Source organism: Caloenas nicobarica, chromosome 1 (genome assembly GCF_036013445.1).
Source record: "Caloenas nicobarica isolate bCalNic1 chromosome 1, bCalNic1.hap1, whole genome shotgun sequence".
NCBI lineage: Eukaryota > Metazoa > Chordata > Aves > Columbiformes > Columbidae > Caloenas > Caloenas nicobarica.
This window is the reverse complement of record NC_088245.1, coordinates 204,106,741-204,164,531: the sequence shown is the minus strand read 5'-3', so window position 1 is coordinate 204,164,531 and position 57,791 is coordinate 204,106,741. Positions and strand designations below refer to the sequence as shown.

The following is a 57,791-nucleotide window of genomic DNA, read 5'->3' as shown; positions in this document are numbered from 1 at the left end:
CTTCCCCAGCTCCAATTCAGAACCAAGTAATTACATCATAACAGGGCAAACTCAAAGCAACTTTTGCAACAAAGTTTAATGTAGTGATGGGTAGGTGGAATAGCAGGGCAATTTCATTAAGGCTGGTCCTGTTCAAAATGCAGCAGACTCTTCTCACTTTAGGCTTGCTTTCACTGATTATTTTTTTCATTCCATGGTGCAGTTGCATGTGCTGCAGTAGCAAAAGCCATTTGTTACCCCCTGTAGCAGCATAAGCCAAAACCAGCTTGTCATCCCATGCAGTTAGGTGAGGTGGAGGCTCTTCGCAATGCAAAAGGAAGGGCAGAGTATGTATAGTCTCATCTTCACCCTCAAGGTTCTGCAGAGGCTGAATGTGTGACTGAATATTCCTGTTCTTATAATATGATCAGAAACAGACTGAGCCTCCACTTTGCTACCAGCAAGCTGTAATTTACTCACCTCTCCTATGTTTGCTTACAGTAGAACAGGAAATTATCCCAGGCTGCAGCTTTCAGACAGTTTTATTTAAACACTGACATTCTGTACAGAGTAAATACCTCACCAGAGCTTTAGTACAGTGGAGTTCAGCGACAGAGAAGTGAGGGAAAATGGCTGATGAAGCCTGTTCCAGTCAAATCACAACTTCACTCACTCAGCTTTGTTAGCTCTTCTGCAACACAAAGCAGGCAGCAACATCTCTCTCCATCCCTTCCAGGAGGGCAAAGGCTTCCTGTGCTTCTGAACTGGTTTCCAAATAGCATCCACTATTTCATCTAACAGACCAATAAGGGAAGTTGGAATGACACCTTTAATTCTAGATTATTGCAATAAACAGTCTAAATAAGGTTGTGTTTGAAAGAGCTTTCTAGTTCTTCCTTGCAGCACTCACAGCAACCTCACCAGGACCTGAGAGAGAAAAAAACATCTATCAGCACTTTCACTCAAACAAAAACGCAAAAACCACAAACCAAAACACCACCAAAAAACCCACAGCCATTTGAACTTTGTCTTCCTCATATTGAGTTCTTCACACTTAACAAGGCTTCCTCTAGTCTGAAGCAGTTTAATTTCAGGACTTGGTACTGGTATCAAAGCAGTAACACGGGAAAGACTTACATACCCCCTTACTACAATGTTAAGAGGCAGAAGCATCATCTCAATGCCAGCTCCCCACATACCATTATTTTCTGTTTCCTGGAGCTACTCACTGTGCCTGTAGCATTCCCACCCTGCACTTCTCCCTCACCCAGCTGTTCCGGATTAAGACCTTCATGCAGCTCTAGGAGTGTATCATATTGCCAAGGGAAAAAGGAAGCAGCAATTAAGTCACAAGACTGCTGGTGTCACAACTGTGTTAACCTGTTCTCCAACTTCACATGCTGTGAAAGTCAACTGGTCTGAGAATGGAACTGAGCAGCCTCTTCCCTACACCAGCATCTCAAAGCACCTGAGGGCAGAGGATAAACATCCTTTTTCACCCCAAGAGGCCTCACTAGGGAAAGTTTATCTCCTCATAAATAGACCACAGCACACACTAAGTGTCCACGGCATCCTGCAGAGGATTTTAATATGCGGTCACCGCGTTAAGAGCTGCTGGTTTTTCAGCCACGCAAACTCTCTTTGAAGTGACCTGGAGCTTTCAGTATCAGCAGTTTTGCTGAGCACTCTTACCTTCAGACTCACTTTGGTGGCACTCGGTGTTTCTCAGCCCTCTGACATACTGCAGCTATGGGTTAAAGTCAGATTTGGTTAGTGTAAGCAAAGTGTTAACAACAAAGTTGGATGTGAATTGCACGGAGCAGCCCTTTCTCTCCCCTTTTTGCTTCTGTGTGTGACAACCATCAACCATCCATCCTCCCCACAGCAGCTTCTGGAGTCCAAGTTACAAAGGTTCTGGATAGAACTTTTGTTCCTCTGTATCTGAAGTGCTGGAGGTGCCCAAAGACACAGCCACAGCCCTACACCTCAGCAGGAACCTACTCTGTCATCGAAGCAGCAGGAGGGAGCGCTGTGTCTGACCCACACTACAGCTTTATTGCCAGCAGACTTTGTGCCACATCATGTGGCAATGGAAGAGACTGCTGGACTTGCTTTATGGTCATGTCCACAGCTCACCAGAAACAGCAACATCCCAGCAGCCTTGGTAATGACCAGGTACTCGGCTCTCACTGCTGCTACCACCAACTTAAAATTGATATTCAAGTTCTCCTTCTTTCTTGTTAAGGACCAATCAATCCTGCCAAGCTGTGTACACCAACAAGCCTAAAATCTGTTAAAAGCTCCAAGTGCAGAACAATTCCTCATGACCAAGAGCAGTCTAACTCAAACTAGTGCTACAAATTGCTGCACAATTGTGACATCCATTTCAAGTATATATACGCACAAGAATGGCTCCCAGATACACAACCTGCTCAGATACTGGGGAATCACTGCCCAGCAGTCTCTGCTACTAGACGACAATTTCCACACTCTGACTGAGGTTTCAATGTTCTACAGTCATACCAAGTTAACACATGGACTTGTGTAAAGTTGCAAGGAAACCTTCTGAACTGACAAGTAACTCCATACTCACCTGTCAGACAGGTTATCTTCCACAGCTCATTCTTCTAACACAGCAGAAATCACATTGTTCCGTGCTTTAGCACCTGTTTAGAAAAAAAAAAAGAAACTCAATGCACTTGTCCAGTCGACAGTATCCAGTTCTCATATTGGAACATGGAAATAGAAAGCAAGTACACCCAGATCCCTGAATAAGGACGAAGACTGTTTCAGCAAAAATACCAGGTTTAACAGACACAGCAGAATGAAAACCAACGATGCCAAATGCTGACCTCCTGTAGCACTGGTTTTTGAACACCCCACCAGGAGAATGCTGCTGGGTGCAGATACCATACAGTGCAACAGCTGCAGTTTTTCACCTGCAATCACTCATTTTAACACTCAAGCTTTTTGTGTGCAGCAGTTAGTGTCTCGTGATGAGCTGACGTACTCTTCCTTTCACAAAAGCTGCCATGCAACTAAAAGAAAACAGACTCCATGAATTTCACCTAAAAGGAACAGAAGCTTCAGAATTCTTTTAAGTGTGTATGTATTCCTGCCATGAAGGATTTATACTTCTTCCAGAATATTTTGCTTCTTTTACTTTAAACTCTGCATTCTATAGAACAGAAGCCAGAAATGTTAAAGCTATAGTAGTAAACTGGCTGAGCTGCTCAGAGATTAACACTTTAGACTCAGGATCTTTCAGACATAAAACTCAATACTGCTGCTCAGGATGAATATATCAAACATCTACTTGACACAGAACAAAAAAATGCAGCATGTTTACAAAGTCACTTCAAGTTCAGACAGAGACCATAGCACTGTCTATTCTTACTTACAGCCACCAAAACAGGAAATGAAGAATCACTCCTTGGTGATCAAAGGGGGAATAGATTGTTTCAAGCCATCCAGAAAACTCAAACCGCAATAAATCATGTTAGTGATCAGGTACCTACACAAAAACCTGGCCAAAGAGTAAGTTCGGCCCATGTAATCCAAAATTTTGGTTACACCTGAGGACCCAGAACACACCATCTCTTGACTCTTACCAAGCTTTTCCACTTGAATCACTTTTTCATTTGTGTCAAAAGCATAAGTCAGTACCTAAAGGAAAACATAAAGCATTATTGCAGTTCCCAGGATACTACATCTGCAGAGATTTGTCTTGCAGTTTTATCCCACAGAGCTAACAGGTAGTTCAATGGGCAAAGCGAAACCACAAGTTTATTCTGTGAGGCGTTTCCAACGACACGAACCTACAGAAGAGATCCTATCGGGATAGACCTCAACACTTCTGCTACTATAAATTAACACAACAGATACAAATTAAGCAGACTGGAAAGGTATCTCAAAAAAACACTTCGTACATTTGTTTCAAGACATTTGGGGGCAGGAGGAAGGTAAGTGGTATTTTATCTTCCCCACGTTAGTGGAACTCCTTTGTGTGAGCAACAGTTTTAAGCCCTCTGTCATTAAGGTATGCGCAGAACCTCAGAGGTTGTACTAACCTAGAAGAGGCCTCGGATTTCTGCGAAATGGTGTTCTGTATTTCTTCTCATTACACTCCACCTGAAAAAACAAGCTAAGGTTACAGACTGACATGTATATGCACACAAAACCATCAGAACCTAGAGCAGTACTTGGTACTTAGGTGATTTCTAACCACCACAGGCATTCCTGGATAGCCTCTCTCTCTGAGAGAAGCTTTTCTTTACAAAAAAATCAGAGTCATGATCTTTGCTCACTGACACAAAACACTGCTTGTTAAGATGCTCAGAATAAAGTGACATAAAAAGAACACTAAGGTAACGGATTTGTTCAGAAAGGCTATTCTCACTCACTCTCTTCAGAGCAGTTGAACATATTGCCAATCATCACAACAATTTTCTCACAGCATTCTCAAATTCGGAGGAAGACAAGCTTTCATGTTTTCTAAAGCAACACTGCATCTTCTCAGTAAGAAAACCAGCAATACAAGCAGCTCAGCAGGTTGAAGACGGACAGCTAACCTGCAACAGGCAAGGGCTAAAAACCAATCTGTCACACTAACTTACCGTGATGCTAGTTCAGACTGGACCATCATGTAGGCTCCCTAAAAAGAAGGAAATTGTTGCAACTGAGTAATAATTCCAAGTTACTTCAGCATTGTAGTAATTTTTACTATGACTTCGGTACTTTTATACTCGAAGCAGGCAGACTGTACCCCAGTTATGCTGTCTGAATGCTAATGGCACAACAACGTGTTGGTTTGTTTGTTCATTTTTTTTGACAGAGGCATGGCCCAGACTACCATACAACTATCAACAAAATCCATCTGCAATTCAAGAAATCAGAGCACCATGGCACAGAATGTACAACCAAGGGAGTTACCCAACAGTCAGCTGGTGTCGTGATGTAAAGAAAACCCATCTGACACACAATTTTAAGACACCTTACAAATATGCTCTAATAAACCATCTACAAGAATGCAGCACTGCATGTCTTTACCTGCCGATTCTAGTTCCTCTAGTAGGCAGAATTAAAAAAAAAAACTAAACAAGCTAATCCTCAAGATTTACAGTAGCTACATTTTGAACTACGTTTGCATAATTCTTCCACTAAGTAAACCTGTTACAGGTCTCATTGTCACCACTGCAATTAGCTTTACAGCGAGGAAAGCAGAACCTGTTAGTCTTCTAGCCACGTTCTTCAATTCAGACACACAGTTGAGTCGTGTCTATTTGCTGAATAACGAGGCATAGCAATTAACTCTTGACAATGTCTGTAGAATAGCTTCTGGTTTTGAAGCCCAGCCAGTTAACTTCAAAAGAAACATGTCGCTAGCTGCCATCTGGTACTTGGATTTGTGTTTCAAAATAAAATATTGCTTCTTTGTAAAAAGGCAACCAAAAAGCTAAGACTTGAGTTTTTATGATGCTCATCCAACTACCTCCACCTCAGAAAAAACAACTATTTCCTCAGTACTTACCCTTAAGTAGAGGCTTTCCACTGTGTTCCAGACATCACAGGAATGCCCTTTAAGAAAAAATGTTTTAGAAAAAGGCCATTGCTTTAACTATACTTTTATCTCATAACAGTTCAACAGTTCTTCAATGTGGTATCTGACAAACTTCGCAATAAGAAACCTTCAATCTACTTGTTTCAACAGAAATACCAAGTTTAACCAGCACATCTGCATGAAAACCAACGATGCCAACTGCTGAAATACAGTAGCACTGCTTTTTGAACACCCCATCAGGGAGACACTGCTGGGTGCAGATACCAGACAGTGCACAAATTAGTCTGATTATTTGCTGTGGAAATAGTAATTGAAGAAATCTAATACTCTTACACACAAAGCTTACCTTTTTCACCAACACATTCCACAAAAGCCCACCAAAGTACTAGATTTGTACATCAGAAGGGCAGCAAACAGCTGTAAGAATTCAAGCAGTTCAAAAAAGTTGCAGCTGCTCACGGCTGCAGAGCTGGTGTGTTCACCTGCAGAGCCTGGAAAGAGATTGACATAACTGAACCACACTTCTGCAAATCACAAACATGAAACTCACACCCTAGATTCCTCAGGATTTAAATGAATTGCTGATCAAATACATGCAAATATTGTCCCTTCATATATGTAACACAACTAATACGTTCATCAGCTGTGGGTTGCGAAAGAAGGGTTTTTTCTAAGCACTAGGTTCCAGGTTTTTGTCTACAGCAACAGACAAAAACTGAACACGTGCTGGAACAGACTGACTGCATCAACTTTTATCTTTTTACTATTTTTGAAACAGCTTTTTAACAGTACCAAAAAATCAAGTTATTTCTCAGTCTGCTACATACTTACAATAATAACTGTCACTTTCCACTACTGTTTTCTATTTTTAGAGACAGGTATAGTTTTGACCAAGGTAACTGGCAGAAAATCCAGTAACTGGCAGAAAATCCAGTATCATGCTGACATAAGAACAATTTATGCCACGTCAAACTGATGTTTTCTAGTCCAGTGCCCTTACTGCAGCAATGGCCAAAGAAAGTGCCTTGATCCTATCCTCTTAAGTATGTTCTTGCTAGGTTTCATCACTGCCCAGCTTTAGCTCAGGGCTTCCCATGTTCAAGATGTTTTCCTATCCAGTAATCTCACATGGCGTTTTCTTCCATTCTATTTCCCAGACTCTCCTGAAGCTACATGAACTGGGTAACATCCTGCAGTAAGTTTCACAGCTTTACCAATATATTTGTGCAAGACTACTATTGGCTTCTTCGTGCCGTCCCCTCTGTTCTTGCATGGGACATGCATTAAGATGAAACTTTACCAAACGGAAGCGATCAGAAGCTGCAGCTGAATGATACAGTCCAGTACAGAAAGGTACAGCAGTGAAGGTCCCAGGTAGCATCCAAACCACTCAGGTAAGATTTAAGTTGCCCTGCAGCATTCAACATCAGGTAAAACCAATGTACTTCTATATATGACTTCTAACAAAAACTGCATTTAATACACAAGTATTCAAGAACTCAAAAGTTTGGGTTTTCATTCAAGCAGAGGCTACAGGCTCTAATTTTGGTCAGACTGAGAGAAGAGATGTTGCACTGAGCTCCATACTTTGGAAGCCTTCACACAAGGTTGCACAGCTATGAAACACTGTAATGTATTCACACTTGAACTACGGAATACAGTTTTTTCCAAAATGTTGGGTGAAACGAAGTATAAAAGCTACCTGAAGAAAATAGGAACTGCAAACCAAGTAACAGCTTACCTTGCACATCGAGAGAACTGAGCGGTAGTATTTCATCTTCCAAAGGCAACAAACTAGAAGAAAAAAGTGATAAGAACTGTCAGGTATGATCGGATAACTCAAGATTCCTAAGGCCAAAAGCTAGGTCTCAGCAATCAATTTAGCGGTTGTAATAAGCTTGATTTTCATGTGTATTTATCCAGTTCTAATCAGAATTGAAATTTAGTTCATTTCTGAGTCACTCAGCAGTTGAACAGAAAAATTCATCACATGAACTGCAGAATGAGCAGGACTCCAGGTACCACCTCACTATGCCTTACCACGCCAGAACCACGATCCTCGGTCCAGGATGAGTCTTTCAAGCCATGGAGTATTTCTCAGGTACATGCCTGGAAGAATCACGTTTAACCATTAATTTTGGACCAATACTCAATGTGATCTTAAACTACTGCAGAGTAATTTTTACAGTTTTACCCCCTAGCTACCAAGTTGCAACTGGGAAACCTCAAACTTCCTTTACAAAGACTTGGGACCTTAATTCAAGCACATAAGAAATGCTGCTTGATCTGCTCTCATTGTACTGAGGACTCACTGTATATCTTCTCACACTGTCAACTACATTTTGAAGGAAATGAAACCAGGAGATATTAAGTCTTTTTCTGACAATATCACTGTTTGTCCCAGACTACTTTTACCTGATGAACAGCTGTTAGTTTGTTGCTGACAGCCATTTGGTTATTAAGAGCATTTGAGTGAGGCAGATTACCCTTTGTTTTTTCAGTATTGTTGATTGACAAGTAAACTTCTTAAACAATTTTTTATTTCTACTGCTACCAAGACAGCCTTGTCATCTAGGAGTTAGCTGTATTCAGACCACTTTTAAACATTCATTAGTCATGTTTCCAACGGTCTAAAGCACCCTTGAGAAAAGGTGTTTGCAACTGGGGCAACGCTTGTTAAGTAATGTCATCATAAAGAGCTTTGATCTTCTGCTTAGTCATGTTCACAACAGAACCCATTCTGGACAGAGGAGGGCAAAAGGGGAGAAACAATCTTTTAATCCACGATTCACTATGCTGCTACAGTTATTTTTTAAGATAACTTATAAATTCAGGTTATTCTATTGGATTCAGGAGCAGAGAATTAGTTTCCTGGAAAGTTATTCCACATAGTCAACCTCAATCATACAAACTGATTTTTATCATCGTTCAAATACATTAACCATATTTTGCAATAGACTTGTGCCCAAGTTGACTAACCACTTCTGAATTTTTACTATTGGCACTTGATTTGCATTAAGCTTCAATTGTGTCTTCAACCCTTAGCTCTCAAAGTATTTCAAAGTTTAACCTGCATTTCCTTAAGACACAGAAAAATAATCAAGTGCCACTTACAAAAGTCACCTATGAAAGAAAGGCATCCAAATTGTCCTTTGTAACATAAGCACATGTATGTACATACACAAATGCATACACTTTCCTATACTGTGCTGCTACTATGTTACAATATTTAGAACTTGTTTTCCTATTTTTAACTACATAAATTCCATAATCCATTGGTTAAAACTAGTCAAGTCGCAGAAGCCAGCATTTCAGCAAGATTATCAGCCACTGGATCAAGGATATCATACACTTGATAAAGGACAGCAAAGAAGACACTTAGAAGCTTAGCAAAAAGACAAATATTACTGGTTTTGTAACCATCTCAGGCACAAGCCCAATATACTCACCTTAAACCAAACCTGACTAGGTTGCTTGGTTGATAGCTTAATACTGGCTTCAGAACAATGTTTTAAACCAAGTAGGCCATGAAAAAGGTAACTGAAGAGTGACCACTGCCACTTCATTGCTCAGTTTTCTGTTCACTGGGGTGACCCTTGCAGAAGCCCAGAGTTTGCAGCAGCACAGTCTTCTTCCTCCTCTACTTCAATGACTTTAGGTGATTTTGCACGTTTTCTTTCTTGCTTTGACTTTTTCTTACTGGGAATTTTACTGCTTATAATGAAAGAGCTGTTCTCCTAAGAAAATGGAAGATAGAAATATTCACAAGTCTAGTTTTGAGACACTTAAAAGGTAAGATTTTGGTAGTAACTTCACAAACTTATAGAACTCTTCAGAAAACTCCAGAATTCCTATACATTCCAGCACTACTTCATAGAGAGTGTAGACTCTCAAAACAACTTCCTTCTGCATTACAGATCAGGATTCACAGGTATGACACAGTTAACTCTGGATCTAAGTTCAAGAATTAAGTACTCAAAACATTACCTACTCTTTAACCTCAGAAGAGAAATAAGGTTAGAGAGTTTCTGAAGTTAAGGAATATTTACTCACCACTACTTTGGCATCAAAGTCATCTTGATTATGAGAATTCAAGCTGTCATCACCATCATCACTGAAATATAAAAATTCAAGTCAAGTTCCTATTTTTATAGTAGCCCAAAATATGCAAATTATTGCCCTACCACAGCCCCTGGTTTCTCTTAATGTGTAAGGAAGTGCTACAGCTTGTACCCTGTTTCCCCAAAAAGAAGCCCGAGCATGATTTTTCAGGATTTTTGAGGATGCTCAAAATATAAGCCCTAACCCAAAAATAAGCCCTAGTTGCAGTTCATTAAAAAGTCAATTTAAATAGTGTCCAGGCAGCTACACATGTAAAAAAAGTAAGCATCTTTTGAAGCGAAAATTAATATAAGACCCTGTCTTATTTTCGGGGAAACAGGGTAGGTGTAAGATAATACTACTTCTGCATAAGGTTGTTCTCAAATTGTAGTTTCTGAATCCAGAACTGCATCCTAAGTAGCAATTCCGGCAGGACAGAAGCAGTGCTTAGCAGCAGAAGAAACATTCAGTATCAGACATCAATAGTAGTATTGAGATATTTATGATTACACCACCAAACAAACTAGAAAGTCAGCAAGCCAGAAACCCAGCAGAATATGATCAAGAAAATCAGACAACAGGCATTAGCCAACAGGAGCACAAAGCTGTCTTCCTGCTATTATAACTGAAAAATATTATCTCTGCACTGCCATGGAACATAAGTATGAAATCCAGTTCTACTGGCATCGACAGGTTTAAGACAGAAAGGACTCCCTCAAAGGAAATTAAACCATTTTATTCAATGAGTGGCACAGGAAGAGCTGGTTCTAAAACCTACAAAATCTTCCAATACTCATTCCTATAAAGAATTCAATGTCTGGATAAGCTGACTTGCATTTATTCTACAGAACTTTGTTTCTTCTGGTCTTTTGTAAGAGAGCAAACTAATTATTGTTACTCATTTTACATGCTCACCCTAATACTTCTACTCACATAATTAGCAGTGTAAGTGATTACTGAAGTGAAAAGCAGCTGAAAGACTGCTTTGTACCTTACACTGTCTTTTAGTCTTTCTAATTTAATGTGCTGAGTATACTTAAAATATTAAGTATTCTTGCTGATTTACTGATCCCTTTATTGCATCTAAGTTAACTGCTTGATCATAAAGACCAAGGATGATACTTCAATGCTTAATACAGTAAAAAGGAAGTTAAAAAATATCCTTTAGTCTTTGCCATAAAACACTCCACTTCATTATCTGGGGTAACTATAGAGAAACTCATCTCAGGAACATTTTTACCATATCATTTTAATGAGACATTACAAATCACCACTTGAAAGAATGATCTGTCTTCAGATTAAAAATATCTCGTTCTATGAGAAGTTCCAGGTCATATTTACAAGCACAGAATCCCAAGTGGCTGAGCACTTTGTTCCCAAAATAAACAACACTTTCATAAGCAGATACTCACACTTAGATTACACAATGTTGACAGCAGTTAAAAGGACAGGATAAGAGCTGAACTTGATACACCTACAACTGTAACAAACCCACATGCTCCTCTCCTATCTCCTGAATTTTTCAAGTGTCAGAGCAGCAGAGACTGCACTGGTGTGGCTGGATGGAGTTAGTTTTCTCCAGAGCAACCTGCACAGTGCTGTTTGGGATTGGAGACTAAAGCAGGGCTGGTGCCCTCCCCACACCAGCAAACATGCATCTGCCTGTACACACACGCATTTATATTTAGGTAAGAACAAATAAACCAAGTTTTATACCACCTAAAAATATAAAGACGAACTTACCTTGCCTCCTGAATAGGAGAAATGGGGCCTTCATCATCTAAATATTTGTGTTTCCGTACCACCAGACATTCTCTCTCTAAGTCTTCATCAGCCTCAAGGGCTTTTAGAGCTTTTCTAAGATGTTCTTCATATTTAAGCACTTCAATGTACTGCAAATATCCCTTTGTAGCTGCTTGCTAAAGAAAAAAATACATCAGGTGAGATCTTAAAAATGACTATAAAGCATTTATACCATGAACTGAATTGTAGTATTATACTGGCGCCCATATTTTAGCTGTGTTTGTCTCAAAGGTATTAAACAGACAACATCAAGTGTTCTGTTCAACAGAGGTAAAAACCGTTTCCTCATTTTCTTGTAGGATATCAGGTAGAAACACAACATAGCCAATTTAAATTCACTGCTTTTAGACTGAATGAAAAAAATACATTTATCCCACAAAAGAGGACTCACCTCATAGCCAAGAACCATCTTTAAGGGAAGATCTTTCTTTCCATAATGTTTTTCAACAAAAGGGAACCGAAAACCTCTGTCTAGAAGCCTTCTCTTTTGCTCTAAAGGCGAGGCTGTCAGCGGTGGCCTCCCTACAGGCTTCCCTGTGCTCTCATATTTTCTCTTCTTCCTCCTCTTCCCTGAGACAACCTTGAATTTTCGGTGCGCAGCAGCCTTAAACTTCTTTCCTCTGAAGTGATAGGCAAAAATGGCTTTCAAATTGAGTTTTGACTTCTGCTGCTTGGAAGTTTCCAATGATTTCAGCGGACTTGGATGGGACACGGAAGAATCGGAAGAGCTTTCACTGTCAGGCACTCCTTCAACAGATCCAGCTTGTTGCCCTGGAGACAGAGATCTCTTTTTTTGCTTTGAAGGTGCAATGGAGCTCTTGGGATGGTACTCACTGCCACCAGCAGCAGAGAGATCACTGAAAAGGAAAAAATAATATTTACTTTCAAAAGAATGTATACTTTTATGATATATGACACAGGTACTTCACACAAAAAATTCTAAACTAGAGACGAAACTCACATTTCTGAGTCACTGCTGTCCAGTAAAACCTCAGCTGAAGGTCTGCATACACCGTTAAGCTCATCTGAAGACTCCTCAGGAGCAGCTTTCTTCTGTCTTGAATGTGAATGCTTCATTTGTGTATTTGTTTCACATGCATGTACCTTATATGGTTCTTTCTGCTGGCTGCATATTGGTTCTTGGGCATTAGCATAATCAGAGCCAGAAGCCTGAGACTCATCTGCATCAGTCATGCTTCAGTGTGCCCTAAAAATCAATGAGAATTCAAGGCTTTAAAGAAAATTCTATGTAATCAGGTAACAAGCCTTCCACCACTCAACTTACAAGAACAACCTTCAGCACAGATTCTCCTGCAAACCACGAGCTAATGTATATGAACCCTCAGAGTAGCAGTTAAGTTGCAGTGACTTAAGACATTCATAGCATAATTTAGGTCAGAAGGGATTTTTACAGCTCTTTTGGTCCAACTCCTGCTCAAAGCAAGGCTAACTTCAGAGTTGCATCAGATTGTTCAGAAACTCATAGATCGGAGTTCCAAGTATTTTAACTCTCTCTCTACTAGGAATAAATTTTCCCTTGTATAAGGACACATGTAAGCCAACAGCTTCTTATACTTGGAAGGACATTGCAGCTTTAAGTCACACACAGATAGCCACCTCCCTGTGCTTTACAACCTTTTTAAACTAATCTAATAGTGTCGTCACCAGAAGCAATGCCATCTTCCCTCTCTTCTTTTGCTAGCTACATGATAATTAAAGCCTCCTGCTCTAATCATCTATCAATCCTTTGCTCACTGGCTATCAACCCACATGGAAAACAGTCCCACAAACAAAATGTTAATTTTCAGTCAAACCTGCAAGACAACCCAATCCACGCCTTCAGCTGCCCATGTCTATACAAAAGGGACTGAAACACATAGCAGAGAAACAGGTCTTTCTTACTTAACAGCCTTGAGTTATTTTATCTGGTCCTTGGTCATTTACTAGCCATGTAGATCTGCATCTTTGTAATTTTACTGTACTTTTTACCATTTCACAAACCCATCATCATACCCATTAATATTTCAAATGTAATTACACGCCATTTAGCATCTGAAGACTCAACCAAATGCAGATAACCTGCTATTATCTGGATAACAGTTTCATGTTGTAGGCTACAGATTACTGCATGGATTCAGGAAGAAGGCCTCCCAAAAGTATGGTGTAAGCAACACCAAATTGAGAAGTCTGAAAACATAGTACATCTATATAGATCAGCAGTAAAGAATAAGAATAGCAGGCCAGGACACATGGCTACAGAACACAACCAGCCACGACTACTCACAATATTAAGTTCTCTTTCATCTATAATCCATCCAGCTACAGTGACCTCCAAGTTACTCTCAGAACAAAGATTGATAAAAATATCACAAGTCTGCTGCAGCCACACACCAGTGGCTGAATTTTAAGCAGCCTACAATTAGATAACTTTTTGCATCATCTAACTGTTCAAGGCAGAACCCACCCCACTGCATTTCTTCCAAAATGAAAATATTTAATTCCAAACCTGCATTAAATGCAGGTTCAGAAGTACGCTAGACCTTAAACTCATCCTAATGCACTTAAAATAGCAGCACAGGGGCTCAATCTGCCATTCACTGTGAGGAAAGGTGGTTTTTAGCAGCAACATGCACCTATGCCCTGGACAAACTGCAGCCATACTGGTACCATGAAACTGGCAAAGTAACGGACTCTTAAAATCATATTTTAGGGTTTTAAAAGTAGCATTTCTTTATTCAGTGCCAAGGGTGTCCCTCCATAGGTGCGCCACTGACTAGTCGGTTATACATGGTTTATATTGGTACAAATATTACACACTCATTACATTTCCCAGAAATCATTATCATATTGGCTGCCTACTCTGAGAACTAATTGCAGATGCATAAGGCAGATTATTCTATGGCCTCTGCTGTCATCTAGCGTCCTCCCACTGGTATTACAACCTCTTTCCATCTCTTCGATGGTCGTTCCTTCCTCTGCGAGGGTCGTTTATCATCTTCATCACTTGTTCACTGGTTGACCTCTTTATGCTGGCAGCTCACTGAGCAGGCGCAGTCCATTTGTGCTTACACTAAGCAGCAATTCTATAGCTTCAGTTATTTATTACCCTTCTTATTTGCTTTAAGTTCTGCTTCTAAGGACTCTGTTCCACTCCATCAACATCTTTTGCAAGTTTGTGGTTAGTACAGCGAGGTATCCTACCTAAATACGGTTAGTAAGCAACAAAATACAGATCTTATCCTAATATATGGTCAGTAGATAACAAAGTACAAGTTCCTCTTAAGTGCAAATTATTAAAATACAAATCTTACATACTGTTATAAAAAAAAAAAAAAAAATCAGAACGACAATTGGGATCTGTTGTATCAAGATATACATATCAGTGTGAGGAAATGTGGTTTTTAGCAGCAACCTGCACCTATGTCCTGGACAAACTGCAGCCACACCGTTAACATCAGTTCACCCAAGACCTGACAAACACGATGGGGCGGAGTCTGGTTGGAGGCCTGTATCTAGTGGAGTGCCTCAAGGGTCAGTTCTGGGACCAATACTGTTCAATATATTCATCAATGACTTGGATGAGGGAATTGAGTGTACTATCAGCAAGTTTGCTGATGACACCAAGCTGGGAGGAGTGGCTGACACGCCAGAGGGCTGTGCTGCCATCCAGCGAGATCTGGACAGGCTGGAGAGTTGGGCGGGGAAAAATTTAATGAAATATAACAAGGGGAAATGTAGAGTCTTGCATCTGGGCAGGAACAACCCCAGGTTCCAGTACAGGTTGGGGAATGACCTATTAGAGAGCAGTGTAGGGGAAAGAGACCTGGGGGTCCTGGTGGACAGCAGGATGACCATGAGCCAGCACTGGGCCCTTGTGGCCAAGAAGGCCAATGGCATCCTGGGGTGTCTTAGAAGAGGAGTGGTTAGTAGGTCGAGAGAGGTTCTCCTTCCCCTCTACTCTGCCCTGGTGAGACCTCATCTGGAATATTGTGTCCAGTTCTGGGCCCCTCAGTTCAAGAAGGACAGGGAACTGCTGGAGAGAGTCCAGCGCAGGGCCACAAAGATGATTAAGGGAGTGGAGCATCTCCCTTATGAGGAAAGGCTGAGGGAGCTGGGTCTCTTTAGCTTGGAGAAGAGGAGACTGAGGGGTGACCTCATCAATGTTTATAAATATATAAAGGGTGGGTGTCACGAGGATGGAGCCAGGCTCTTCTCGGTGACAACCAACAGTAAGACAAGGGGTAATGGGTTCAAGCTGGAACACAAGAGGTTCCACTTAAATGTGAGAAGAAACTTCTTCTCAGTGAGGGTGACGGAACACTGGAACAGGCTGCCCAGGGAGGTTGTGGAGTCTCCTTCTCTGGAGACATTCAAAACCCGCCTGGACGCCTTCCTGTGTAACCTCACCTAGGTGTTCCTGCTCTGGCAGGGGGATTGGACTAGATGATCTTTCGAGGTCCCTTCCAATCCCTAACATTCTGTGATTCTGTGATTCTGTGAAACAGGACGACACCCAAGCACCACCACACGCGACACCAGCCCTCACAGCTCCCCGGGCTGTGCTCGGTACTTACAGTTCGCAGCTCTGCACCGTTTACCGCCTCTGCTGCGCCTGTGTGCTGAACGGCCAGCGGGCCAGACAGATCTCCTCAGGAAACAAAGAAAACAAGGTGTAACCGGCTGATTATTTCACACAAACTTCCCTTCTCCTCAAATCGCCACCCCTTAGCTCGCCAACGTTTACCTCAGGCCCCGAGCCGGGCTGCGGCAGCGCTGGGGCCGGCGCCACGGCGGACACGCCGTGCGTGGGCACCCGCCCCGTCCCCACGGGCCGGGCCGCCCCACCCGCCCCGCTCCCGGAGGAGCCTCCCCGAGCGCCGGCCGCCGCTCCCCAGGACACCGCGCCGGGCCGGCCGCCCGCCCCGGGCCCTTCCCCGCGCACCAGCCCGCCGGCCAGCGGGCACGGCTCCATAACCCGCGACTCGCACCCGGAATAGGGTGTCCAGTTCTGGGCCCCTCAGTTCAAGGACAGGGAACTGCTGGAGAGAGTCCAGCGCAGCCACGAAGATGATGAAGGGAATGGAGCATCTCCTTATGAGGAAAGGCTGAGGGAGCTGGGGCTCTTTAGTTTGGAGGAGACTGAGGGGAGACCTCATTAATGTTTATAAATATGTAAAGGGTGGGTGTCACGAGGATGGAGCCAGGCTCTTCTCGGTGACAAACAATAACAGGACAAGGGGCAATGGGTTCAAATTGGAAGACAGGAGGTTCCACTTAAATTTGAGAAGAAACTTCCTCTCAGTGAAGGTGCCAGAGCCTGGAACAGGCTGCCCAGGGAGGTTGTGGAGTCTCCTTCTCTGCAGACATTCAAACCCGCCTGGACACCTTCCTGTGTAACCTCATCTGGGTGTTCCTGCTCCGGCGGGGGCATTGGACTAGACGATCTTTCGAGGTCCCCTCCAACCCCTAATATTCTACGATTCTATGACTCTTCCCCCCTCACCCGTGTCCCTCGCTCTCGCCGCCCCAGCGCCGCGGATGGCGGCGGATGCCGAGCGCGCCGCACTCACCTCCCGCACCGCCGCCGCCAAGGCCGCGCAATGGCCGCCCGGGAGTTAAATAGCGCCGGGCGCTCGCGAGAGGCGCGGGGGCTGCCGGGAGCGGGCCGCTGCCGCCATGCTGGGGGCGGCGGGGCGGGCGGTCCCCGGGGCCGGCCCGTGGCGGGGGCGGGCGGTGCCGCCAAGTACGTGCGGTCAGGCGGTGGCGGCGGCCGGGTGGGGGGCCAGGGACCGTCCGCCAGCGCTTTTGCAGGCGCGGGCGGTGCGGGGCAGCCCCCGGCTGTCTCCCCCATCAGCCCGGAGGGTCTGGGCTCCCTTCAGGCCGCGCTTCCCGCCCCGGGTGAGACCTCGCAGAGCTGCTCGCTGCACCGGTCGGTCTCTCGTTGCTGCTGTCCTGCTTCTCCTCCCCTCTGCAGTGCGGCTCCCCGAGCGGGCGGCTCCAGCCTGAGCGCTCCCTTCCTTCCCCTCGCAGCCCTGCCAAGTGCCGTGTCGCTTCGGCGTTCCTGCGCGCCGGCCCCCTCTGCTGCTCCCCCTAGGGACCCCGGCCCCGCCAGGCCCTCTCGCTCTTGTCCTTCCGCGACTTACCCCTTCCCCAAATCCCCGCCGCTCGGGCAGATGCCTCCGCTGTCCCGCAGCCTTCCCCTGCCCCGGACGGGGTCTCCTCCCATCGCTCCAGCTGGGCAATGCAACCTCTAGGGATGCAGCTGTAGATGTTTTGATCTTCTTGGTGTCTTCTCCATAACTGCCATATTCATTTTTCCCTGATATTTCTTCCCCCCGCTCCTTGACTCGTCTCTAGCCTACCTGTAACCTCTCCTTTCTGGCTTCTACCCTCCAAACTAGTTTTAATTCAGGTTTTGATACTAGACAACCCCATTAATATCATAGTTCCCATTTCATCTGCATTCTCCCAGCCTTTGACTACACTCTCTGATGTCTTCTTCCTGCTTTGAAAAGATAGACTTTGAAAGTCTTTTTAGATGCTTGTTCTCTCCATTCTTGTTGCACCATCCCAGATCTAACAATCTTATAATCCTTTAGCATTTGTGTTCTTTATTTGAAAGTCTTCTGTAGTAATTCAATGGCATTCCACCCCTCCATGATGGATCTTAACTGTCTGATGTTGTCTCCTTTCGGGTTCTCCCTCTCCCACAGACACAGACTCCCCTGCGAATGCTCTCCTTGCGTGGTGACTCACAGATCTACTTCTCTGATGTCCTTCCAGGTAAGGACTACTGCCTGGCAATCAGATTGGGTTTATCATGGAACATTGAGCTTTTCCCACAGTCATTCCCTCCTTTGTTGATTGTGGGGAGCAGACTACTGCCCTTTAAACAGCAGGCGATGATCTAGGTGTTATATCTGAGCCTACTTATTTGGACTAAGTCACCTGTGGAGATGGATAAGACCAACTAAGATGAGAATTATTACACACAGGCAGCTGTCTTTCTCCCTTTCTCTACTGCTTGTTACAGCAGTAACTTGGAGTGGCTGAACTTGGAACTCAAAGACTTCAGTTAAGTGACTGCTATGATCTTCCAACTCTTTTTATTTTTCTTTTTTTTCCTGCTGGGTTTTTTCCTTTATGCAGACTCAAGAGGCTGATTGTGTAAGGACAGTTATGATTTTTAACAATCATACAGGCTGAGATTTTTTTAAAAATAGAAGCTAAAAGTATGCATAAACAGCTAGCTCACATCGTGGTCTTTCCTAACAAAAGCTCTGTCAGATCTGGGATTGTAATTAGGTTTTTGGCTTTTTCCTCTGAGGCCTGAGATCTGGATCACGGGACCCATTTTGTTTTTCTCCCGCGTGCAGCAAGGATGTGCCTAAGGAGTTAATGATTGCCGTGGCTGATTTATAAGTAGTGTATAATCAGCCATTTGTGCCCTGAGCTAGTGGTTTGCCCTAGTAGCTGGCTTTGCTGTTGCAAGGCTGACTGAAATATAGTTCACTTGTAAAGAGGTTCTTAAACTTATGTTCAAACAGATTTTTTTGTTACAGGCTCTGTACCCATACAAAGCCTGATATCGCAGAACTTGCTGCTGCTGTTTTCGGTTTTGCTGCTAGCCTGTTCCCCTCTGGAAGGGGAAACACGTTCCCAGAATCAATTAGAGACCAAGTCACAGCTGCGGTTGAAAGTCCACCACAGCCAATGCTGGAAAAGTAAACGTTAAGGTAGGGAAGAACTGAGGAGGCAGCTAATGTGCTCAGAAAAGCCCAGTTTTGTTTCAAAAACAAATTATGATTCCATGCTGACAAAGGACAGATAAATCTCCTGACCTGTCCCTTGAACTGGATTCAGCGTAGGATGTGTTTTGCCTGCACCCAGTTGTAAGCTTGAGGACTAGCATACCTAAGGCTCTGAGCCAGCTATACAGCTGATGGGCACATCTTCTTCCGAAGCACATAAGAAAATTAACATTAATATTGAAGCTGTTAGTCTTTCATTTGATGGCAGAACTACAATTCTACTGTTTTCTATGTATTCTTGAGTGAAAATGAAAAATACGTAACACCCTGAAAACAGCCTGTTTTAATCATTAAACTATTATCCCTGTTGACAGATCGGTTGCTCCTACAGTGTGATATATTGTAATTTCTTGCCTGAAGAAATCAGGGCCAATTAGGAAATGGCCAAAGTCGAAAGGTTTGCTTTTCACGTTCCAAGTCTGGAGGAGCTTGCTGGGGGTAAGTCATGCAGCGTGTAACTTTTTACAAACTTATAAACTTATAATGTACTTTTCAAACTTATCTTAAAGCTCTTATCAAAACCTTTATACAGCTAGTACATGCGGAATGTTCATGGTCTTAGTACACTGAGATGTAAAGAAAAGCACTATGTTTCTATATGCTATTATTTCCTTAAAGCAAACAATGACTTCTCCCCCAGACCCAAATGATGTTTAAGCACACAAACAGGATCTGAGACCCTTTAAAACTGCTGCATTTGCAGACCTGTGTATGGGTTGTGAAAGTTTTGACAATTACAGACCTGTGGGCTGGCAGAGAACAGTGTGTACTTGCAGTAGAACAGCTTAAAACAGTAGCAGAAAAGATGGATCACAAAGCAGATTTTTTTTTTTTTCCCCCTATCTCTGTCCTGAGGATATCCTGTAAGCCGTGAATTTTGTTGCTGTTCAGCTCTTGAGTATAATTTGAGGAGTGCCCTTTTCTTGTCCTTTTCCACTTACTGGAAAGTTCCGAGGTGTGTTGAGAAACTTGCCAAGTACATTCTACTGAGCCTTGTGGTCAATGGCTCGGTGGGGCTGCTCCCGAGACATGGAGTATGGCTGAAACTCCAACTGGAGGAAACGAAGGCACAGGAAAATCCTCTGAGTAAATAAGGAACTGCCTGATTTGAGGTCACAAGCTGGATTTTCTGTTCTCTGGTTTGAGATATCAGTCAAAGCAGAGCCCCAGGCATGAAAGAACTTGGGCATTTTAACATGGTATTTGAAGCAGTGTCTGGAAGTTGTTTCCAAACAGTGAACTTGTCTAAGTCAGAATCCTCCCTGTTGTTTGAGTGACTCTGCAAGTCTGAGCCTAAAAGCGTTGATATGTAGCAAACCCAAACTTTAGATTTGGGGCTGTTGGTTGTCCCTCAGCACATTCATTATGTGTCTTGCACTGACAGTAGCACTTGCCAGAAAATCCCCACATGAACAGAAATATGACGGGCTATATCCTTGACTGCAGAAGCTTCCAAACAGCAGAGACCATTTGAGATCATAATCAAGCAATTGCAAACAGTCTAGTTGATATATTTTAAAGAACTGATTGTCACTTCAGCTAAAACTCACTTCCTCCCATGCTCTCGCATGATATTTTTCTGTGATCGTAACTGTCTGCTCTTGTGAAGCAAAACCACTGCTGAATGTGGTTTAAGTTTATCCATGTCGCTTCACATTGTGCTGCTTCTAGTCCTACTGGGAGCAGTCAGTTATTGTATTTCAATTGAAAGGTTTTAAAAATTCTTAATGAATTAGTGTGGTAACTAACAATTATCTGAACAAGCTTTTGCTCTTCTCTGAAGCTGTGGCTCAGGAAACAAGTGCCTACAGACAGTAACATTTAAATCAATGCGGTTACTTTGGGTAAGCATAAATCCTTTGATGTAGCTTGCTGAAATAAAGTCTAAACAGATATATTTATTGTTGTTAGTAACTTGTCAAACTCTTAGAAATTTTTCATTGTTAGTAACTTTGCCATTATTCTTTATTATAGTTTTGCAGAGAGGGCTTAAAGAAAACTTTGCTGATGCTCAAGTCTCTGTTGTAGACTGTCCTGATCTGACTCAGGAACCCTTCAACTTTCCTGCCAAAGGTAACTTAGTATTCCTGTCTTCCACTATGACTTCTTCAGTTCTTTCTACCTGATCTTACTTGGTTTTGGTCTTCTAAAGATGCTAGAAGAGCTTAAATTGTTTTTAAGATAAAGACTATATGTGAGAGTTACATTTTATTTCTGAACTTGCTTCCTAGTTGATGTATGAACAAGGACAAGTCAATACCAAATGCAATACTTGTCCAATTTTTTTTCTTAACTTCTGATTGCAATACTCATTTCATAAGCTTTATTTAGTGTATTGAAAAGATTTTGAAATTAAGTTATCTTCCAGATGGAGAATTTTTTTAAATCTGGGCCAATCACTGTATGAACCTAAGGAGTTGCACTTATATTAATTTTTAAATTCCTGCCATTCACATATGTCGGTGAAGTGAATGGGATTCATCTTCTTTGACATTAGCTGTCTGGAAGACAGACGTCTTCTGTGCTACTCATCTGAGTTCCCTCTGTCATCAGTATAGTGAAAGAAACACCTCCAGAAGGTGATTCATCCCTTCGTAAAATACATGTCCAAATAAGTGGGATGATGAACTGTCCTGTGACTTTGGCATCCAGCTTTGCTGAAATTGTGCAAGTACTGGTGGAGGTATCCACTGTGCGGTAAGGGCATCTTACTGGAGAACCAGCAAGTTATTGCCACTGTCATATTTTTTTGTGCTTAGAGAATGTTAATTTTATAACAGGTTGCCTAGCATTAAATCCTACTGTGAATCATTTGGAGGTTTACTGTTCTTGGACTTCTTAGTAGTGCAAAACTTTGTCTAAGCATGCTAGCGAAATAGTGTTCTCAAAGGGTTTTAGAAGTCTGAGGAACAGGTTCTTTGGTAGGTTAGACTGCATGCTTGTTTAATTAGGAAAAACTATTTTACCAAGCTAACTGGCTGTATTTTTCCAGGAATCTGTGGAAAGCCTAGAATAGCAGATGTGGGAGGTGTTCCTTACCTCATACCTGTTGTACGGAAAGAAAAAGTGAGTTTTCCGGTAGCTGTGGGGTTTAATACATTTGTCAAAAGAAAAGCAATATCTTATTGAAATATAAACAAAACTAAGGACTAGCAGATACCGTAAGATTCCACTTGTAAAAAAGACTTTTTGGTGTTTTATGAGATTGATTCCAACATGTGTTAAACATTGACTCTGTCAGGAAATCTTACACATCGAAGCAAAAATAGCATATCATGGTTGATGGTTCATCTTCTCCTGCCCTCAAATACAAGATAGTTTTGGAAACATACTGTCTGTGACAGGAGCCATGGAAGGAACTACTGAACAAAGGGCTCATCTGCGTGTTTATGTATGGCTTGCTGCATGCCTGCGATTTCAAATCATAGCCACACTAACTTGTAAAAACTGGCTGTATTTGTATTTCTGGACAACACTGGATTCACGTTACTGTCCTTTTCCAAGAACATCATGCCTCCTTTCTGACATCTGGCCCTGTATAATATTCCCTTCCTTTTTCTATTTTACAGAAATACGAACTTAAATAAGAACAATAATTCAGTTTTTGGGTAAAATGACAGGGAAACATACAGGCAGACTCTACATTTCAGGAAACAAATGCACATATACCAAATTTGTTGCTACCAAATGTGTTGTTCAGAAACTGTGTTCAACCTAATTATCCAAAATACTAATGAGGGCTTTGTGAATTAAATGTATCCAGAGGTTACAGTGAACAGGATGACAAATCCGAATCAGAGCACGACACCAAAATCAAAGGATTGATTCTCTTTTGCAGGTTTATGATCTAAATACAGTTGCAAAAGACATAGAGCTGCCTGGAGCTTTCTTTCTTGGAGCTGGAGCAGCTTCATCAAAGGTTCTGGGAGTAAATGCTGAGGTTGGTAAATAAGTGTGATGGTTCTCAATAAAGTAATGGAAGTATCATAACAGTAGAGCAGAATCATGCTGGGTATTTCCCATTTACAATAAATTGTTTAATAACACCATTCATGCCAAAAGCACATAAAATACATGAGAAGGGGTTTGGATGAGGGCCATCCAATGAAGTGCATACTATTGAGATAATAAAGATTAATTTTTAACTTGTAATTCTCCGGGAAGCATGGGCTTGTTTTCAAGCATACATGAAACATGATTTTTTGAAACTGATTGACAAAGACCTGACCAGAGGTTTTAATGGCAAGATTTAGAAATGCTTGTCAAAGTTACTGGTAAATGCTTTTGCAATACTCCCTGTCTTTTGCCCTCTCGGATATCTTTGTTTTACCCTTGTAAGTTTTAAAGATGCCACACACAAAATGATCACCTGCAGGAGAGGCAGGAGACAAAAACTACTGCCTGTGGAGGCTTTGGTTAGAGCCTTTTCAAGCATAAACCTCTGGTCTTACCATCTCCTTTCGATGCATTTATTGGCAGATGAGATAGTCCATGTTGGCATTAAATTTGTGCCACAATAGTAGTGGTTGTTACTGTTCACTGATAAACTATTACATAGAATTTCAATACTTGCATGCAGGCCTCAGATCTCAATGGTTAGACTGGGTTTTTTTCTTCTTTGTGTGTGTGGTGTTTTTTTTTCTTGTTTGGGTCTTTTTGTTTGGTTGGTTTATGTTTTGTTTGGTGTGTGTTTGTTTGTTTTCAACACTAGCATTCATCTTCACATAACATTAAATGTAACTGTCCAGAAAAAATAAAACTGTTTTCTGGAATTTCCAATTACATTACAATATTAATGCGTTTTTCTTACCAGTACAGACCTCATCCTGAGAGACAGAGTTGTGTGGTAAAGGGGGTTATTTCTTGGGAACGTGGTCCAAAGCTTAAACTGCATTTATGTGAGTTCTGTTCATTGGAATGAATCTTACATGTTCTTGTTGACTTACTTGACTTATTTTTACCTATTCTTTGTCTCAGCTTATCCCTATTGTTCAAACTAAGAGTGAAAAAAAGCCTGCTGTAAATGGGAGCTACATTGCTCAGATAAATCCTGCAGATAAAGGGTGCCTGCTTGAGAAATACAGCAGTAAATACACAGACTGTGAGTTTGGGCTGCTGGCCAATCTTTACGCCAGTGAGGGCCAACCTGGTAAGGTACGTACTTGGATCAAAGGTGACTTTGCATAGAGCTTTGCGGCTGAAGGGAAACTCGTGTTTCAATGTTCTACTGTCAGTTTTCTGTGATAACAGTAAAGTAGTAATTCCATGAAAGAAATATTCAAACATAAGGAACTGACACTGCTGAACGAGGGGAAGAATTGGTGGAGACAGAGAGGCACTGGAATTTTTGAGGGATAAGTATTAGTTTACTAAAACTTTTCTACAATAAGTCATCCATCCAAATCCAGTCCAAACCAGCAGTGATTTAAGGTAATGGTTCTGCAACATACTTGTGTAAATCAGGTCTGGGCACTTGTCTAGTTTTTTTGTAGAAGTGCTTCCCTCACCAAAGCTGCACAAAGAGGTGTTGGCAGAGCAGTCAAAAACCTGACTACTGCATGGAAACTGAGCAGCCTTCTCTGTCTCCAAGAGTTTCTTTATAAGAGAGTAGAAGCCAGCTGGGGTACAGAAAGGGGTTGCTTAAATCGTTGTCTCATGTATGAGTAAATGACTTGCTGCCCAGCACCCTTCACGGGCAAAGCTAGTGTTGAACAGAAAGTCAGGAAAGGGAGCTGGTCAGGTACTGGAAGGATGCAAGTGGAGCAGCACTTGCAGGGAAACTCCCATTTTCAAAAGTAATCTTGGTTTATAAGCTTGGGAGAATTTCAGAGCAGCTTTTACAGACCATTGCAGACTGTTGCTATGGGAGGCAGCAGTGACAAATTAACTTTATTCTCCAGGTCATTGAAGTGAAAGCCAATGGAAGAACTGGGGAACTTAACTTCGTGTCCTGCCTGAGACAAATTTTAGAGAAACACTATGGAGAAAAGCCAGTTGGCATGGGTGGTACATTTATCATTCAGAAGGGGAAAGCAAAGATTCACATTATGGTAAGTTGTTCTCAGTTCATATAAGTTTCTTCATCCTTCTGAAAACAGAGGTATAAATCAGGGTGTAACATCTTAGTGCCTGGAGTTTGTTTTGTAATTTTAAATATATCCATAATCTGTTAGGATAAGCAGTGTATTAAAATGAGGAGCTGACATTACAAAACCGATGTTACAAAACTAGAGATGCTGAATTATTTGGCCTTAGTACCATCATCTTTTCCTTTGAAATCTGTGGGCAGCTAAAGAACTGTAGAACTATTGTAAAATGAAATTAAATACATGAACTGAGATGATACTTATAAGAAGCAATAGACTTTTTAAAAATAACTGAGCTTCTAAAATGTACCAGGAGGAGAATCCTTACTTCAGTAGTTCTCCCACTATGTGTGCAATGAAAGAAGCAATATTCTGGTCACTTGTGTTTCTGGCAGAAACACAGTAGTTGACACTGAAGCTTCTTTTAGGCAAGAAGGAATGTGAACAGAATCGTGGGGAGGGCAAAAGTGAAGGAAAGTTGCTAGAGAAAAAGTGTCTTGATACAAGTGTCTTCCTTTCACTTACAAAGCTTTTACTTTTGCTATAGCCTCCAGAATTTTCTGCCTGTCCTCTGAACACCGACGAGGATGTGAATAACTGGCTCAAATTCTTTGAAATGAAGGCTCCACTGATTTGTCAGCCAGTAATAGTTTCCAGAGATCCAGTGAGTCCAACTGTCATTTCTAAGTGTAAACTGACACTTGTAATGAATTTTGTCCTGGATGTGATTTTTCCTTTTAAAAACAGGATTGCGTATATATTGTGTTAAACTCTTCCACCGGTGGTATAATGGAATAGAAGCTTCTCATACCTGTCACTGGTTTGAATTGAGGCTAGGGCAATCTGTTCTAGTGGCTGTTCATAGTGGATTGAACTTAGTGGTTCAGTTCCAATTGCAAGTGTGCAAGTGTTTGTGTCCCAAACCCAACAGCACAGTCTGCATTTGCTGCTGGCCACACTAGCAGAAACGTCAAGAGCGTGGATGCTTTTTCAGCTGTGTGTTCACGTAGTTCACTTTCCTAAGAACTGTCTCTACTAATGCTGTATCAAAATATGTGAAGCGTATGTCTCATAATTGCTGATGCAAATTAAAGCCTGCAAAACCTCATGCTAGAAAGTTATCTAGCATCTTTCACAAGCACTAAATACAACAGCAAACAATTGAGGATAAAAAACAATCCGGTTTCAAAAGCTATTAAGATATGCATTGTTAGGAAGACTATATGTTTTTTAAAGTAACCAGGAAACCATAGATGAAAATGACTATAAATAACAATGCAGTCATAAGCAATATAAAAAAACATGTTTCCAGAGCTAAATGAGACATGCTGTAAGCTTGGATATGTTCCAGGACGTGACTTTATTGTGTCATTATGTGGCAGCCTTTGCCCAAAGGCTAAATTGTGTGCATCTTCCCAGAATCAACTGGTGAGTGCTCTGAAAACAGCCATCAGCAACTGCTGCATTCAGAACCAATGCAACTTGTGTAGTGGATGTGGCTGGGTTACTCCCGTCTGACTTGACAGCAAGCTCAACAGCACTCAGCTAAGCCTATGGTTTTGGAAATGTTTGAGTGTCACTACAGAGACAGCAGTAGAAGATGGCATTCAAATGCCATTGCGTTACTCATCAGTATCCTCTTGCAGCCCAGAAAACCAACTGTATCCCAGGCTGCATTAAAAGAAGTGTGGCCAGCAGGCTGTGGGAGGTGATTCTGCCCCTCATGAGACCCCACCTGCAGTGCTGCATCCAGCTCTGAGGCCCCAAGAAAGACATGGACCTGTTGGAGAGGGGCCAGAGGAGCCACACAAATGATCAGAGGCTGGAACAGCTCTGCTGGGAGGACAGGCTGAGAGAGTTGGGGTTGTTCAGCCTGGAGAACAGAAGGCTCTGGGGAGACCTTATTGTGGCCTTTCAGTACTTAAAAGGGGCTTATCAGGAAGATAGAGACCTTTTACCAGGGCCTGTAGAGATAAGAGAAGGGGCAAGGGTTTTAAACTGACAGAGGGTAGATTTAGATCGGACGTAAGGAAGAAATCTTTTATGATGAGGGTGGTGGGACACTGGAACAGGTTGCTTAGAGAAGCCATAGATGCCCCATCACTGGAAGTGCTCCAGGTCAGATTGGACGGGGCTTTGAGCAGCCTGATGTAGTGGAAGGTGTCCCTGCCCATGGCAAGGGAGGGTGGACCAGGTGATCTTTAAACGTCCCTTCTAACCCAAACCATTCCATGATTCTATGATATATCAAACTGGTGGGGGTGATCTCACAGTTTAGTGGGCTAGTTGTAATTTTATTCACTGTTCTTCCCATTTTCATTTAAGCTGGCTCTCAGAATTTTGAGTAGAGATTGTCTCTTAATTGCATAGGTCTGTGGCATTCAGTCCAGAAAGGTTCTGATTTCCAGTGGGGTTTCCTTGTTGTGACTGCTTGCTTTAATCCTGAAAGAAAGAGGGAGGGGGGGAAAAAAAAAAAAGGGGAAATCTCTAGGAGACTGACACCAAAAGTCAGGAGCAATCAGGGTTTCTAAATTCTTTTCTCTTTGATGTCCCGTGGTAAATCCTTGTACAGCTCCTCTTCTTTTGCCTTACTAGTTGCCCAAGCATCTTGCAAGTTTCACTGTTTAATGGTTGGAGCGGGCCCTGAGATGTGTGAAAACACACAATATAAAGCAGAGACTATCCCAGGACTTTTAACCACAGTTCACCTGAATGCGCATTCATGGTCTTTTCTCCGGTGACAGGGCTTTGACCTGCGCCTGGAGCACACCCACTGCTTCAGCCAGCATGGGGAGGGAGGACACTACCACCAGGACACCAGCCCTGAGAGCGTGGGGTACCTGGGGTACCTGCTGCCCGCAGAGCTGCTCTTCCGCATCGACCGGCCCCCCGAGACCCACCGCATCGGCAGGGACTGAGCCGGGACGCTCTGGAGACGGCACAGCTATTTGATCTTTCTGAAATACAAATGCTGATTTTTTTTTTTTTTTTTTTTTTAAAAATGCTTTTAATTATGCACATTTATCAGTTGAGAATAAATATGAGAGCGGTAAACTGCCAACTTCTTAATTTTGTACTTAAGATTGTTGTGACTGAATTAAAACGGTAATTTCATTGCAATATTGTTGTGGGGGTTTTTTGCTATTGGGTTGAGCTTCCTGCATGGTCATAGTTGATGATGGGGACTGAGAAGTGAATTTATGTTTAGAACAGGGAATTAAACCAGCTCTGGTCAAAAATCACAGAATGTCCTGAGTTGGAAGGGACCCACCACGATCATCGAGTCCAGCTCCTGTCCCTGCACAGGACAACCCCACAGTTCACACCGTGTGTCTGAGGCCGTTGTCCAGTCTCTTCTTGAACACTGTCAGGTTGGGGCCGGGACACCTCCCTGGGGAGCCTGTTCCAGTGTCCAGCACCCTCTGGGGGAAGAACCTTTTCCTCATGTCCAACCTGAACCTCCCTGGCACATCTTCCTGCCATTCCCTCGGGTTCTGTCACTGGTCACCAGAGAAGAGCTCAGCCCTGCCCCTCCTCCTCCCCTGGTGAGGAAGCTGCAGCCGCCATGAGGTCTCTCTCCCCTCAGTCTCCTGCAGGCTGAACACGCAAGTCGCTCCAGCTCTGAGGATGAAACCCGCCTGGGGTTCACCTGCGCCGCGGGAGGGTGAAGGAAGGCGGCCTCGTGTTGTCACGGGCCGTGCAAGTGACGCGGCAGCTCCGCGGCCGCCGCTGCCGTTCGCCACCGGCCCCACCCCCGCCCGGCCCCTCAGGGGCGGCTCCGCCCCCTCCCGAGTGCTTCCGGAGCCAGCCGAGCTCCGCCCCTGGCCCCGCCCCTTCTCTCGCCGCCCCGCCCCCGCCCGGCACCCGTAGTCGGGGCGGAGGGCGCGCGCAGGCGCGGCCGGAGGTCGCGGCAAGATGGCGGGAGCGTCGGCCGTGCGCATCAGCATCGAGTCGGCGTGCGAGAAGCAGGTGCAGGAGGTGGGGCTGGATGGCAGCGAGACCTACCTGCAGCCGCTCTCCATGTCCCAGAACCTGGCCCGCCTGGCGCAGCGCATCGACTTCAGCCAGGGCTCCGGTTCCGAGGAGGACGAGCCGGGTTCGGCGGGCCGCGCCTGGGCCGAGCCGGGCGAGGCGGAGGATGAGGAAGGTGAGGGGCGGCTGGGCCCCGAGCCCGGGCCCTCTGGCTGCGGGGCTGCCCGGCCTGCAGCCCCACGGGCGCCTGGGCCTGGCGAACCCTCCTCCGGGGGTTCCCGCGATTGGCCGTGGATCAGGCCGGGATGTTCATGACCGCCTGAATCACAGTGGTAAAATGGGAAAGAGGAGATCCAGATATTATACAGTTATGTTGTATCTCGGGCCGTTGTGACTTTTTAGCAGGGCCTGTTGCAATAGGACAAAGGATGATGGTTTTAAACTAAAGGAGGGGAGATTCAGGCCGGACATGAGAAGGAAATTTTTTACACTGAGGGTGGTGAAACCCTGGCCCAGGTTGCCCAGAGAGGTGGTGGATGCCCCATCCCTGGAGACATTCCAGGCCAGGCTGGACGGGGCTCTGAGCAACCTGATCTGGTGAAGATGTCCCTGCTCATGGCAGGGGGTTGGACTAGATGAGCTTTGAAGGTCCCTTCCAACCCAAACTGTTCTGTTATCCCTCTGTGGCTTGAAAATAATCTTTGTACCATTACTTCTTACAATATTTTTTTTTTCCGTTCTTTTGTCCTGTTTTTAGGGTTGGTGAAGTTTCAGCCATCCCTCTGGCCTTGGGATTCAGTGAGGAACAACTTAAGAAGCGCCTTGACTGAGATGTGTGTTTTGTATGATGTTCTTAGCATTGTGAAGGATAAAAAGTTCATGACTCTAGACCCAGTTATGCAGGATCCCCTTCCTCCAAAACAGGTACATTATACCTAGCTGTATATTTTGTATGGCTTGATACTGAAGATTTTATTTCACTGCATTTTTTTCATGTGTGATACATACATGATTTAGTAAAATGTTCCTTGTGATGTGCTGGTACAGTGCTTTATGGGTTGAGGTGAGGCTGATTCCAAAGGCCTCTTTGCTTGAGCTGTAAGTCAAAATGCTACTTGTGGCTATATAATGCTGGTGTGAAAGTAATTCTAAATAAGTTACTGAACATCCAGCAAAAGTTATCAGTCACTGTCAATTAGATTCCACTAATAATATTTTTTTTTGAGAATTAAGATACAACTATCTTTCCTCTTTTTATTTTTGTTACTAGAATCCTCAGTTTCTACAGTTGATTTCAAAAAAGAAGTCATTAGCTGGAGCAGCTCAAATTCTCTTGAAAGGTGCAGAAAGATTATCCAAATCAGTTGCGGAAAACCAGGAAAATAAGCGACAAAGAGACTTCAACTCTGAACTGCTAAGACTGAGACAACACTGGAAGCTGAGAAAAGTAGGAGACAAAATTCTTGGCGATCTGAGCTATAGAAGTGCAGGTAAACAGTAGGGTCTTGTTTTTCTCAAGAGTGGGTATTAATATTTTATGATTTTTTTATGTAACTGGAGGAACAGATGGAATAGCTCTAATAATAAATAATATAACATAATAAAAAGTCATTGTAATTATGAGACAGGATTATAAAAGGAGGAAGCCTTTTTTATTATCAGGAAAAATATCATGCTAATCCTCAACCTTGAAAGTGATTTTAAAGGCTAACTGTGGGATTCTAGTAAGATTGCTTTACGCAAACAATTCTGCATTGACAATGGAATTGATCAGTTGACATGTAGAGCTTGTAAATCTTTGGCTCTTATCTACATTTGGCCTGTAAAGCCTTTTAAAAAGATTGAGGAGTATGTTGCATTTTCCTCTGAGCAAAGATCATCAAATCATAGAACATCTCAAGCTGGAAGGGACTCATGAGGATCATTGTTTTTAATTCCCTGCTCCTCAGAGGACTACCTAAAACTAAAGTGCATGACTACAGAGCGTTGTCGAAGGTCAGTTTATTCTACCTGTTATTCCTACACTTGTGAGAGATGATGCTGAGAATTTGCATCATTTCACAGATTACAGCAAGAGAGGATAACCAGCCCAGAGTTCTAGAGCCAGTTATGGAGTGAAAGATTGAACACACGATCTCACAAAACTTAAGATGTAGATACAAAGCAGGCATTTAAACTGGTTTTGTTGTGCTCCTGTTGTCATCATTGAAGTGGGGGAAGGACAAATTTAGGGTTATTCGTCTTGTGCTGATGAAGAAACTGTAGTTGTAGGCCAGGATATGTCTCTTTAGATGATTTATCCTAAACTAGATGAACAGTGCCACAGATGTAAGAAGGATGCACTAGGACAGATGTGGGCATCTGCTTTTATCCGTCCCACCTGAATGACTGGCTGTATAGTTGTATTTTACAGACAGAACATTGTCATAGTTTTAAGACTGTAAACCAAACATCATTAGCATTCCTTTAACTCAGTAGGGATGTTGCACCTTAAGCTACTTGCTTGCAAAACTGGGCAGTTAACTTTTTCTTGTTTTAACCAAATACCTTTTTCTTTTTCCTTCCCTGCATCTACTGACACCATTTAGAAACACTGTTGGTGTTCTCCCATAGTTGTTCAATACCACTTGTTAACTTACACATCACACACTGCAGGACTGAGATATTGATGTGCTGAAATGAGCTTTCTAATTTACCTGTTTTTTAAGAAGTCATTAAGAAATTTGAGTCAATCGCAACTATGGAGGTTTGGAGACTTAGAAATACATATTCTTGCAAAACAGAGGTATAGGCTTCATTGTTTGCAGAAGATGGTTTATGTACAGTACGTGTATCTTTGTTCTTCCTGTCTTAGGCTCCCTTTTTCTTCATCACGGCACATTTGAGGTGATAAAGAACACAGACATTGACCTGGATAAAAAGATACCTGAGGATTACTGTCCTTTGGATGTTCAAATTCCAAGTGATTTGGAGGGATCAGCCTATATCAAGGTTTGCCAGAGTAACTTTAATAATATAGCGTGGGTTTTGTTGTGGTATTAGTATGCTTGCAACAAGGAACAAACATCAAATAACATTCTCTTTTGCTTAGGTTTCTATTCAGAAACAAGCTCCAGACATTGGTGACCTTGGGACAGTCAATCTCTTTAAAAGACCCATGCCAAAATCGAAACCAGGTATAGCTAGCTATATGTTGTTTTTTTGAGCACGTTCTTAAGAAATGGGTTTGCATGTGAAAATTTTAGTATATAGCTTGAAAGAAGAGTGAACAAGAATATTCTTATTTAAACTGAAATTTTCTGTTTAGAGGCTGCATGTGCTTTGGAAACAGGATACTTTCAAAGCACACTCCTTCAGGTTTTCATATGTGTTTAATCAGTTTCTGAAACAGAGTTACTAGGATTGTATTTTAAGTATTCTCACGCACCTTTTGTTAGTCGCTAAAAGTTTGCACATAACTGAAAGCAAACCAAAGTATTGTGTTTCAGCCAGTTGCATCCCATGAGTTCAGCTGAACTGAATGACTGTTCGCTCTTCATTTTGCCCAAAATGCATCATTTGTTTCCATGGCTCATATGTTTTCTCTGGATCTGAAACTCTGCTGTCAGTATGTACCTTAATTACCAACAGCTCACCTGGCAGACACTATATTGATTCATTTGATATGTGCCAGTATGTGAAGCTGTAAACCTTTGGGATTAAAAATTCATCCTTTACGCTTTAGGATTAAAAAGAACTGACGGGATTTTATTTCATGGTAGTCTGTGACACAGATGCTTGCTCTGTCTTGAACATAGACAAGATGTTGTTCTATGTAGATGTTTCATATGGTATTCAGGGTACAGTGTAGAGCTCGTATGCTTACTCAGACTATAATCTTCCAAGAATTTTGGACCTATAAATCCTGTGAAAGCACATACATGAATTTAACATTACTTGGTGGTTCATTGTTGTCACCGTTTATTGCAAGGCAACAATAAAGTGTGGCAGATGCTCTCTGTTAGCCTCCCCCTCCCCACTAAGGAAAGGGGAAAAGAGGAAAAGGGAGAGAGACTTGCAAGTTGGAAAGCTAAAAAAACCCACTTTAATAATATACAAAATATACAAATATGATCTACAAAATATACAAAACCAATGTGGAATTTCCCAGAGTAGCAAGTCACCTGCAGGGCAGCCACCAGGAAGTCCTGGACTGGACTCCACAGTAGACAGGAACTGGTTTTATGGATGCATGGACTGGAACCAGGGTTAGGATTGCAGGCAGGAGAACAGACACCAGCCGTCGATGAAGAGAGCGAGGCCCTTGTGATGTCCCGGCTTTTAAACTGCATATGACATGTATGGCATGGAATACTTCGCTGGTCAATTTGGGTCACCTGTTCTGTCCACCCCTCCCTGCAAGTATGACCCCCTCACTTATGGGACATAAGAGGTCTGTCAGCGACCTTGGCTGCTATAGCAATTAAAGATAAACCTGGGCCTCTTCTGCACACCATTCCTACCGTTAGCTCAGTAAAACTGCAAACATTGGGCATTGTCAGCTCCAGGGGTGAACACTGTCTGAAAAACATGCAGCCAACTTCAGAAAAATGCAGTTACTTAAAAGAACCTAGCTGAAAGGAAAATTCACTAACAGAGAATTGGTCTTGTTTTAACCAAAACTAGAACATTTGTAGAGTGAGTTTAATAAAGCTTGAAGTATCAATGAAAGTAAATTGTGACTGAAGCGGCAGAGGTTCAAGAGCGGAGTTCACAAAAGGCCTGGGAGTACAATAGGCAGTTCCAGAAGGGAGCAGCAGTTCACAATTTATATATATGTAAAATCTAAGTAAAATGCATTAGTGTTATCTTAAAGTGCTTGCTTAACTGGGATAAAATTCTGAAAAAACTCTATTTGGATAGAAGATACTGATTACCTTATCTTAGCAATTACTCATAGCTACTGTACTGTATCTGGGATCTGAACAAAAAGGTAGCTTCTCTTTACTTTTTCCTCTTGCAAATGTTGATTTATATTTTCAGGTTCTCCACACTGGCAGACAAAGTTGGAGACTGCACAGAATGTTCTTTTATGTAAAGAAATTTTTGCCCAGCTGTCACGAGAGGCCGTTCAAATTAAATCGCAAATTCCTCACATTGTTGTGAAAAATCAGATAATCTCCCAGCCTTTCCCAGGTAGGAAACTTGTTAAGACTTCTTAACCTATGACTGTTTCTTAAACATGAACTGAGATTGATTGATGTGACTTTTTTTTAAGGCTATGTTCTTAAAAACAAACAAACACTCTTGTTTTTCAAAGGTTTTGAAAACCAGAGTTTCCCAGAATTTGAATTTTGCTTGCTAATTATAGAAACATTCAACTACACTTTAGTTTCTAATTTACTCATACTTTATTGTGTGGATTTGGGATTGTTTTTCTTTGTGATTGTGTTTTTTGTCAGTAGCACCTAAAGCTGTCAACTGTAATGCCATATACACATTGCAGTTTGGAGCTGTGCATAAGTCATTGCTTCTGGTTTGCAAGCAGGTGAAATTTAAGGCTTGAGTTACTGGGTTTTCAGAAGAATGGGGGCCAGTAATCTTCAGTGAGGGTAATTAAATGGCATGAAGGAGGCTCAGAATCAGCTGGTGAATCCTCCGTTCTTACCGGGGTACACAACTGATTACACCATGTGAAAAATATGTTTCTGAATTGCTTAAAATTTATATGATGGTAAATCATTCTTTCTTTGGGAAAGGAATGGGGTCCTGGGAAGTCTTCTTTTTGCATGGGAATGAGTCACAGAAATTGGTGTGAAATGCGCCTAGTGAGTTAATAGTTGGCCTGTCAACACTTCAATGAGTACAAGTCTTACTTGCCTTTGGTGCTGTGCTCTCCAACATCATTCTTTGTTTTTTCGCTGGTACGGGGAATGCTGGTTGTAAAACTACTAGCTATAAAACGTGAAGAAACGCTCTTCTCAGTAGCCTTCTTGAAAATTGTCAGTGTTCTCATTTTGTTTGTAATCTGCTTCATACAGGTTTGCAGTTGTCTATTTCTCTGTGTCACTCTTCCAATGACAAAAAATCACAGAAGTCTGCTTCTGAAAAACAGAATCCAGAGGATCATCTCTATGTCCTGGAACATAATTTGCATCAACTTATCAGAGAGGTAATGCATTTACAGTCAAATACTGAAGAGTTTTTGGGCTTTTGTTCAGGCTTCCACAGTGTGCAGCACTGTTGTACCAGCCGAGTGCCACCAGAGGCCAGCTGCGCTCTGTCCGTGTGCATAAGGCAACCTGCCGTGGGGTTGTAACTTGTATAGGTGGTTGGAGAATTCCAGTTAATGCTTTCGTGGAGCACTAGTTCTACATTTAACTTCAGGCCCAACTGCTCACATCAGAAAAGCCGGGCAAGGTTTTTCCACCACAGCTCATCAGTCTGCCTTTTTCCTTTGCGTCTAATTAGTGCTAGTCAAATACTTTAAGTGAGCATCTGTTCAGACTGTATCCCATAAAGAAAGTACAATCAATTACCAGAGTAACTTCATTTCTTTGGACATCCGGTTCTCTGCTTCAGTGCTTTAGATTCTCATATACTCAGGCAGAAGGACCTGGAGTAGAAGGCTGAGGTTGCATCTGTTCAGGAAAGGAGCACAATTTTACGTATCTAAACAATTGTGAAACCATGTTCGAGGGACTGTTTATCTCCGTAGAGCAGGCGTGTCAAACTCATGTTCACCGGGGGCCGCATCGGCCTCGCGGTTGCCTTCAAAGGGCGGAATGTAATTTTAGGACTGTATAAATGTAGGAGTAGTTACAGTCCTAAAATTACATTCCGCCCTTTGAAGGCAACCGCGAGGCCGATGCGGCCCCCGGTGAACATGAGTTTGACACACCTGCCTTAGAGCATGGCTCTGCAACTCATGCAGTCGTGTGGAATAGTCCAGTGTCTTAAACACTGAAATAGGTTTCATGAAGCTTTGGCTCAGTGCTCAGCTCTGTTGTGAATTTCCTTTCTTGACTTTGAACAGGTTGGTAAATCTTTTTTTCTCTCAAATGCTTCCTTTATTTCTGTTTGACCGTTCTGTCTCCAGAGATGTATACAAGGCAGACTTATTAGTAGGAACTACTGCCATACTACTAATTTTTTGTTAGCTAGCACCTTTTTTAAAAAATCACTTTCCATGAGGTTTGCAAGAACTCCATAAACAGAGGAGCCAAAGTATGAGTGTAAAGCTGGCTTTAAAGTGCTGTCAAGTTTATAAAGTAAAAAAGTTGAACTTTTTGCAAGTATGTACACTCAAAAAACCTGATGTGAAGCAGCATATTGTAGTATACGTATTATTTCTTGAAAAAACATTATTTGGCCACTTCCTTGTATAACATTTGTTGTTTGTCGCAGTGTCACAAGCAAACCCTGAGCTCAACAGTGATGCCGCATCCAGCTAGTGCCCCTTTTGGCCATAAGAGAATGAGACTTGCAGGACCCCAGGCTTTTGATAAAAATGATATCAGTTCTTTACAGTCAAATGAAGGACTTCTGGAAAAGATAATAAAGCAGGCAAAACATATCTTTTTGAGGCGCAGGTAGGTCACAAGCTATTCTTATTAAAGTTACAATAAAATGTACTATTATGTAGAATACAATTGATCTATTTTCAGTGTTCTTAAAACTAGCTACTTCTTCCTTCACTGTTAAAATAGTCTTTATTTTTAAGTACTAAGAAGCAACAACATATGAAACATGAGCAAACAACACTCAGGTAGTAAAAAAAAAAAAAAAAAACCCACAAAAAAACCCACAACAGATTCTTTGAGATCTCTGTGACAGTTACAACACAGACTGCTGATAATTGTCCTTACTTTTCTTAAATGGCATAAATCTTTTTTACTATTCTTTGCTGTGCAGTAGCTGATATCGAGTAATACCACTTCAATACCACTGCAGAATGTATGTGAGATGTACAGAGTAAGCAAGTGTGCTTCATTAGCACCAGGATGATGCTGAAATAGAACCTCGATCCACACTGTTCCATTGATTTGTGTGTGTGCGCGACACACACACACAAAAACCAAACAAAAAACACAACCACAAACAAACAAAAAAACCCCCACAAAGTAATAACCTACTAATTTCCTTTAAACAAGATAGCAGCACAAACTGTCTAGATTATTGTGCATGGAATATGTCTTTGTCTTCTAGAACTGCTCGAACCATTGACAGTCTAGCAAGTCGTATTGAGGATCCTCAGATTCAGGCTCACTGGTCAAATATAAATGATGTTTATGAATCCAGTGTCAAAGTTCTAATAACTTCTCAAGGATATGAACAAATATGCAAGTAAGTATGAAAATGCATGCATCTTCCTAGTCATAGAAGCGTGCAGCAATGGCAGAGTGCGTTCAGGTTTTGTTTTACAGGTTTAGGTACTCTTCAGACAGACAAGTAGGAGCCCATTATTTGTGTGCGAGTGTTTCTTTTTCTGAGTTGTTGGGGGAACAGCCACCCTAAGAAAACTCTTCCCCCACTTTACATTTTAATGAAGAAACTTAGTAAGTAGTTAACTATCACAGTTTTCTTTCAAATAAGGAATTGAAGCTGAAAGTGGCTGTTTCAGGGGAGATGTAGTTTGGATAGAGATACTTTATATTCAGTTATCGTTGTATATGCTGGATTCTGAACTTCCAGTCTGGTCACGGAGAGCTAGTGCGCAGTCCTAGCTTGGTTGCATAGGTACTGAAATGTGGGACTCATATAATTCACACTATTAGTTATGCACCTTGTCATCAAAATAAGAGATTTCATGTTCCAGAAACGAATGTCCACGTGCTGACCAGCAGTGGATTGTCAACTGCATTGACTGTGGATGACCCAGTTGTTTTTTCCATTTTGAGCAGTCCTCTCTGGCTGTGTCACTGGTGCGATTTGCAGTCTCAGTTCCAGAGCTCATGGGGCATGGTTTAATGCTAGAGTTCGTTAGGTGATAGTTGGACTTGATGATCCTGAGGGTGTCTTCCAACTGAAATGATTTTATGAGTCTATTGTGTGATTCTATGTGCTCCTCAGGTCTTGACTGCAGGATAGAACAGGCCCTGAGCACACACCATTTCCCCCGCACCTCTGGAAGGACACTTGGGCACAGTGGCAGGCAGGGAGCTGTGAGATGCCTCAGTGGGCTCCTTGACCTGAAGAAGCAGTGGCCCAGGTCTGGGAACATGTCACAGAGCATGTCCCCTGCAGTGTGGGGGGAGCCGTTGCGCTGAGTGATGAAATGGAAATGTTTGGAATTGCTGTCGTATTCCATAGGCTTTGCACCATTGTTATCTTAGAGTTCTTGCCAATGAATGGGAGGGATTCTGTGTACTTAGTTTCCTGTTTTCTTAAGAGTTGTAATGCATTTTGAATAAATATGCATCTTGTCTTCAAAGATCCATTCAACTACAACTGAACATCGGAGTTGAACAGATCAGGGTTGTGCACAGAGATGGAAGAGTTATTACATTGTCCCATCAAGAGCAAGAACTGCAGGATTTCCTTTTATCTCAGGTAGCCTCATATACATTATTGTTCCCTTTCTTTTAGTGTTTGGGAAACAGAAGTTGGAATCTCACCTTTATCTGTGTAGAAAATGTGAGAAAACTTTAAATGCAGATACTGAAAATAGGAAGGTAGATGACTGAATTTTTCAGCATGTTTGTATGATGACTTTAGCAACTGTCAGTTGCCATTTTTTTGCTAAGGTCAGCAGTAGTAATATTTTCCCTCCCCCTTAAAATACATTTCTTTATGGTAATCATTATGGGAGTACTAAGATTTTTGTTTACTTCAGAACAAGTCAGTGAGAGTCATAGCAGACAGTAGGGTATTCAATGTATGAAACTTACTGCAGCCAAGTCCTGTCTAGAGTAGAGATCTTAATGAGCCCACAATTGCTGCCGTTTCAACATTGTCCTGTTAATGTTCACTTTGCATCAGCTGTTACTAAATCAGCTGATATTTGAATGAACTGTATTTTCTTAATTGCTTAGAGCAAGGCGCTGGTTTTAGTCAGAAGTGACAGTCTCCCTACTAAGCATTATAAATAGTCAAAATACACATCTTTAATAGCAGTGGTTGGCCTGTTGCAATTACACGGAACTCCACGACACAGAAAACAAGTTGAAGCAGATTCTGCTGAGAGTATCTCTTTTTGGTGAAATGTTTTCAGACTTGTTCACAGAGAACTTCTGAACAGTGCCAGATACTTCCTTGTTACAAGTTTGTGATACAGAAAAACATTAGCATTTAAACTTTTAAGCAGTTAAAGCTCTGTGCTTACATGTGAGCATTAATGGAGATGATCATGCATCTGAGAACCTCAACTTTTTTCTGAGTTTGCTATGATAATACTCTCACAGATTTTATATATTTTACAGCAGAAGTGTTATTTCCGTTCAGATAAAGGATTATTTCAAAATCCCATTCGTATCGCTTGAATTAGTTCTTGAGACCTGAATAATCTAACTGCATAGTTTGCTTAATACAGTGGTCTTCTCTGTGTGCAAAGGAACTAGTCTAAATTCAAATAACACAAAGCTCTACTAGCACTTATGTAGCATATATGTTTTATTAAAAAAAGTTCCTCTGAAACTAGAGAATTTAAAAGACAAAGTCAGTTTTATAAATGACTGCTGTATAGCAGAAGAAAAAAAGCTTGGTAAAACCAGTAAGCAGGTTTTTTTCTGTGGTGTGCAAATACTGAAGAGAAGATGAATCGCTGTTTGTTTTTTCAGATGTCACAGCACCAAGTACATGCAGTTCAGCAGCTTGCGAAGGTTATGGGATGGCATGTGCTGAGTTTCAGTAATCATGTTGGCCTGGGGCCGGTGGAGAGTATTGGCAATGCTTCAGCAATAACTGTGGCATCTCCAAATGGAGACTACGCCATTTCAGGTAGTGTTTTCTATTGTGAATGTATGGAAAACCTTAACATTCTTAAGCAAATTTTACAGACTTTCTAAGTCTCTTTCTGAGATTGTTTCTAGAATATTTTGCCCAAAATTGAAATTATTCTATAAAAGTCTAGAGACTATCTCTTCGTGTATGGAATTGACAGCTAAATAGAAGCAATACTTACCTGCCCAGTAAGCCACTTCATATAAACCTGATTTAATTTACATAGGCTTGAAAATACTAGAATTAGCGTAGGAAAAACAGATTACAGAAACCATCAAGATCCTGAGAGAAGGGCACAAGGAAAACAACAGGATCACAACTCTGAACTTAATGAGAACAGAGTTTGGTCTCTCCAGGGACCTTCCTGGAAGAATCCTATGGGATACCATCCCATGGGATGGAGAGACCTGAATAATCTGAATAGGTCCAAGAGAGCTGGTTGGTTTGTTTTGTTTTGTTTTGTTTTTACCCAAAAACCTCTTTCAAGCTCAAGAATAGTGATTTCTATATGCAGGAAGTTGTGCGAAAGTGACCGAAGGTCTGTGTGGATGAACAGGGATCTCATGACTAAACTCGTGACAGGAAGCTGCAACAGATAATAAGCATGATCAGTTGACCTGGGAAGATAGAGATTCTGTCCAAGCATGCACTGATGGGGATAGGAAAGCTAAAACCTGTCTTGTTTAATCTGGTGAGGGATATACAGGGCAACAAGAAGAGCTTCAACAGATATGTCAGCAGCAAAAGGAAGACTTAGGGGGCAAATGCGGGCCTGCCTTTAAATGGGGAGAGGACCTGGTGGCACAGGACATGGAGAAGGTCAAGGTACTTGGTGCCTTCTTTGCTTTGGTCTTAAGACTGGCGTTCAGGAATCCCAGGTCCCTGAGACCCAGGGGAAATTTCGGCACAAAGACGATTTACCCTCTGGAGCAGAGGATCGAGTTGGAGCACCTTTGAACAGACTAAGCATACACAAATTCACAGGACCAGGTGGGATGTATCCAGGAGTGCTGAGGGAGGTGATTGATGTCATTGTAAGGCCACTCTTGATCACCTTTGAAAGGTCATGGTGATCAGGAAGGATTCCTGAGGACTGGAAGAAGGCAGATATCACATCCTGTCTTCAAGAAGGAGAATCTGGGGAACTACAGTCTGGTCAGCCTCATTGCAATTACTGGGAAGATGAAGCCAAAAACCAGTCCCAGAAACAATTTCCAAACATACTAAGGAGAAGAAGGTGATGGGGAATAGTCAGCATCAATTTATGAAGGAGAAATTATGTTCCTTCAGCCTGATAGTTCTCTCTTTGTAGAACACTAGCTTGGTAGGTGAGGGGAAGGCTAAGTGTTATCTCCCTAACTGCTTATTTAAAAAAAACAAACACACACCACCACCACCCAGCATCAAAACACAAAAACCTATCCAAGCCAGTAGAACACCACCACGCCTCCACCAATCTTGCAGAATTTTGTGATTAAAAGCAACAACTACCCTGAGTGACTTTATTCCTGTCTATTTGAGAGAAATCCATTAGAAACAATATCTTTTTGATCATGTTTTTCAAGATACTGGTGGGGAATACATCCAAGGGAAGAATCAGGAAAAAAAAAAACCTTTGCCCTTCCTGGCATCACTAGAGAAACTCCTGATGTGCAAGGGTGTGGGGTTTTTTTGTCAAATGTTTCTCTCATTTGCTTTAAGCAAGAACATGCCATGCTAAGGCAGCAAAATAACAAAGAAATGGGAGATGAGAGACAGAAAATTCAAAGAGAAAAAGCTTTTTTTTTTTTTAAAAAAAGATAATTTCCCTTGTTTGCTTTCAGCATGTTTGGAATTGAGTAGGAGTAATGTATATAGCATACATAAGGAAGGATATTTAATATGAGGAGTTCCTACAGTGTAAAAATGCTCATAAACATCTCTGTTCATCGCAGTACGTAATGGTCCGGAAAGCGGCAGCAAAGTTATGGTTCAGTTTCCACGGAGTCAGTGCAAGGATCTTCCCAAAGGCGATGTACTGCAAGACAACAAGTGGAATCACCTTCGAGGGCCGTTCAAGGAAGTGCAGTGGAATAAAATGGAAGGACGTAACTTTGTGTACAAAATGGAACTCCTCATGGCCGCCCTAACTCCCTGCTAATAATCCATCAGCCTTTCCGTGGGGCCTTTGACCTATCACTGCGCTGCAAATGATCGTCCCCTGTGCAGCAAAGGGAAATGGAACCTATGAGGCAGTATAAGAAAGCAAAACCAAATTTATTTCCTGTACAGATATGTCACTTGTAGTGTTTGTAATAAAACTTTTTCAATGACATATAAATTACAACTTTTTGGAAAAGTTACTTTCAGCTATATCTTTGCAGATTGTTCTATCCAGAGTAACATAGCTGAGTAAGTAATGTACTTTTCTAAAATTAAATTCAGTAGTCCTTTGCTACATGAAAGGTGTCTGCTCAGAGTCATTCCTTTTCCCCTCGTGCTCCTACTTTTTCTCAATGGATCTTTGCAAGTCTTTCTGAAAGACGAAAATGATTAGAATTGACTTGTGCTATTGATACGCCTTTTGGCGGCTTATGCCCCAGGGAATGGCTATTCCTGTGGGAGCTGATGGACTTGTTTGATGAGAAGTGGGACAGAGGAGAAGCAGAGCTCCCTTGTCAAGAATTAAGGCTAAACAAAACTTAAAAATCAAGGAACAGACTTCACTGCATGACATTCTTGACCTGGAGTTTGTACATTGATGTGGCTTCTGGGTGACTCATTTCTTTTTGAGAGATATATTTACTTAGCTATTTGTTTAAGTTGAGAGTGTTACCATGTCACAGCTTGTGGCAAACATCTTTCCCCTCTGATGGCTATAGATGATCCTCTGTGGTATCAGTTACTTTGCTTGTGTTTTCTGTCCTTGTTGTGTGCAAACATGGAGAGGAAAGGGTCTTACTCTGCTTGTAAAATTCTGACAATTTGAGTTTGTGGGTGACTTGTGTAAATTAATGTCTGGATAGAAGCAGGTAACTTAACGCAGTAGATCTTGGATCTCCACACTTATGCTGTTGTTCTTTTCTCTTTTTTTTTTTTTCTTTTTTTCCCCCACCCTGCACTGTCACTGATTATCATCTAGGGAAAAAAATAATATCCTCCTGAAGATCAGCTCTTTTGAGTACTTCTAAGGTAAAAAGTGTCATGCTTTTTGCCTTTTTTTTGGTTGCAATCGTAGCCTTCTTGAAGCTTCTAGAAAGGTGTTGCATAAAGCTTTTCTTTTGTTTGATGATTAATTGCTAAAGCAATTTTTGAAACCTGTCTGTATGAACTGGTTCAGACTCCTGTCCATATTTTGTGTTATGAGGCGTGCGTATATATCTGTAAGAACTTCTTGCACATAGAACATATTTGAATTGAACATCATACTTGTACGGTGACAGTTGTTATTCTGCTGAATTGTTGAGCAATAAAGAGTAGTTGTAGGAAATATATATTAAGCAACTGCTTGTGGCAAGCTGCTCCTCGGTGTGTATCCAAAGCAGCTATTGTACTTCTGTTGGTATTTGCCAGCGCAGAACATCTTGTTATTACAGTTCCTTGAAGTACTTGCTTCTGTGCAACTGAACTATGGGACAGAAAGAGTTTTCCTTTCAGGTTCTGATGAGTTACCTGAGACGACAACTGAAAATGAAGAAATACTAGTTGAAAATAGGCTCTTGATCTTCTTAAAAGACGGGTGAATTGTATGCACCGCCTGTTGCTTGGCCAGCAGGCTGTGTAGGTTGGCAGCAGAGAGGGGTTTGTTCCTTGTTCAGCCAACAGCCTGATCCACCTGTTTGTGCCTCCGATTGTATGAGGCTGTTTTGACTCTTGGCAACGCAACAAATCTTCGCTTAGTAATAATTAGCAGATGAAACTTAAATGTGTCTTTACGCTTCACTGTTCTCAACCTCAGTTGACAGGTTTGCATGTAGTGATGTCCTTTTTGTCAAACAAGCTCTTTGTTAGCAAGTCATAGGGTCACTGTGGAGCTGTTAGGATCTCAGAGTTGCAAGATTTGTCCCCTACTGAATAGAAACAAGGGATGCAAGAGGATGTCTCTGGTGTTGCAGAAGTGCAAGTGCTGCACATGAGCAGTGAAGACATTTCTCAAGACTTCCAGGCCAAGCTGCAAAACAAACAAACGAAACACAAACAAACAAAGATTAGGGACCTGGAGAGTTTGTCTTTTAGTGTTGAATACACAGGGATTCCTAATTTTAATGGAAACCAGACAAATGAGGCTTCTAACAGGGGGACCATCTTGAAATCCTTGGTAGTGCATCTTTGAACATGAAATGAAGACACTAGGGGATGATTAAGACCTTTACAATTGATTGCCAAAGCAATCTTGTGAACTTGTACGTCTCTTTAATTAGTTTAAATGCAAAATACCTTTATCCCTTTGATCGCTTGGAATGCTCTCCATATTAAATTTGCTGCTGTTCTGCATAGAGTTCACAACTGGAGTAAGAATAGCTATTAGTTGCTAAACTTCAACAGCTTGCTGTAAGACTTTATATACTTCATGTACCTCCAGTGTCGTAAGAAACTGCTACAGACAGCTTAGCCTCACATTCAGTGTATCAAATATTATTGACATTAATCATTAATTATAATCATTACTGTTCATAAATAGTAAATATATAATCACATATTATTAATATTATTGACAAGCATCAGTTTAATAAAATGTGAATATTTTGCAAGTGATCCTACTTATGTAGAGTGAGCATGTTAAATTCTGCGTAAAATTTGTAAGGAACCGTCTACAAGGAAACTGTACATAGGCTAACTGTACTGTATGTCCTCACTGAATATTATTTGAATCCCCGTCATTCTTCTAGGATATTACTACCTAAGAGCAAGGTTGGCACCAGCATCAGCACCTGAGCATGGGTGCCTGAACTTGCTGAGCAAGGCAGAACTGTGTGAGCTGGGAACCTCTTAGTGCTGTCACAGTGCATCTTAAATTTAAGAATTTTAAGTGGTCATTTCCTACTTCCATCTCAGCCTTCAAATATTGCCGTCTAAAAGTGTAAGTAGTCTCCACAATTGCAGCAATATGTTCAAATATCACTGATGCCTCTATCCATTTCTTGGCTTTGGCAGTCACAGCATTCAAGTCAATGTTAGCAGATAATAATATATATAAGCTGCACTTTTCGCTTTCTAAATAAGTCTGGCAGAGCACCTGCTATATACTCAGCTCAGCGTAATGAGTAACGTCACATTCAAGTTCTAAGATACAGAGATTGAAAAAAACTCTGGAATGGTAAACAGGAAAAATATAGATGTTGTATTATTAATATCTGTTGTATTAATATGTTTTCCATATGCTAGATAGATACTTTATAAAGTACTTCAAGTTTCGTGATTAAAACAGATGCACTTATGACTTCTGTGTTGTCAAAGCTTAGCAGACCCAAAGATACCGAAGACTGGTAATATATACTTAAGTTGAGGAATTAGAACAAAGTGTTACTTTGCCAAGATGAGTGGGATTTTTTTTTTTTTTTAGTTTCTCACCTTATTTGGTCTGTTCTCCTAGATGAAGGAAGGAGCAACCAGCTGAATCTGGGACCCGAATTTACGAGTAGGTGAGGCTGTTTGTAATACAAATGGCCAGTTAAATCCGGGGGTGACTTTTTAAAGGGATTGTGTACAGGCTGCTTTGGGAAAAGCCTGTTTTGCACCTACCTGCGTTGTTATGCACTTGGTAAGAAATTCTCTGTTTTTCCAAATCTAACCCATAGCACCTGAGCATCATAGTCCCTGGCCAGGGGCAAAGCTCTGTCAGCCTGAACTGTAAGACGCTTTTGCAAAAAAGTGAGCTGAAGTGTGAGAGAGGCAGTAGCAGCAGGTGGGCTCAGTCCGCAGACACAGACTGGGCCGTGGTCTCTTACATTTTCAAAGTTCATTTCACGCTGCAGAATTCTTCTGATTACAAAATCAAAACAGGATAATTTGAAGCTCTGTCAGTTTGGTGCTTTCTCACTCACAAAAGCAAATGTTTTTCCACCCAGCAGATCTGCAGGTGGAAAGCGTTAAGTGCAATATGCAGATTCAAGAAAACATTAGTTCGATCACTTCATGTTTTCTTGCAACACAGGAAAGCAAAGGTGGTTCCTCAACAAGAGCAATTTCAGGACTGTATTTGTAAATACTGAATTTCTAAGTAATGCTGTTTTAGCTTTTCTTCCCAGATAGACTATTTGTCAGTGGCCTAAGTTTGCAAAGGACTTGACATCTTTCACAGTGAAACTGTTCAGTATTTTACCACCCCACTGGTGTGATGTGTCAGTATTTTATCTGACCCCTCTAATCATTATAGGCGACGCCCTCTTCAGGGCCTGTGCATGGTTCCTTGTTTAACAACCTTCTCTAGTAATGTCATAAGATGTGTCTTAATACCCCGGGGCAGCGTAAACAATTGGAAATGCAAGTGGTGGAACTTTGACCAGCTCGGCGTTGTTTCAAAGTCAGTTTTGTCTCATGAAGAATTACAGTTCGTCTTCAGGGCTTCAGGAAATGCCTTACACCCCAAAGTAGCAGCATAGGCGCAATAAACAGGATTCAATCCTTGCAATTAATTTTTTAATGTAATACTGTAATTAGACATTACATTTATTATGTTGAAGGATGCTAATGGCAGCTCTGTCTGTAATAGGAGACTTGCTGTAGCCAATATACAGGTGTCCTTCAAGACCATGATAATTTCCTTCATGGGTTGATCTTAGAGGGTTGGTTGGTTTTTTTTAAGTGTGGTAGAGGCTGTAGATTTTATTAATTAGCCACAAAAATGTGTTCGTGCTCAGCATGAAAGCATACTCTTTTTTGACCTTGGCTAGCAGAGCCAAAAACTTCACAGGTCAAAACAGCTGCATCAGACACTGCTGATTTAATGTCTATTAGGTTGCAAGTCAGGATATTTCTCCAGTAGTCACAAACATTTTACCTTTTAGGTTTCTTCCCGCTTTCTTTGCCAATACTTTTTCCTGAGGTAGAATTGTTATTTTTGTTATGAGACAGTCCTTGGCTAACACTCAGTGGTTTCCAATTCAATCTCTTCTGTTGTACTTGCTGCAAATAAAAGGATTTTATTATTGATTGGCAAATGGATTGGAAGGCCAGCATTCCAAAATTAACAATGCTGTCTTAATAGCTGAGACATTTTGAACTTTTTAATATTAGCTCAAGCCTACTCATCTACAGTTAGGTTTTAAATACATATTTTCAAAATATTTAACTGCAGAAAGAGTCCCTCACAATCTTTAAAGTGACACTGGTTTCTTCCAGTACAAGACTAAAGGCACTATGAAAACGAAAGTCCACAGGGCCTGTTCTTATACTTCTCTTTGTGGCTTCTGAAAGGAGGGCTCTTCTAAAGTGGAACTGGGGGAGAAGTTAGGTCTTTGCTTTGGATCATGTTCTGCGAGATGACAAAGCAAGTCTCCAGAACTGTGGTTTTCCTGAACTCTGCCAAATAACTGTATTTAATTTGGCTCTGCAGGAAGATTGGCTTTAACTGGAGGAAGAAGAGGCTTTATCCAAAGCAAAGCCTGTATATTCTGGCGTGATAGGGAAATTTTCAGTAGCTACGGAAGTTTGTGAGCGGTGTGTGCACCGTGAAAACAGCAGCAGCACTTAAAGCGGTAGGTGAGCGGCAGAAAGGAAAAGACAGCTCAAGCCAAATTAATCCCATACCAGCTTTTGCAGAGTTGACACAAAGTCTGGGCCATGAGGCTTAGGATTCTTGAGTGTCTGTGTTGGTCTAGTCAAATACTGATACTTAGGGTGCTTGTTGTAGTGTAGCACGTAAGCAGTGCTTATTAGAGAAGAAATACAGACCTTTTACCTACCAGACAAGAAGCCACCAGTGGATCTGCCCTTACAAAGAAGGGAGGTAAATGCCTGATATGTTTTGAAGTGGTAAAAGAAACCTCCCGTCCCAAGGATGTGCCCAGACCTTGAGCCCAGACCTGCAGTGTGGGACCTTGTCTTGCTGCCTGGGCTCACTATCCCTGGCTGTGGCTTGGAAACTGCTTCTCTAATATGTGAACGTTCCCTTTGGTGCAGCCCTTGTGCTCCCTTGTTCTTCTCATGCCTGATGCATTTGGCGTGTTTTAGGAGTCTGGTTTTGATATTAGTCAGTGTTTGTTGGAGTCCGCAACTGGATCAAACATGAGGACAGATGAAAGGGGGTTTGAGAGGAGAAGGAGGGGTGCGGTCCTCTGTGAAATGAGGTGGGGACCACTCCCAAGGGCCATTTGAGTATTCTCCCTAAGTTTTGCAGTTAGCAATGTTGGGAAGTGTTTTGCAGTTTCTGATGTAAAATGTATAAGGTAGATGTCCTGTGGATTGTTCTGCAACTCAATACTTATTATTCTGTTGCCTCAGCTAGTAAAGAGTTGAACAGGGTAACTGAACTTAGCCCTTCCAGTCTTGTTTCTCAGTGTCCCTGCTTAGCACCTTAATGGCCCAAATCACAAGTGAATTTTACGCTCAAAATTCAGACTTGAAAACCCTATACCTTGACTGCATTCTTAGCAAGATACCTGTTAGTTTGTGTGTTGTCTTTTTCTGAAATAGATGCAGAGATTTATTACACAGCCACATGAAGCAGATCAAAATGGCAGATACTGCAGCGAGAAATGCAAAGAGAACTGCTACAAAATGTAAATCTTCATAGATGATCTCTGCAGGGAGGACAGAAAAAAATAATATTATAAAATTGATTATGAGCAGATTAATGTTTAAAGACAAGGTAAAGCCAAGAACTCTCATCTAGTTTGTACCATAAACGTTGACTATGATGGTGCCGTAAGTGTTGGTTCCATGCTCCTCTGTTACAGTGATAAAATAGTAGCCGGCATCTCTCATGCCCACGTTCAGAAGCTGTATAGAGCCATTTTCAAAAGTGGTCACTCTGTCCTTGTAGTCTGTGGATATGTTGATATAATTCCCACTTTTCCACTCAACAATTTTGGTGGTGCCCCAGCTGGACACATGCTTCCACTCAATGGTGGCGACGCCTCTGCAAGAGTATTCAACTGAGAGGAGGATGTTTTGTGCCACCGTTGCATTGATGTTGGGTTGTGGGACAACTAATGTTACTCCTCCGGGAGCTGAAAGACAAAGGAGGGTGATGAGTGTGGAGGTGATGCTGAACCAACCGTCCTGGGCAGGATGGGACCTCTGGGGCATGATTCATCCTACCCGTCACAGTGGTCTGATTTAGGAGAGGATGGATTATGCTCTGCAGTTTCTCTTTCCTTCTGCTGACCATAACAGGAATATACATACTTAAATTAAAGAGTAAATACACATTTTTAATCAGCGATAGGCAGAAGAAACACTGCCACCATACAAGACAACTAATTATATGTCTTTCTGCATTTTAATACCCATGAGGACAGACTTTGGACAAATCTTTTGGAGGAAGGGAGTGTAACATTTTCTGAAAACTCTGAGCAATGCTTTTGTATTCATCAGTAACTGGCTTTCCTTTAAAATCCTGTATTTAAGTGGAAAGTTTAATCACTACGGCCAAGGTAACCTACTAAATTAATTACCATCTCCCAAAAGCAAGAACTGTAGAAGGCTTAAGTATGTGAAAACTTGGCAGGGACTTTATAATATTTTCAGGATGTGTAATCAATGTTTGAGACAACAGCTTCGTAAAGGCAGCAGGTTATGTGCCAGTGCAGACAAACTGCATGTAATCAAAGGTGCCCAGTGTCACGCAAAGTCAGGGACTTCACGTCCAGGAAAAAATGCACAGGAAAGAATATTTAATTCTCACCCGGTTCCCACTGATGTGATTACGGAGTTGTTCATAACACTGTGAAACTGTACTGACCATGTAGTTTAATGTGTAACTGTAATAATTTCTGCATGAAGATTTGGATAAACACCAAACATCCAAGTTTCAATTGGCTTGGGTTTTTTTTTAAAATAATTAGTGGCATGTTTGCGACACTTGGCTAGAGACTGAAATCCTGTTATCTACCTGCAAAAATCAAACCAGGCAAAAAGGCAGATAAAGCACAGAGTAAGCCTCACCGGTGAATGCTTTTTCCTGGTTTGGCTTGGAGCAGCTCATCCGCTCTCCTCTCGTACTGTGCGAACAGCCTGAATGCAATAGCAGAACTGAAAAAATAATGCTGAGCTGCACATGTCTCTTAACACAGCAGGGAGGGAGGATGAGAGCCTCGGCTACACTGCAGGAGCACAAAGCTGGAGCCCGGGTATGCGCCGGGAGGTTCTGTAGAGACTTCAGGGAAAAGAATGGTTTAAAAAAGGCAGAGAAAAAGTCTCCAAGGGAAAAAAAAATCTTTTAAAAAAACCTTATTAGAAAATAAGAAACCCACCCTGGCCAGCAAAACCTCAGAGCAACCACAAATGGGGAGAGATGGGTAAATGAATTATAAGCAAACTTCACCCTATTTGCGATCTGTAGCAGAATTCAGAAACTGTGCTGGTCAAGGCAAGGCTGGGAAGCTTGAGAAGCCAGTGTGATTCCCAGGTCCTCACCTATGGGACCAGCACAGGAGAAAGCCCCAGCCCCTATCTGTTTGTTAACCAGATGGGATCTCGGCTTTTTCCCAGATAAGACCCCTGGGATCCTCATTCCATTGGTATCTTGTGATGCTCGTGTTGCCGGGTCCACTGGCAGGGACATGACGCTTTCTGGGCAGCCCGGCGCATCCTCAGCTACGCTGTGCTCTGCCCTTCAGCCTGCGTGCGGGAGAGACTAACCAGGGCTGTGAAATGGGGGTTTGTGCCAGCTGGAGAAGCAGAACAGACGCGAACCTCTGATAATCGCTGCAAATTGTTCTAATTGTTTTCTGCTCCATGTTTATTTAAAGGCCTTTTGCTCTGCTTCTGACTAGACAGGAACTGAGTGTCTCACCACAATGACCCTTTTATGTTTTGATAAGGGTATGGCTTTTTTTTTTAAGATACGATTGCTAAGTAAATGTAAAAAAACTAATAATACTTCTATTAAATTATTTGCAAATGTGTTATGTCCCTGTCCAGCACACAAAGCCAAAAAAGGCAATGCAATAACCATTCAAAAATATTTTTAATACAGAGTCTGCCCAGATCACCTGAAGCGGTCTAATCTAAACAGAGCTGCATGAGCCTTGAGAGCAAACATTACAGCACACTGAGCAAGGCCATCATGCACTGCTGATTGCAAAACCAGACCCTTCACACCCAGTACAACATGCAGAGGAGGGTACTTGTGCTGCTCAAAGTGCAGCGAGTTTGCTGTCCCTGGCACGCTGCTGCTGCACTCCGAAGTATTCACCTGGCCGAGAGTCAAAGCTGCTGCAGCAACACAGCCGGGCCTGCAGCGTGCTGGGCAATGGGTGGAAAAGGGCTGGCGGTGAGGAGCCTCCGAGCGGGAGTTCTAAAATGGGGGGGACAGCTCCAGATTGGAGCTCTAACACTCGGGGGACAGTTCCTTCACTCTTCAGTGTCCTGCCGGTGTGTCACCTGGGCGATGAAGGAGACAGCCTGATGTGTCAAAACGAAACGCGCCGGTGGCACTGCCACCCCAATTCCCAGGCATGGGGGGCTGCAGCCTGCTCTGGCTGTCACTTGCAGAGGACTGGCCGGCTCTCGTGTGCTGCCCTGTCCCCACTCACACCCGTGGGGTGCTGGGTTAAAATCCACCTTCCCTTAAGTATTTTTCAGTACTTAAAAGGGGATGGTAAGAAAGATGGGGACAGACTTTTTAGCAGGGCCTGTTACAACAGGACAAGGGGTAATGGTTTTAAACGGAAGCAAAGGAGATTCAGGCTAGACATGAGGAAGAAATTTTTTGCAATGAGGGCGGTAAAGTACTCAAACAGGTTTGCCAGAGAGGTGGTGGATGCCCCATCCCTGGAGACATCCCAGGCCAGGCTGGACGGGGCTCTGAGCAACCTGAGCTGGGTGAAGATGTCCCTGCTCATGGCAGGGGGGTGGGACTAGATGAGCTTTGAAAGTCCCTTCCAACCCAAGCTGTTCTACGATTCTGTGATTCCCTCTTCGCCGCCGCGCTTCCCAAGCGTGAGCTGAAGCCCTTTGGGCTGGTTAAAAGGAATTCATTTCCTCCCATGCCTTGTCCCCGCCGCCACTGGTGCAGCCGCGGGGAGGCGGCTGCTCGGGGCTGTCCCCGCCGGGAGCGGCTGGGGGTTCGCGCCCCCGCGGCCGCAGCTCCCCGGCCGGGCTGCAGCCCCGGGCTGGCCCCGCTCAGCTCCCCCGCTTCCTCAAACCTTCCCCGACCGTCCGCAGCCTGCGGAGAGCAGCGCTGCCTGCCCCAGCGCCCCTTATGTCCCGTCCCCCGCCCCTCCCGCAGCCCTCCGGGCTCAGGCCGGGTCAGGCAGGGCTCTCGCCGCTTGCCGGGGGTAGCGCGGCGAGGAAGAGGAGGAGGGAAGAGCCGGAGGAGGAAGCGGAGGGGAGAAAGGGCCGGAGTCGCACACTTACTCTGCAGAGCCCACCCGGCGGCCAGGCAGAGGGTGACGGTCCCCACCACGACGCCCCGTCCGCGGCAGCCCTGGAGCGGTCTCATCAGAGAGAAGCCGGTGCCCCAGGGCTTGCATTTAAGCGGCTGGGCCGGCCGGCGCGGCCCGACCCCGGGGGCTGCCCGCCCCGGGCCTCTTCCTCGCTCCTCTCCCTCCTCTTCCTCGCTCCTCTCCCTCCTCTTCCTCACCCTCCTGCCGCGGCGCCGGTCGCTGCTCCCCCCGGCGCCCGCCGCAGCGGCCCCCGGGCTCTCCCCCGCCACACACCCCGCGATCCTCCGATGCGGACTGAGGATGCAATTGGCTGAGGAAGGGAAAGCGCTGCCCGGCCGGCTGCCATCGCCCCAGCCAGGAAATGTGCGCTAATGGGCGGCCGGGGGGGCCGCAGCCCTGCCCGCTGCGCCGCTTCCCAGCGGCGGGGGGAGCCGTGCCCAGGGCTGGGGACGCTCCATCGAGGGTGCTTTGTGTGTGTGTGTGTGTATGATTGCTAAGGAAACACCCATCTGCAAGGGAAATTTCCCATCGGGGTGTTAAAAAGAACTTTGTCGCTCCGAGGAGCCTGGTGATGGCTGCGGGTGAGACGGTGGGGCTGGGCAGCGGCATCTCTGTGTCCCCAGGGTCATCTCAGATGACCACGCTGGAAAACGAGCCTGGTTCCCATCTCACCGTACCCAGCACAAGCACTGTGTGTTCCTCTCTTCTTTCCACCGTCTTCCAGAGGAGGTCCCTAGAAATGCTTGTCCTTCTTTTGGACAGCGTGAGTTAGAGGGAAATGCGATTAGAAACCATCTAAGTGCCCCAGTCCTGAAAATTCATCCTCACTCAGGAGCGGATGGTACAGCAGCCATATGCACCCCCAGGGTGGGGAAAGAGTTAAACACCAGGCTGGCCCTTCTGCAGATCTTCCATCTCCTTCTTCCTCTTGTTTCCTCAAATTTTCTTTAGTAGGACATGGATAAAAGAGAGACACCTCAGTCTGCTGGTCAGCACAGGCTTCTCGGGGTGGACGGGAGGGATGGCTCGGGTCTGGCAGAGCCCTCTGCGCTGGGCAGCCACATCTCCCACTGCACTGTGTGGACTAGTGCAGGTTTCCCTAGGTACTGGTTGTCTGCGAGGGTGACAAGTGAGTCCTGTGAGGGCCTGGGTGGCTGAAGCACAGCCCTGGGCAGGGGACCGAGCAGGACTGGGGCTGGGCTTGCTCAGGGCTCAGCTGTGGGGGTCCTGCTGCCCCTGGGGCTTTCCAACGAGTGTGGTGCAGCCAAGTGAAAGCCTCCATGTGACATTAGGGTTTCCTACCTGCACACCTCAGAGGGCACTTCTAGGATTTAGGTCAGGCTTTGGCAATAGGGTGCAATCTGCATGGACTCCAGGGCACATCTTTTATTCAGGGTGCAAGAAAATCTCCAGCTTCCCTGACTTCTGGTGCATCTCTTGAAGCTTCAGCAATGGGAATCAGATGAAGGGACAGGGGGTGAGAAGTCAGTGAGGACACACTGCCCAAATATTTGATCTCACGTAGGTTTTGCAGCCTGCCATGGTGCTGGGAGTGCCTGAAAATGTGTTTGTACTTCATCCACAGAGGCAGCCTACGAAGTGCTTCCCCTCCACCCCATCTGCCTGAGCTGCGCTTTGCCAAATCACCTCTGCTGCGTCAGACCAACATCGTGCCTGGGTGTCCCTGCTGGAAATGAGATTACAGGAGAAAGCAGCAGAGCCCTTCCCCTGGGAAAGATCCCCACTGGCAAAGCTTCTTCCTGATCCTATTGCTTCATGGCAGTTTTATTCCTGAAGACACTAAAGAAGGTCTCGTGGTAATGTGACTTTATGTCATTTTCCTTTTTCATTCATTTCAACCTTCATTTAAATTATTTTTGAGCTCTTGGCCCAGCGATCTGTTTTGGCAGCACAACACATAGGGTATATGCTCATATAAAATGAATTGAACTTTGAGTAATTTAAAATGTGTCACACTGGTTGTATTAATGTAATCCACCCTCTTGGAAAGGCAGATGATAGTCATGAAGTTGAAATCCACATCTGGAGCTTTTCCCAAATATTGGGATTTTGGGCTTTGCAGCACAGGTCAAATGTTGAGCCCTGGGATAAGAAATGAATTTTTGTTTTCAGCATCAATAATTAACAAAAAAGAGCTTTCAGATTCCTTCTTTTTAGAAGGAAAATTATAAAATGTCTAGAGGTTGGGTTTTCTTAGTATAAACTGCACCTCAGGAAATACAGTGACACATATGACAAAATGTCCAGTATTAAGAAAGTATTTAACCAAATTTTTATAAATGCTATTTATCTGAAAGCCATCTGGTTCCTCTCTCCCCGAGAGCCCATTGCAAGCCACACTTTCTCCCCCTGTGCTGCAAACATCCCCTTTGCAAGGGAGGAGATTTCTCTCAGGCGGAAATGCAGCTGGGTGTGGAACGGCAGCAATGGGGAGCACTTTGGGCAGGGTGGGAGCCCGTGGCAGCACAGCGGAGGGCAGGGGGGACTTTTGGGGCAGGTTCCCTACTAACAGCCTGTGGAGGGGCATGGCCATGGTGAGCAGCACCGTAGGGGGTGGTGTTGGGAACCATGGGGTGCAGCCCCATCAACCAGTGACTGCAGTGTGAATCACTTGACCTCAAGGAGTACCAATAATAGCTGTATTATTGATTAGCAGCCAACACATCACCAAATTTCCCCTTGATGCTTGGCCCTTCTGAGTCACTGCCTGTCTCCCAGCACCCCAAGTGCAATAGGGGCTGAGCCTCAAGAGATCTCTGCTGCTGTTGGGATGAAATTCGAAGAGGATGCTGCGGACAAGCCGGTGGTGGGTCCTGTGCAGGGGTGCAAGGCTTCAGCGTGGAGCTGGTTCTGCCGGGTGGGAGCAAAGGAGTGCGCCTTGCCCGGCTCTGCTGCATGGTGCTGGTTTGGTAGCTACCTCACAGTCCATTTACAGGAAAACCAGACGGGAGTGTTAATCCTGAGATTACTTACCTTGGCATATTCATGATGTATTTTCCTAACAAGGCTTTTTATTGGAATCCTGTCCAACCACATTCAGATTAAGCTGATGATATGCCGTTCTGGGTTATAGACCTTTCATCCATTAATGCTGCTCTTCTGGTTTTATTTTTCTCTGTTTGTCAAACAGCAATTCTAGGAAACATAAATGTATCAAGCAATATAGTACAGGCTGTAAGAAATTAGTTTTTCCTTGTTTAGTTACAAAGTGCCCTTAAACTAGCAGGCTCTGAGAACGATTTACAAGATTTGTAAAAGATTTTGTTCACAGTCCCTAGACTATAGACATCTGCAGATTTTTATTGCTACATGATCAGTATTTTAAATTACCCTTCGCCTTCCCTTTGCTTATTTCCATTATTTTAAGGGATTTTTTCCCTTCCTTCTCTTTGCTATCTGAGAGTCTCTCAAGTTTGCCTGGAAGGCCTGATTTATCTTTCTGGTGTCATTAATAATGGAACAAAATCACATTAACAATTGCAGCAACAGCCAGATAGAAGCCAGAAAGCTCCTTTTGCTCTCTAATATGCTGCATGACTCTGAAATGCTTCATACAGAGGGTTTGCCTTTTTTTTTTTTTTCCCCTTCACCTTTACCATTGATGTCTTTTTGGACTCAGCAAAATGCTTGACCTTGTCTTTTGCTGAAGAAAAGATAAAAACCACCAGAGTTAAAAATTCACAGAGATTCCAGACCTGCATTAGCATTTTAGAGATATTTTCATCCTGCGAGAAACCATGGGAGAAAATTCAGAAAATAAATGTTATCAGGGGCTGTAGGGCTTTGCATCTGCAGGGTCAGAGGGCTGGGAGCTGCTCACTGCTGCCTTGGGATGCTTTTGGTCGATGCACAGAGCTGGCAAACAGCTGGCAGAGAGCAGGAAAGAGCTGCAGGCTTCTGAACCAGCAACAGAAATGTACACCAGGCACAGGGAGACAAGAAAAATAGGAGACATCCTGCTGGACCTTCCTCTTTCACATGGAGTTGGTGGTCCAGAGTTACTTTATTCTGGTCTTCTGGAAGTGAAAAGAACATTCGTTGGGAGGTCTCTGTGTGTAAAAACATTCCTCCCGTCCATATAAGATGAAAAAAAGTATTTTTCAGTATCTGAAGCAGAACCTGGCCAAATCTGCACTTTCTTTGTCGGTGGTTTCTTTTTGACTTTTTTTTTTTGTTTTTTTTTTGGCAGAAGCACAGTACAAAAAGCCCTTCTCTTACCCCAAATCAATCAATAGCTATGAGAGACCATGGGCAGTCCCAGTCTGTCAGCATTCCTCCACTTTTTAAGCAACCTAGATGGCCTTAGTCTCCTTGTGGTTTTGGTCTGTGGTTTTGGGGGTTAGGAAAACAGAGGAAAAAATGAAATGAAGTGAAACTCAACCTTGAAAGATGCAGAAATGTATATCTGAGGACACACAGATGCTTAGTAGAAGGGAGACATTTGGAACCAGCTTTTCTCAAATGGGAGGTACTGAAAGCACACCTTTGAGTGGGTTAGCTGGGTGATTGCGTTTGCCCACAAGTCACTGTTCAGTGTCAGAAATGAAACAGGTTTTTGCTGTGTGGCATTAAAACTCCCAAGATGTTACATCCTCAGCCCTCTGCACACTTCTCTATTTACAGAGGTGGCCATACGCCCAAAACCAAAACACAAAGTTGTTTATTTATTAGGAAGTTTATAGCCAGAGAAAAAAATGATTTGCTTTTTCGGGTCTCTGAGGTTGCCTTCATCCCTTCCAGACGGTGGGGCAAGAGCACAGGGCACAATCAGCACAGGGGTGGTGGCTGCAGGCTGGCACTACAGTACCAGAAGGCACGATATATGACCACTGCAATTCATTGAGGTCTTCATCAGCTTTTTTCTCTTTCTCTTCCTTCCTCCTTCTTTTTCCACTTCCTCATGCTCAATACACCTGCCGGCATTGATTATCAACACTAGCTGCAATTCTCGTGCCACAAGCACTGTCAAGAAAAGCAGCTTGATCCGGAGAAGCAGCTATGGTACCAA

The 57,791-nt window shown here is 43.1% G+C and overlaps 4 protein-coding genes and 8 non-coding genes across 16 annotated transcripts; 2 read left to right on the top strand and 10 right to left on the bottom strand.

The window, feature by feature from the left end:
• Positions 1-503: 503 nt before the first annotated feature.
• TAF1D (TATA-box binding protein associated factor, RNA polymerase I subunit D) lies at positions 504-16,094 on the bottom strand. Of its 3 annotated transcripts, XM_065658228.1 has the most exons (17): positions 16,018-16,094; positions 12,405-12,650; positions 11,835-12,300; positions 11,384-11,559; positions 9,593-9,653; positions 8,989-9,276; positions 7,580-7,648; positions 7,281-7,333; positions 6,840-6,950; positions 5,886-6,030; positions 5,510-5,556; positions 4,596-4,633; positions 4,050-4,110; positions 3,591-3,645; positions 2,573-2,645; positions 1,672-1,726; positions 504-906 (listed from the first exon to the last, which is right to left on the bottom strand). In XM_065658228.1, the coding sequence occupies exons 2-6, from the start codon at positions 12,635-12,637 to the stop codon at positions 9,121-9,123; spliced, it is 1,092 nt and encodes a 363-aa protein (XP_065514300.1). In that variant the 5' UTR covers positions 12,638-12,650; positions 16,018-16,094; the 3' UTR covers positions 504-906; positions 1,672-1,726; positions 2,573-2,645; positions 3,591-3,645; positions 4,050-4,110; positions 4,596-4,633; positions 5,510-5,556; positions 5,886-6,030; positions 6,840-6,950; positions 7,281-7,333; positions 7,580-7,648; positions 8,989-9,120. The 3 variants fall into 3 exon arrangements, with proteins under 3 accessions (XP_065514300.1, XP_065514302.1, XP_065514301.1); XM_065658230.1 differs by lacking the exon at positions 3,591-3,645; XM_065658229.1 differs by lacking the exon at positions 6,840-6,950.
• LOC135984646 (small nucleolar RNA SNORA25) lies at positions 1,503-1,632 on the bottom strand. Its single transcript, XR_010605691.1, has one exon. It is a non-coding gene; the product is annotated as a small nucleolar RNA SNORA25 (small nucleolar RNA).
• On the bottom strand, positions 2,762-2,900 carry LOC135984643 (small nucleolar RNA SNORA8). Its single transcript, XR_010605688.1, has one exon. It is a non-coding gene; the product is annotated as a small nucleolar RNA SNORA8 (small nucleolar RNA).
• Positions 3,700-3,831, bottom strand: LOC135984649 (small nucleolar RNA SNORA18). Its single transcript, XR_010605694.1, has one exon. It is a non-coding gene; the product is annotated as a small nucleolar RNA SNORA18 (small nucleolar RNA).
• Positions 4,354-4,426, bottom strand: LOC135984642 (small nucleolar RNA Z40). Its single transcript, XR_010605687.1, has one exon. It is a non-coding gene; the product is annotated as a small nucleolar RNA Z40 (small nucleolar RNA).
• LOC135984647 (small nucleolar RNA SNORA1) lies at positions 5,147-5,279 on the bottom strand. Its single transcript, XR_010605692.1, has one exon. It is a non-coding gene; the product is annotated as a small nucleolar RNA SNORA1 (small nucleolar RNA).
• LOC135984645 (small nucleolar RNA SNORA8) lies at positions 5,676-5,814 on the bottom strand. The gene has a single exon (XR_010605690.1). It is a non-coding gene; the product is annotated as a small nucleolar RNA SNORA8 (small nucleolar RNA).
• On the bottom strand, positions 6,141-6,267 carry LOC135984652 (small nucleolar RNA SNORA40). Its single transcript, XR_010605697.1, has one exon. It is a non-coding gene; the product is annotated as a small nucleolar RNA SNORA40 (small nucleolar RNA).
• LOC135984659 (small nucleolar RNA SNORD5) lies at positions 7,464-7,535 on the bottom strand. Its single transcript, XR_010605704.1, has one exon. It is a non-coding gene; the product is annotated as a small nucleolar RNA SNORD5 (small nucleolar RNA).
• A 1,020-nt stretch (positions 16,095-17,114) lies between the features above and the next one.
• On the top strand, positions 17,115-28,448 carry C1H11orf54 (chromosome 1 C11orf54 homolog). Of its 3 annotated transcripts, none has more exons than XM_065647394.1 (10): positions 17,115-17,186; positions 18,157-18,226; positions 19,569-19,692; positions 21,229-21,327; positions 22,247-22,320; positions 23,093-23,194; positions 24,232-24,408; positions 25,155-25,304; positions 25,888-26,004; positions 28,085-28,448. In XM_065647394.1, the coding sequence occupies exons 3-10, from the start codon at positions 19,635-19,637 to the stop codon at positions 28,256-28,258; spliced, it is 951 nt and encodes a 316-aa protein (XP_065503466.1). In that variant the 5' UTR covers positions 17,115-17,186; positions 18,157-18,226; positions 19,569-19,634; the 3' UTR covers positions 28,259-28,448. The 3 variants fall into 3 exon arrangements, with proteins under 3 accessions (XP_065503466.1, XP_065503458.1, XP_065503453.1); XM_065647386.1 differs by lacking the exon at positions 17,115-17,186 and adding an exon at positions 17,193-17,341; XM_065647381.1 differs by lacking the exon at positions 17,115-17,186 and adding an exon at positions 17,193-17,372.
• A 795-nt stretch (positions 28,449-29,243) lies between these two features.
• Positions 29,244-42,552, top strand: MED17 (mediator complex subunit 17). The gene is made up of 12 exons (XM_065658725.1): positions 29,244-29,487; positions 30,070-30,236; positions 30,583-30,802; positions 32,167-32,303; positions 32,404-32,488; positions 34,335-34,487; positions 35,333-35,463; positions 36,699-36,883; positions 37,500-37,637; positions 38,726-38,843; positions 40,070-40,229; positions 42,167-42,552. The coding sequence occupies exons 1-12, from the start codon at positions 29,256-29,258 to the stop codon at positions 42,370-42,372; spliced, it is 1,932 nt and encodes a 643-aa protein (XP_065514797.1). The 5' UTR covers positions 29,244-29,255; the 3' UTR covers positions 42,373-42,552.
• Positions 42,553-47,227: 4,675 nt separating this feature from the next.
• VSTM5 (V-set and transmembrane domain containing 5) lies at positions 47,228-52,835 on the bottom strand. The gene is made up of 4 exons (XM_065654099.1): positions 52,734-52,835; positions 49,052-49,381; positions 48,812-48,952; positions 47,228-47,336 (listed from the first exon to the last, which is right to left on the bottom strand). The coding sequence occupies exons 1-4, from the start codon at positions 52,816-52,818 to the stop codon at positions 47,293-47,295; spliced, it is 600 nt and encodes a 199-aa protein (XP_065510171.1). The 5' UTR covers positions 52,819-52,835; the 3' UTR covers positions 47,228-47,292.
• Positions 52,836-57,791: the final 4,956 nt, after the last annotated feature.

What these genes read in the sequence shown, in the direction of transcription:
- TAF1D (XM_065658228.1), bottom strand. Translation starts at nt 12,637, where the DNA reads ATGACTGATGCAGATGAGTCTCAGGCTTCTGGCTCTGATTATGCTAAT. An exon ending in TCTCCTATTCAGGAGGCAAG is followed by an intron (nt 9,654 to 11,383) that starts GTAAGTTCGTCT and finishes TTTATATTTCAG; the next exon opens with TGATGATGGTGATGACAGCT. An exon ending in ACTTTGATGCCAAAGTAGTG is followed by an intron (nt 9,277 to 9,592) that starts GTGAGTAAATAT and finishes CCATTTTCTTAG; the next exon opens with GAGAACAGCTCTTTCATTAT.
- C1H11orf54 (XM_065647394.1), top strand. Translation starts at nt 19,635, where the DNA reads ATGGCCAAAGTCGAAAGGTTTGCTTTTCACGTTCCAAGTCTGGAGGAG. An exon ending in TTCTGGGAGTAAATGCTGAG is followed by an intron (nt 23,195 to 24,231) that starts GTTGGTAAATAA and finishes TCTTTGTCTCAG; the next exon opens with CTTATCCCTATTGTTCAAAC. An exon ending in AAGCAAAGATTCACATTATG is followed by an intron (nt 25,305 to 25,887) that starts GTAAGTTGTTCT and finishes CTTTTGCTATAG; the next exon opens with CCTCCAGAATTTTCTGCCTG.
- MED17 (XM_065658725.1), top strand. Translation starts at nt 29,256, where the DNA reads ATGGCGGGAGCGTCGGCCGTGCGCATCAGCATCGAGTCGGCGTGCGAG. An exon ending in TCTGAGCTATAGAAGTGCAG is followed by an intron (nt 30,803 to 32,166) that starts GTAAACAGTAGG and finishes TTCCTGTCTTAG; the next exon opens with GCTCCCTTTTTCTTCATCAC. An exon ending in CATGCCAAAATCGAAACCAG is followed by an intron (nt 32,489 to 34,334) that starts GTATAGCTAGCT and finishes TTATATTTTCAG; the next exon opens with GTTCTCCACACTGGCAGACA.
- VSTM5 (XM_065654099.1), bottom strand. Translation starts at nt 52,818, where the DNA reads ATGAGACCGCTCCAGGGCTGCCGCGGACGGGGCGTCGTGGTGGGGACC. An exon ending in CGCCGGGTGGGCTCTGCAGA is followed by an intron (nt 49,382 to 52,733) that starts GTAAGTGTGCGA and finishes TTTGTCTTTCAG; the next exon opens with CTCCCGGAGGAGTAACATTA. An exon ending in CATCATAGTCAACGTTTATG is followed by an intron (nt 48,953 to 49,051) that starts GTACAAACTAGA and finishes TCCTCCCTGCAG; the next exon opens with AGATCATCTATGAAGATTTA.